Genomic DNA, 72,089 nt, shown 5'->3' with positions numbered 1-72,089 from the left:
GGAAGCTGAGCCTTCCAAAGGAAACATCGCAGTATTCACCGTAAGAATTTGTAGGGGTTACAGGAAACCTAAATCTTGGTTGCTGGACGGAGAATTAAACCTCTGCCCTCACGAATATGTCTCCATTCCGTAACAACGTCTCTCCGTTTCAGCGTCAATCAGGGTATTTTTTTTTTTTTTTTGGGACATACGTTTTCCAAGAAACGTTTTTCGTCAATCTTCCCTGTCTATTCTGATCTGCTGTACGGTGGAGTAGAATATCAGCTGTCAATACAAGGTATACGAGACTAAGTTTCAACGGCCGGCCAGAATGTGGTTTTTAGGTGGTTTTCCACAGTAAAGTGGGCATGGGCGACGCTGGTACCGTATCTCCGCCCCAGAAAAACGCAGTACCCAATTAATAAATGAAGACACGCAGAATAGAGGTAACACGGTTCAAAAAATAGTGTCCATGACTTTGCCTCATATGTTTGGGTAAACGATGACGTAATGGCAAGGCAGAACCATGCCAGAAATTAAAATATCGCATCTAGTGTGGACGAGTGGTCGTCATGTGTGAATCTAGATACCTTTATTAACCCCTGGAAGCGCCAAGGAATTTATATTCATATTTTTCTAAGCGTTTCCGTTTACTCCTGTTTTTTCCTTCTCCTTTTCTCTCTCCTTTCGCTGTTAACTACCATCAACTCGTAGATCACATTCAGTGATACGGTAATGAAACCTACCACAGCCCGTGTTGGAAAATGTGTGAATCTCATCTTCTATAATACTACATCGATTTTTTTTAATAGAAGTTTTATGCAGCACAACTTTTATGAATCGCTGACCGCAGTCTTCCAACGTGTGTACCCCCTTATTATAACTGAATTAAATGTTTTTAATCAAATGGTTCAAATGGTTCTGAGCACTATGGGACTCAACTGCTAAGGTCATTAGTCCCCTAGAACTTAGAACTAGTTAAACCTAACTAACCTAATGACATCACAAACATCCATGCCCGAGGCAGGATTCGAACCTGCGACCGTAGCGGTCTCGCGGTTCCAGGCTGCAGCGCCTTTAACCGCACGGCCACTTCGGCCGGCTTTTAGTTACATGATAAGAATAAAAACATACGGTTTATTGCTAATGTGTAACAGAAGAAAATGTTGCTCTTAGGCGCTTTGGTATCCGGTAGAGGGATGCAGATGTAATTCATTATGTACACTGTAATAGCACTAGTGGAATGGTAAAACAATCCAAAATCATGAAGGGTTTTGTTCATTGTCACTCCTGATAACGGATTTATAGACTGAAGATCCAGTTTGACAAAATACAACCTTATCTAGCTACTTGTCAGGAAATTAGCATCATACATTTCACTGAGAGCGTGACTGTAACAGCCGAGCGTCAGCACGAATTGAAGGAAGGAACGAACGAACGAAAATTAGGGTTTAACGTATCGTCGAGCAGGGATCGGGTCGGGTATTTAATGAAATTGAACGGGAGCCGGTTGCTGATTATAATATGTATGTGCGCGTTCATTAAGAAATGCAATAATTTTATTCTCGGCCACTTCCGGTTGTAAAATTGCTAAATTCGTTTCGGGGCATGGTGGAGTATTTCCGCTTCAGCCCCTGTAGTATCATGAAGTTGCGATATGTGGCACCGCTATAAGTAGCCTTCAAAATGGCGCCTGTAAAGAAGAAGAATGTCTACGGAGACCTGGCAGTGAACAGTGGCAGTGGCAGCGAGTCGTTTGGCGAGGCACCTGTCGTCATCGCAACAAGGTCGCACGCTCTCATTCGAGGTGGTCACCGAACCACAGCAAACATCTCGCTGCTCAACTGGACGTATGTTGGTAGTGCTGACACACCCGTGCACCAGATGGGGTACTCAAAGGTATGTGCCCCATGGGTTTCTCGCCGCCTAACAGAAGAGCATAAAGAGCAACGGAGGACCATTTGTGCAAAACTGTTCGCACCTTCCGTGGCTGATCGTGAAAATTTTTTGTCGAACTTCGTCACAGGCGATGAAACAGGGGTTCATCGCATCGAACAGGAAACAAAACGACAATCCATGGAATGACTCCACACAACCTCTCCTCCAAAAAAAGTTCAAAACCGCACTCACAGCCGGTTAAGTCATGGCGACAGCTTTCTGGTATTCTGAAGAGCATATTGTGTTTGATGTCTTCCCGCATCGTGCAACGATCAAATCTGAAGTGCATTTTGCTAGCCTCAGAAAACTGAATAAACGACTGTTCGTTCTCGTCTACCTTACAGCAAAGATCTCGCACTTTCCCATTGCCATCTGTTTGTCACAATGAAGGATGCACTCCGGAGAAAGCAGTTCATGGATAATGGTGAGGTTAATGATGCAGCAAGACGTTGGCTCCGAAATCGACCTGTAGAGTGGTACTATGCAAGCATACGGGCCCTCCCAGTAAGGTGATGTAAGGCTGTACTGGGTGGTAGCCAAAAGAGTGAGAAATTGTATGGTGTTTTGGAAACCCGAGTAAAACCAACCTGCTTTCAAAAAAAAAAAAAAATCTGCATTACTTACTGAATGGCCCTCGTACGTAAACAAAAAGAAAACTAAGTTAATGGTATGTGCAAGACGGGACGTGGACTAAATTTTGAACTTGGTCATAACTTTTTTCGACATGTAGACTACTTTTTTCCTATTTCGAAAGTATAACATACAAATAAAGAAGCTGAAAGATCGACATAGTAGTATAGTAGTATTTTGCAGTCCGAACTGTAGTTTCCTAAAAATAAAGAATTTGTATCATCAAAAAAATTGATCTTAAGGCCCTAAAAAGTATTCATGAAACTCTATGATCATAAGCATTTGAAATATGGTGTCGCGGGAGAACGGTGAGTAAAGAGTTAAGGCGTCCTGCAACGATTCGTCGTGAACAAATGCTTTAAATAGCTAGAAGACACATATTACGCATGAATCGTTTATGAAAACCGTAGTAGGGGATTAGGATTGCGAGATCGTCCAAAGATCATAGTGTCACAGCAGAGTCGGCAACACGTATTGACACCACAGACATTAGTGATGCCGCAATTCGCAGTGATGAATGGAAGGCACTCCTCAAGACGCATCCTCTTCGTCTCAGCACCGCAGTGCCATTGCTCGAAGGTCGATGTAGAGCTGAGCATAGAAGCACTCTGGCCCAGTTCATGACGTCTGGTGAAGTAGTCAGCATCGTCTTGTTAGGACACTGGCGACATTCAAGAATGAAATGGACCTATTCTTTTGTAAATGTTAAACTTGGAGAGAAGCGTTTGTAATTGTATGTATTAAGTGATGTTTTACTGTCAAAGACAACCGCAAATATGTGACATACTACGTCCGCCTCCATAACTGAATAGTCAGTTTGGCAAAATGCCATGCGAGGGGCCCGGGTTCGATTCCCAGATTCTCCCCCTCGGGGACTCGATGTTGTGTTTGTCGTCATCATTATCTCATCCCCTTCGACACCCAGGTCGCCGAAGTGATGTCAAACAAAAACACTTGCAGGCTCCCTGCGGGTGATGCTCCTCGCCTAGGCACAGCATTATTATCATCAATATTCGACACATTCCTATGGAAATGGATTGTATAAAGTTAAGTAAATCTTTTTATGATTCTTGTAATAAAGTGAACTAATGCTTCATATGTTGTGGTTCCTATCACCTACCTCCCAGAGCAAGTACCAACACTTACGACTGGATGATTGTAGATTCGTCAGGTCATAACTGGAATAACTGAAGAAGAAAAGAATCTCAGGGATAATCCGTATTACAAGGCAACTCACAGATGATGTAGGATGCACCAGTGTGATGTAATGAAGAAGCCAATTGACAAGCGACAACAGTGTAGAAGAGCGTCACTTGCAGACTAGGCATTAGACGTCTGACAAACAGGTAGTCCGTATCGTCTTACGACTTGGCCGACCGATGAAACTCGTCCACTGCAGCCAAGCAGCACCTGACACTCGGCTGGCAGTCTGTCGGTCGATAGGCAACTTAACTGCTTTATTGAGAACAAGGGATGGCGATTTGCACTTTCGTCACGAGCAAAAGAACCAAACTAAAGCGAAGGGAATTCAGGGTCAGTTCAGTACTAAGTCGATGAAGCAGATCAGGAAAATTTAATAACTTACATGAAGAACTGAAAAGAGACACTGAAAAATTTTTCAGTTACTATAGGATGAATCTTGAAACGTTTCAGTATATCCTTAGAGCTACTTAGCAGGGAATTGCAAAATGGTCCAATTTCAGGCGAACTATACAACTTAAGGAACGTTTGGCTTTAAAATTGAAGCAAATTCTACACTCATTTAATGATCTCTAAAGGGAAAAACTGTATAGTGTTAAAATTGTGACAACATTCCTGAGTTATATTACATCATAGTTTACAAAAAATAAAAAAATATGTAACAGTGGAGAGCACGTTATAGTATTTACACACAATAAATAAGGACTAGATAAAAAGTTTCGATTAAGAATTTGTATTGTTGTGTGCGAAATTTGACAGATAGACGGCCGCAGTTGGCATAGGGAACGTTTCATTTTCGTCGGTGTAGTGGCGTATTCTCATTCACAAGATCTATTTATTTACATCCACAGGTGATAATTAAGTACAAAATACACATGTATGTCCAACTACGTCCGACCAGTCGCATTTTGCTGTGATCCGTCCGTCAGCGGGTCGCTTGGTCGTATGCAGTGGACGCGTTTCAATGCCGCTAAACGCCATGGAATTAGTCGGTCGCGTGTGGTCGTATCCGACCAACTAGTGGGAGAAAACTGTTCCAACGATCGATCAGCCTTAGGGTTGGTACGCTAGAAGGCTAAAAGAACGCGTGGGCGTGGTCAAAGCCACGTGGCAACTAGTGACACAACCACTGACAGTTAAATAACACCTTAAGGCAGCGCAAGTCTCATGTTATTTCAAACAAAACACAAGTCAAAGGGATAGTAGACGCACCTTGCCCAAGTCGTGTATGAGTCCGGTGAGCTGCAGCCACTCGCAGTCCGGGTAGTCTTCACGGATGCGCTCGGCCGTCTGGTAGGCGTGCACGATGTTGGGCACGTCGACGTCAGGGTCACTCTCGTCCACCAGCTTGTTCAGCGTGTCGAGGGCCTCCAGAATGGGGGCGCGGAACTTGTCGAACTTGCGCCACTTCTCGTGCCGACCTGCACACCAGAACGTGGTAAGGTCAGTCGTCTTCACCAGCCAATGCAGAACTTGAGCACTTCCATTTCTCTTGTCATATCCGAGTGAGGTGCTTGTGACCAAAAGCATTTTCATCCCCACAAAACTAGAACTGGCGTTCAGTATTCATTGATAACGAAACTGAATGCAGTTCCTTGTGTTTTATTCCAAAATTTTAAGGGTGCCTGCATTAAAAATAGTTCACGGTGTTCCAAAAAGAAGCTGTTTCCTTAGATTATCATTTATTATACTTACCACGCAGCCACCACATATTGCTGTTGTGGTCTTTACTCAGAAGACTGGGCGGATACAGCTCTCCACTCTAACTTGCCTTTTTCTCTGCATACCTACTCCAGCCGACATCGATTTTAACGTGCTTATTGTATTCAAGACTTCGTCTCTCTCTACAATTTTGAACACTCCCCTCCCAGTCTCATTCCTCCACCTCACACACATACGTCTTTCCATTACTAAATAGTCGACTCCTTGATTTCATAGAACGTTTCCTGACGACTAATACACTGTTTTAGTCGATCTGCACCAAGAACCTCCTTTCCGCTTTAGTATTCCATTAGTTACTCGGTACAACCTTGCAGCAACTCGTAGTGTTTGCGAGAAGTGAGTAGAAGTTGTTCCCAAATCCTACAAAATGCGAGAAAATATGTTGACGAGCTGTTAGTAACATTTAGAGCTCACTGTCTATTCAAACAGTATATCACAAGCAAACCGGCAAAATAAGTGATAAGTACGCGTACTGCGTGTGACAGCAAACATTCAATATTACTGCGTGTGACAGCAAATATTCAATATGTACTGAAAGCCCAAATTTATACAGGAAAGGAGAATGGAGCGCCAGCAGAAAAAAATCAGGGAATGATGAGTTGCTGAGGAGAGGCAGAGCTTCCACTAAATACGACCAACAAGGAGGGTCATAGAACTGTATCCTAATTCCGAAATTACACTACTGAGGTCAGTTTTATTCCTACGGGAAACAGAAATGTTCCATTAATCAGCACACTCCACCAAGATAACGAAATCAGTGAGAGGCCTGATAAAAACACAAAAGCGGGTTTTTATCACAATTCAACGAAAGGGGCTGAAAACACATTTGATCAGCTATCAGGTCAAAAAGTGAAAAACCAACAGCTGATCGTTCAACTTTTCCACAGCATTTTGTTCGAACTGCAGTCACTGAAGTAAAAAAAAAAAAAAAAAGAGAAGAGAGGGAGAGAGAGAGAGAGAGAGAGAGAGAGAGAGAAGGAAGATGTTCCAACGTTTTAACATACATATATATTAAAATAAGAAAATTTCTTACAATGTTGTGGATGTAATAATAATTTAGGATAATAATAAAATTACAAAATTGTCAAGGCCTTCGTGGCCACTTGTTGACAGACTGCCAATTGGCTTCTGTCTCGGGTTCTTCGGCCGACGTTCATCTAATGATTTTTCTGACGTTTCGCCAGCACGAGTGGCTGGCATTGTCAAAGCTTCACCCTCCATTGCCGGTGGTGAACTGGAGCCGAGCTCGCGGACGCAGACTATATGTACCTGGCGCGCCAACGTCCGAGGGCTTCCCCGCGGTCATTTCCGGTGCGGTTCTCCTCTTGCTACCTGCGACGGTCGTTCGCTGCAGTACGGGAAGCCAGGATCCGTTGACCTTAAGGCTTTCCTCTTTCTTGTTCAAACTGTTCGCGTGTTTTTGTATTTCTACAGCTTCTCTGAACAAGCGCGTGTGATAATGCTTCTCTACAGCCAGAACTTCCGTATCGGCGAATTCTATTACGTGGTCGGTCTCATTCAGTGCATGCTCTGCCACGGCCGATTTCTCCACCTGCCCCAACCTGCAATGTCGCTTATGCTCTTTGATCCTGGTGTTGATGGATCGTCCAGTCATTCCGACATAAACTTTTCCGCATGTGCATGGCATTGACAGTTTGTCAATAAAATTACTAATAACTAGTAGTGTTGTAGTAATAATTATATTATTAAATTCACTGATATACAAAATATAATTAAGTCAAAAACTGTAAGAAAAATGTTTGTTATTAGAAGTTTTATGCACTATTTGAGTGTCGGCTCATACTGTCTCGAACAGTACTGTTCTATAGTAACAGAGAACAGAAGAGCAGTGTTAAACTTCGGGACGAAGTACTATATCAGGAAACTTTCCTATCATCCACAGACGAATCCTATCAGACTCAAAAGTTTCGCAACCGACCAGTTATTTAGTGAACTACGATCGAACGCTAACGAGTCTGCTGCCGGTCTTTTACTGCCTAGGGCAAGGTAAACCCATTGGTGTGGGCAGAGATGTATCTTTACCTGTTCTTACAACTCGCCGATGATTAATGATTACTGTCGTATTTATTATAATTTCGTTTCAACTGCTTTCAGTGACATTTGTTTGCACTTTCCCTCTCTCTCTTTTTTCCATACACATAACGTTTGTAATTTTTTGTAATTATAAACTTCCCCTGCTTATTTTCCTGATTCATGATACATGAATTTATGAAATGTACTTCATCATGGTTCTGTTAATTATCCAGTTAGACACATGAGAGTGTTTTTATGAGTACATATTTTACAAACTTGGTCTTGAATGTTAAATTAGGGTGCAAGGGTTGTGATTTTAGTATGACTTTAAGATATGACGATTATTTGCGTTTGCATTTACCTTTAATTTTTTTTAGAAAATTTTCTTTCCACTTCAATTTGTGTCCTAGGCATTTACGTGTTTTACATAGAGATTATAGCCGGTCAGAGTGGCCGAGCGGTTCTAGGCGCTACAGTCTGGAACCGCATGACTGCTACGGTCGGAGGTTCGAATCCTGCCTCGGGCATGGATGTGTGTGACGTCCTTAGGTTGGTTACGTTTAAGTAGTTCTAAGTTCTAGGGGACTGATGACCTCAGACGTTAAGTCCCGTAGTGCACAGAACCATTTGAACAACAGAAATTATAAGGTGTTACAGATTACGCTCTTATAGTCCCACTTCGAATAGATTTCCCCTCTCATACATCACCCCCCCCCCCCCCACTCCCCTCTTCAATATCCACATGTAACAACGCGAAAGTTTATTGTAATTTCAGTCTTTTATGACTCAAAAAATGGCTCTGAGCACTATGGCGCTTAACATCTGAGGTCATCAGTCCCCTAGAACTTAGATTTACTTAAACCCAACCAACCTAAGGACATCACACACATCCATGCCCGAGGCAGGATTCGAAGCTGCGACCGTAGCGGTCTCGCGGTTCCAGACTGAAGAGCCTAGAACCGCTCGGCCACCCCGGCCGGCAGTATTTTATCATATGACGATACACTTATTCAGATGTTAAACGACTTTATGACATTCAAAGTGACTAACTATATTTGTTTGTTTGTACGAAACTTTTGTGGATTTAGCGCATCTCAAGATGTCAATATTTACCGAAACCCGTAATGTGTATGATTCATATGTACCTAAGTGATCGCTGACACAATAAATTACTACACAAACATTCCAAAGGTCGAATTCTTTCAGTTGGCAGTATGTCGGTTTTTAAATGTAGATGAATGGTTTGAATCTTCAAAAACGATCACAATACTTTTAGGAATTTTTTTCACTTCTAGATCTTTAACCCAGGGAAGCACCGTATCAGAGCATGCGCAGACTCTAGGCGGTCTACGAAGATGACAATAATCATTTTTATGTAGCTTCTGAAAGAGCTTGCAGCAACGCCGACGAATAAACTACGATACTTCGTCAAAATCGTTCAACAGGAAATCGAGCAAACAATAATTAGAATTTAAAGCCATGACTGCCTTACTTTTTTTAACCAAGGGAGTCTAAAATGTGTGCACTCGTTAAAGAGAATATCTTCCCCTTCTTCACTGTTACAATTTTTCAGTTCAAAGATGATTAGTATTCAAGCTGATTACAATCTGTCGCTTTCGATTAGACGCATTATATGTTGACATAAGGGTGGTAGGGAAGTATTTCAGTGAATAGCAGTCTCACCCCAGTGTCCTCTACATAACGCAATATTAGGTTCAAATGGTTCAAATGCCTCTGAGCACTATTGGACTTAACTGCGGAGGTCATCAGTCCCCTAGAACTTAGAACTACTCAAACCTAACTAACCTAAGGACAGTGCACACATCCATGCCCGAGGCAGGATTCGAGCCTGCGACCGTAGCGGTCGCGCGGTTCCAGACTGTCCAATATTAGATACCTGAGGCGAGATACGCCAGATACTCACTTTTGACGAAATCCACGGTCTGGTGCTTGTGCATGGCGTGGTAGAGTCTGCGCACGCGTTCCTTGATGGGGTCACTCTCGTCGATGGTGTAGTCGCGGAACTGCGAGACCGGCTTTCCCGCGTGCAGGGGCTCCGGCCTGAGTACCTCAGAGGGGTCGATCAGAGGCTGCGACTGTGAACAAAAACAAACCAGGGTTAGCGTGGCCTTATCTTCCAACTCACCTGATGGCATTTCCCCTTTTGGGGAGAACGTGATTCTCCTACCCAGTGAATACAAAACACAACTCGCGTACAAAAAATGAAATTCCTCTGAGATAGACGTATCATTAAGTCTGTATGAATACCCTTACAATCTTTACGGCCTTCGTTCAAATATTGGCTACGTAGTATTTGTCATACATGTGGCAGTAGTAATAATTATTTCGTACCTAAACTTAATCCTGCCAGAGGTAAAAAGAGTTCTTAAAAGAACCACTGAACATAAAGGACATTGTCTTGAAAGGAGGATATAAGATGAACATCAACAAAAGCAAAACGAGGATAATGGAATTCAGTCGAATTAAATGCGGGATACTGAGGCAATTAGGTTAGAAAATGAGACACTTAAAGTAATAGATTGATGTCGAAGAAAACAGTCTCGGTTGAAAAGTTGTTTTTACGCGTTTCGCCTTTGTGAGGCATCATCAGATTATGTGAAAATGAAGTAGGATAAATGTCAATTGGCACTCATGGGCATTAAACATAAGCAGGGTCTGGATATAACGTCCGTTCGTTACCAGATACAAGAAGGACCCTATTTGTACTAAAGCAGGCTCAGCATGGTGTACAGAGCAAAAGGCTGGTTCTGAGCACCACTGGACTTAACTTCTAAGGTCATCAGTCCCCTAGAACTACTTAAACCTAACTAACCTAAGGACATCACACACATCCATGCCCGAGGCAGGATTCGAACCTGCGACCGTAGCGGTCGCGCAGTTCCAGACTGTAGCGCCTAGAACCTCTCGGTCACCACGGCCGACACAAAGCACAAGAACAGAACTGTTGTTGTGCTGGGGGGACTTCGTTAGCTGATCGTATTTAATCTGATGATGTCTTACAAGAGCGAAGCATGTAATTGTTACTCGTGTTAGTAACAACAATTTTGCAACCGAAACTTTCTTCATTCAAAATATTCATAACCTGTTCCTGGATCAGACAGGCAAAATGTAGTGGGACCAATGTTAGTACATTAGCTTTGTTATAGGAGCAGTAAAACAACTGAAGATGACCAAAATAGAGACAATATAAAATGTAGGCTGGCAACGGTAAGAAAAGCATTTCTAAAGAAGAGAAATTAGTAAACATCTAATAAGTGATAGGAAGTCTTTTCTGTAGGTATCTGAATGGAGTATAACTGTGTATGGTAGTGAAACATGAACAGTTTAGACGAGTAGAGAATACAAGCTTTTGAAATGTGGTGTTAAGGAAGAATGCAGAAAATTGGAGGTGTAGATCGAGTAATTAACGAGAAACTGGAGAGATACGAAGTTTGTGGTACAATTTGAACAAAAAAGGGATCGGTGGATAGGACACATTCTGTGATATCAATGTACCACCAATTTAGTCTCTGAGGGAACTACGGGGGGTAAAAATCATAAAGGGAGACCAAGAGACGCATACAGTAAGCAGATTCAGAAGGATGTAGATTTCAAATGTTATTCGGAGATGAAGAAGTTTGCACAGGATACCGCAGCATGGAGAGCTGCATCAGACAAGCCTTCGGACTGAAGATCACGACCACAACAACAACAATCTATACTTCGTTTTGATGGATGTTCATCGTTTGTATTCTAATGCTGAGATAGCATCCCTCCCGTTTACTCAGCGTAGATTTTTCACCCAACAGTGTTCATGTACGGATGAGAAAAATAATGAAAAATCCGTTAAATTAAAAAAAAATTCATAATAGCTTATCTTGCTTATAGCCAGAGAAACGCAGTTCGCAGTGGCTTGTCATGTACATTACAATACTATACTTTGTTTTCTGTGTTACTGACCCCAGTATGCAAATTGAAGGAGGATTGCGTAACCTGAGGCTAGAATTTAGGTAGCTTCTTTCGAATAGTATCAAAGTGTGCTACGAAGTTGGGTCTAATACATACCTGTGGTCTGGAAGAAAAATGATGGATTTTGTAGAGGCATTACCAACGAATATCCAGATTACTACAACTAACTGAACAAATACTCAAATGTACTGCAACTCTGCTGCATCCAATTTCAAGTATGTCTAATATTTGCTAACACATTCTAACATTAAATGTAATATTTTAAGTAATGAGAGACTTTAAGAGAAATGCAGTATCTCAGCTTAAACATACAAGGACACTGCATAAAAATCCTTTCGGATTCACTAAAACCATTAAATATAACCACGCCATACGACTGTCAATAATATCCCTTTTCATGTTATATACGAAGAAATGATACGAGGTAATTTGTTACTTTTTTCATAGGGTCTTTTGGACGGCGTATCTTAAAAATATGGGACCAACCAGTTTACATATAATTAACATTCATCCTTCACATGAAGGCAAGCTGTCAATTTGCAGATGAGTAAATACAAGAATTAAACCTTGCTTTTAGTTTTGTCAAGCGTCTATAGCTCCTGCACTTTCTGTATTACTGACGTTTATCATAAAGTTAATCATCTCTTTATTTGATTAAGTGCACTTTAAAGATGTTAAACATCTAATTATTACTTATTTTTACTGTGACAGATTATTACCAACATATTTTCTTGTAAACTATGTGTATTGGTTATCTGGAGTTAAACGTGTCTAAGCCTAAAGAGCTATCTACAAGATTTTCTAGGAAAAAGCAGAATTTTATTGCGTCCTTCAACCCAAAGAAAGCTTTATTTGTGAAATTTAAGTAACCTGATAATATCATTAAAACATTAGAAAATTAAAATTGGGAGAATAGATTAAATTTTCTTTCTCTTCAATAGCTGCGGTGACACGAAAAGCAAAGTTTTCTGCGTTTTGCCATCTAATATACTTTGGAATGTGTGTTTTAGTTTTGAATTTATTGTGGCGAAAATAACATCTATTTAATTACTCGTCATTATTTGGCCCTTTTATGTTTGGAGTTGTAGTCATCGATGTGCAGAATTTAATATAATGGTTCTATCTAAGTTACTTTACATGTTAAACTTCATGTACTTCGCAGACCCCGTAATCATTAGCCCCATTAAATAGGATAAAGGGTTTTTTATCTTTGAAATATTATTTTTATCACAGACATTTTTCTGTTTTAATTTGTTGACAGTATTGACTTCAAGATCTCTGGAAACGTCTTTTTTCAACGGTAACCTCATTAGTTTAATATAAGTATAAAGTATACTAAAGCAAGTTTTAATATGTATCGCCATGTTTTTAATAACTTAAATTATTGCTGCAAAAGATATTTAATGATTATGGAGCCAGTAAATTTGTTTACCGCAGTAAATTTGTTTACCGTTGGCAATATAAACATATTCATAAACTATACACGATTTGTAATTTTTGCGTTCTACTAGTATTTCAATCTGTTGCTGAATAACGTGTATCACACGAAAGTCAAGTTTGCTGTAGTTATTGGAAAGGTGAGTGTCTTTGTAGTCTTCTGTGTTGCAGCATTAAGTAGCTTCACTTATAGTGTTCATTTGCCTTCTTGTGTCATGGTCAGTTCTTGTAGCAGACAGTTAATGTGTTACTTATGAGAGCTTTATGATGTTGCTGTTACTTTACTGTCGAGGAATGCGATTGGTGCTGAATTCCACGATCTTATCTTGCTCCATACACTGATCATGCCTGCCATTACTCAATTGCACTTAAATTAAAGGAATTTTCATTCAAACATCTTTAGCAGCTTTGCCACTGGTGCAAACATCAGCACTTGATTCCTAACTCTGGAGGGAATTAATTGCTTCAGTTTCCACAGTTTCCAGGCCCGTAGCTACCACAAAATGACTTTCCTGATTGCAGCTCAAGCGACCTCAGGCAAAAGGGTTAGGCGGCTCAATCATCATAAAGATGAAATTTCGTATTTCAGAATAGTAATAATATACCATTACACTCTCCTTGATCGAAGTGTGACAGAGAATCCCTAAAAGCCTTGCTGTCTGGTTCCATAAACTACACTAGATTCTTCAGTACAATTTATCACAGAATTTTCTAAAATAAAAAAGCAATTAACACTGTAACTGAGTGCTATAGATCCGGTGGGAAAAAAAATATGTAAACAGTATCTGTCACCATCTGAGTTGACGAATTATGAATTATGAATGTCTGTATATCTGCAGTTGTAACTAACTACTAAAACAGGATGAAATAAATTTGTAGATATTTTAAGTCCCACTCACAGCAAAATCACTAGTTTCGGAGCACCAGTTAAAGCTATATGGGTTCTGAGCAGGAAATTAATCAAACCATTTTCAGACAATCTATCCTGTCACGCATCTAAATTATTTAGGAAACGACGAAAAAAAATAGTTCTCGGTAAGCGAACGGGAATTCGAATGCCATTTTCCATCCAATAAGAGTCCATTTATGAGGAATGAGAAGTGCTGTTTACTCACCAGAAGCTTAGCAGTGGCCATGACGCTGACAAGTAAAGCGGGAGGCGACCGTAAGTGAGCAGCCAACTGTTTCCGAGCAGCGACGCTGGTGTTGGCAGGCGTCGTTGCTTCCCCTGTATTTATTTGCAGAGGTTATCGGCGTCGTTCGCCAAGGTCACGACGCCCGTCGATGGCGAATATCACGCGAGATGCCAACTTGCGTAATACGCTACTCCTCTGTTCGACGTCGCAGTTCTCTGTGGAAAAGTACTGCCTATTTTTGATCATGACGCTGCAGATCGAGTAAAAGTGTTCTGCAGGCAGAGAAAAAGTCGAAATACTAAACTCTTTCTTCTTTAACTGTTTCACTGTGGAACACCGTACAGCTATTCCTCCTTGAAATCGTCACACGAACATCAAAACGGCGCATATCGAAATAAATGACAACGGGAGAGAAAAGCAGCTGACACCCCTCAACGGAGAAGAGGCCACTAGTGGGACACCAGTACGATACTACATTGAGTATGTGAAAGAACATACTCTTGCCTTAGGACGCAGGAGGAGTGCACTCTGTCTATCCACGGTAATGCAGTGGATATCGGCACCCAGTGAATGCCGTATTCCTGGACTTCCAGGAAGTACAGGGCTATTACAAATGATTGAAGCGATTTCATAAATTCGCTGTAGCTCCATTCATTGACATATGGTCACGACACACTACAGATACGTAGAAAAACTCATAAAGTTTTGTTCGGCTGATGCCGCACTTCAGGTTTCTGCCGCCAGAGCGCTCGAGAGCGCAGTGAGACAAAATGGCGACACGAGCCGAGAAAGCGTATGTCGTGCTTGAAATGCACTCACATCAGTCAGTCATAACGACCACGTAAATGTAATCGCAGCTAAGGCGGATGCCACCCTGAGATTCACGGGAAGAATCCTCAGGATTCTTAGTTCACCAACGAAGGAACAGCTTACACAAAACCTCGTGCCAGCAAGATTATAATATTTCCCGTCAATCTGGGATCTGAACCAGACTGAATTACTGAGAAAATAGAGAAAATCGAAAGAAGAGGAGCGCATTTCGTTATAAATTCCCTTAATAAGCGCGGACGCCTCACCAAGATGCTCAGACATCTGCAATGGCAGATGCTACAACAGAGGCCTACTTCATCATGCTATGGTTTACTGTTAAAATCCCGAGAGCGTACGTTCCTGCAACAGTCAACCAGAATATTTTTTCGTCTTTGTATATTACGCGAAAAATGGTTCAAATGGCTCTGAGCACTATGCGACTTAACTTCTGCGGTCATGAGTCGCCTAGAACTTAGAACTAATTAAACCTAACTAACCTAAGGACATCACACACATCCATGCCCGAGGCAGGATTCGAACCTGCGACCGTAGCGGCCGCACGGTTCTAGACTGTAGCGCCTTTAACCGCTTGGCCACCACGGCCGGCCTTACGCGAAAAGATCATGACGGTATTATGAAGCAGACCTCACATGGATGTTTACTAACGACAGTTCTATTTATGCACCTTTCGCGACAGCAACAAAGAAGTTGCGCAGCGACAATGCTACATAAAGTACCTGTCGGTAGTTACCACCAGGAGAGTTGCGAAATAGAGACATAGATGTGGAATGGAACCAGTACTTTCTTCGTTCACAATTGAAGGCAAAACTGGAAAAACTCCACCTCACTAATAAAAATTTGTTTATAGAATGAATTAAGTACACAATAGATAGAATACATCCTCACAACTAAAAAACCGGAAACTACTCAGGGCAAAGTTGTTTGGACACCAGCGTAGCAAAACCGGTGTACTCTATCTTTTGCGCATTGTGAGCCTGCTGCAGAGAGTGTACATTTATCTGCAGTAATATGTCGGGGCTCCACGTCGTTAACATCACCATCAGTCAGTACTGGTCTAGAGCCCAGCGACGCAGGGTTGTCATCGCCAGTCCTTTAGCAATGCGCGATTGCATAAAACTGCGTAAGTGGAGGAGCTCTTCGAACACGAGGACGTTCGGCGAATGGACAGACATGCATGTCCCCCGATGTAAATCCCATCGAGCACGTGTGGAACACGTTAGGGTACCAACGGCGATCCAGCAGTTGTCGGCCGCACTGGTGGTGGAATTGAATGCCTACCTACAAGAACTCCCAACTAATGTTGTGGCTAGCATGGGAGCACATTGCAGAATTTGCATTACCGTCCATGATCAACACATACCATATTATGAACCGTGTTTCCGCCTTTTACAACGTTCAGTGGATCTCTGTAAATCTTGGTGATGGCAACGTAATTATCGTCTTTGAGTAAAAGTGTCATTTCTTTTCATTTCATTGGCTGTTTCTTTCACTTGCCTACTGTGCTATATTGTCGCAGTACTTTCTACGTGCGGTCCAAGTTTCATGCAGATATGTTAATTTAGCGCTACACCTCATCCAAATTACTTTCGCTCTTAAGTATTGCACAATGCCACACTTACAGGTCGACATGAGGTCCTCATTCAGATGTAAGACAAAAGTTTATTCAGCAAAATCAGATTGGGTGCAGTTTGGAAACACATGTATGAAAGTGCGGAGCTGGGAACACTGTCAATCGTACAGAGTATCGGAATGTACAAAATCGTGCTAGCTGTTGCAGCTCACTGAGTATACGCAGTCGGCCTTAGACGTACTCAGCACTTCGAGCCTCACTTCATTAGCAAGTGTTTGTTTACTTGTGCGCGGCGGTGTGTGACGATGGCTCTGCCGTGCTGAAAGGCAATGCACAACACACCTGACGCGGAGCTCACGAAGTCGATCAGTTTTTGGTGTGACGTGATTTATTCAGAACCAGAATATCTGCTAGAAATTCATCTCTCCATTGTCTCCAGCACGCTAACCTCAAGTCCATGGATGAAGTGACTTGTGTTAGTCTCCTATGCAAATCCGCCGATGGCCTCCACTTCTGAGAGGAACGTGACTGTGGTGGCGTTTGATCATGCTGGTCTGGGATTTCGAAGAGTGCGCATTTTCGAACTCCCCTTTGAAGTCCTCGCCACTCAGGTCATAGACACTTCACTGCCCTATGGCACAGTTCTTAGCCATGTGGACGAAAAATAGAAAACTTACGGTATTCATCCCATACTCAGTGGAGTGCATCAAGTTCGTAATAAAATCCGAAAACACATACTTTCATTTGTATCCGTTGGTGGATGACGTTCAGTCATCATTTATGATGGACAACCGAGAACATGCCCCAGTTGTGGACAAGAAGGACACGTTCGCTCAGACTGCCGTCAGAGATGTCTCATGCAGTGCGTCCTGCAGAACAGACATCGACGCCGCAGATGATGTCCTTCCTTCTCACATATGTGGAGGTGATGAGGAATGATATGGGTGTGAACCACGACCAGCACTCACCTCAGGTGAGTGTGGGATCTGCCCACCATCCTGTAGTGCAGCAGTCACATTCAATCCAGCGGCATGTCTATCCCATCACCCCACAACTACATCCGCATAAGGTACAAGGGATGGTACAGTCGACTCTTTCTCCTGATGTGGAAGGAGTTCAACAGGATTATATTGTCCGTGGGCCTAAGTCTATTGTGGAGACGAACCAACGAAATTGAAGTCCTTGGAACGGCGTAAAAAGAGGCGGCTGTCCACAGAAGAATGGCTACATGAGGAAGGTGCACAACCGAAGAACGAGAACGATCACGCCACTGCCAGTTGTATTAAATGCTGCCAGTGCCCTCCCACAACTGCAACAGACCGACCTGGAGCACCAAACGCATAGCGATGAGATAGATGGTACTATGCAGCAGAATGACCCCGCAGGACGCAGGGACTAGCGCCTGTAAACTTATATTACCCATCCCAACAACATTCATTAGGAGACTGGGCTAATAAAATGGACGATGATATGCAAAAGACAGGTGATCAATCGATTCCCCTCGACAAAGCTGCGTCGAACAGGCTCCGAACTCGAGATGACCTTAAACTCGCGTGTTGGTCGCGCTGGTGATAGGACAATGGTTAGTCCACGCTCGTAGCGTAGCCGCGACCATTCCTATCCCGAATAATTAACTTTGATGTCAGGTATACAGCATAGGTACCGTTAACATCAATGGCATTACCACCGTGGTGAAAGTACAAATTTTAAGGGATATATTACAGGTGACTGACATGGATATTGTTTTCTCCAAGATATGAAACCTGACATAAGATTAATATTCTGTGTTTATGACGCTTGTGGTTCACCAACTGGCGACAGTAGCGGTGGCATGGGAAGACTGTTAAGGGAAGGATTTGTGGAGTCGGACAAGCTTTATCCTTTATTATGTGGTATCACGCTCGCTGGAGCGCTTAAGGTCGGTGCAGTCCGGTTTGTGAACGTTTATGCACTCTCAGGCTCAGCGAAGTGTCAAGAAAGCACCGTGTTCTACTCCGAGGAAACGATCCCGCTATTCCAAGAAAATGCGGAGCATTAATAATGGGTGGTGATTTCAACTGTGTCCTGCAGCCCAAGGACCAATACCCGCGCTGGTATGTGACCTCATACTGCAAGACACCTGGACCCTACAACAAGATGACAATCGTCGGTACACATACCTTACCAGCCAATCGGTCAGTCACTTAGATAGGGGGTATGTATTTCGTTGGCTCCACACGGCGACAGTTGTTGCTGAGATATGGCCGACGAATTTTGCTGAACACCAAGCTTATATCTGCGCTGTTAGACATAGTGGGGGTCAACGGAAACTAAACGTTTCACATCTCTGCGATGAGGCCTGTCACCGTACGAATGAGAATACTTGGCTGCAATGCCAGCAGCGCCATCGAGCTTACAGTTCCATATTGCTGAGGTGGATTGGTTTAATCAAACATGCCATACAGAGATAGAGATAAGTCCGGTTGGCAATGGAAGACTTCAGAATTTTATTGCACGGCATTAAGGGAACTGGCTGTGCAACCACCGTCACCAGACGCAATGGGCTATCCAGCTCAATGCAGTACAATTGGAAGACGTCATAGTCCATGCGAAAATACAAGACGGTCTTCATAGCGAGCGAGCATCAGTGCACTAAATAGTAGAAGAAAGAAGTCAGCGCAAACGCACAATCATCACAGCAGTCGAAAAGGTGGAGGGACGGCAAGCTGTGACACAAACACAAATTGCCCAAGCGTTCACCCAATATTATCGCAACTTCTGTGCCGATGGGCAAAGGAGCGACGTGGGACTGGAATACAAGCTGCACGACTTCCAAGCAACAGAGGCTTCTGGCAGACATAACGTGGGACAAATTGGGTGTTGCCTTGAAGAGCAGTCCGTTCAAAAAATCGTCTGGATCTGGTGGACTCCGTATTGAGTTTTACCCTCCTTCTCCGGTTTCATGCGCACAACACGGATCCAAATGTATAAAGACCCCACCTTCCGAGTCCCCAACAAATTCACAGAAGTCATCATGATCCCCGTGCTTAAAGCTGCTGGTGAGCGGCGTCCACGGTAGTATCGACCCCTGACTTTGTTAAACGCTGACTCCAAGCTTTTTACATGCATCCTCCATACCCGTCTGCACTCAAGGACGCAATACAAGCCGATCAAACCTGCCTTGGTAGAAAGAGCAGTTTTCACATAGCGTTGGGATCGTTTAGGGACGTGATCGGACTGATGTCGGCCTACAACCTCCGGGACGCTCTTATTGTTGTGGATTTCAGCCATGCATGCGACCGTCTTGATCATAGTACGCATATAGTCACGGAACGCATATGTCTTCCACGCGTGTTTGCAGATGTAGTTCTGCACTTGATTTATGGAGGACATTCAGGGGTAATGGTAAATGGTTATCGAACACAACCAATTTCTATCGAGCATTCCGTCTGGCAACGCTGGATCTTGTCCGTTGTTTTATTAGGAGTAGCTCTCGAGCTAGCTGGTCTGTGCTGACGCTTGGAAGGGGACTGTTAACAGACCACGAAGTTCCGATGTTGCGCATGTGCCGACGATGTCATATTCCTTGCCAGACCAGGGAATGACATGCAAACGGCGTTTGATAGCTACAACAGTACAGTACCGTGGCCGGCATTATCAGCAATCTCTGGAAGACGAATTCTGAGAATATCGGCAGGGGGCTGGCCTCGGGAATGACAGCGCCCATCACTTAAGTACCTCCGCTCAGATAATTAGGGTTTCTCTTTCATGGCCATATTCAACGCACAGCGATGGTCACATATTGTCGGCTGTTACAACAGATATGTGCACTGGTGCGACTGCACATGCTGTGCACCATGGATATGCTCTAGCGAGCACAATACGTTAATGCCTACTTACCTCCAAAATTAAACCATTTCGCTCATGTACTACCGCTGCCCATTACGACTGCTACAAGGCTACATGTTCCATTTGGGCATTTTGTGAGAGCTTGTCTTGTTTTTAAAATTGCCCTCAGATGAAAGTGGCATAGGTTTGATCAATCTGTGGAACAGAGCGCGGACACCGTTTTTTGGAACGACGCACCGACCATGGCATTCAGAGCAAGTCAACCTGGCAGGCACCTTGCTCGACGAAGTGGTGTCACAATCACTGCACCCTCCAGTTCTTGTCGGTCATATTTCGCCGCCTTTCAGTCGGAATAGGAAGTTCCCCACTGACTACAGTTATCTGCCAAACGAACTGCCTTCTACACGACTGCCCACTGCGAAGGACTAGTACTGCAATTACAAAGACATCACCACACCAACGTGGTTGAACGACGCTACCCCACTGAACTATGGAGGAGAGTACGGCGTGCGACCCGTCTCTCCTTTCTCCTTACGGAAGTGCGGGTTTCGTGTTACGTGATAGTGAAAGACAAATTCCCTAATAGCCAACTGTTGCACTCCAATCATCTAGTCGACGCACCTTTGTGTCTTGCATAGTCATTGATTGTGACATATGTCTGTTGACAGGTGGTACAGTGGCTGCTTGTTCGCTGCTCTTACGGTGGCCCTCTGCGTCGATTAATGCCTTCTGTTTCCCAGCGGGCAGGAGAAACGCAGTCAATTGGATTAAAGGAATGGCGTTGTGCAGGTGACAAAGAAACGTTAAATTCTTGCTCCTTCCTGCTGGACAAACACGGACTTAAAATGCGGGGCGAAATATCGGTCCTGTTCTGCCCCCTATCTTAGTTCATTGATGGTCCGGCTAGTGGGGTTGTTCCATATGCGAGAAGAGATAGATGACGATGGTTCATGATTCAAGAAATATTTCAGCCTGTGTACATGGTGGACAGCATTCTTTTCTCTACTTCTCGTCGTTTATAAGCAGGATATAATTTTGTCACATGACAGTAGCCAATCACATGACAGTGGAATCCATTAAATGCATGCAGGTGTCTACTAACTGCGCAGTGTTCTATCATACCCGGACCTGTCAAATTCATACACAACCTCTGAATATGTCGATATACTTCCGGTGCTGGGTGTATCCGATGACCGAGCTGCTGCTGCTCGTGCAGTCATCGTGCGTTAGTTTCACTTTTTATAGTAGTTCGTGTTTCTTCAACAACAATAAATTTTGATGTTAAGTTCTTACTTTATGCAGGCACGGTGTAGTTAAACAAACACCACCACCACATTTAATAATAGACGAATTGCATCTAAGCACCTGTATTGTCACGCATGGCTGATTTGTCGCTTGGGATTCATCTTGCTAGGGTTACGAGCGATCAGCAATTGATTTCTGCGACCTGCCGCGCCATCTACGAGCTGATCGGCTTTTTGGATCCATCACTACTATGTGGAACCACTAACAGTGTATTTTATGAGACAGCTGAAAGCTTTGTTAAGAGCTCTTTCATGCATGGTTTACATGTTAGACGGCTGCGATTTTGTATGTGTGGACAATTCAAATAGTTTATAACGAAAGAATGACTGTTACCTGTAAATAGTGTTAGGTTGCGGAGAATATACGCTGGTTTATTTCTTTATTATTTCATTGTACTTTACAAGTAATAAACTTACAAAGGTTTGCATTGAAAGTAACACAATAAGCCAGATGAGTACATGTATATAGAATTATTGTTAATCGATATATATTTTGAAGAATTTGCCTTGGCAGTTATCTACAGGAAAAACGAAATGGTTCAGATAATTAGAGGAGCCACGTATCTTTGAGTGTGTCCAATAATTACGTTTCTCGTCTAATACTATCACTAAAGACTATTCCGAGACCTGATGCTGCAGATAATTCATCATGTAGACCTACGACCGTCTGATGTGTTCGGATAATTTTTAAACATAATTTACGCAAGCCCTGGAGATCAGTCTCCGTCATCTTTGTGTTCCGAGCGGTGATCGTTTCGTCTTCAAAGATAACACTTTGCATCGGTTTCACGTCTGCGTGAAGGAAGACGAAAAAATATCTTCTTACTACCACGCTTCACTACGGGGTGTCAACGGTAGGCACCTATGTTAATTAAATTGCGGTTCACGTATCGTCTAACGAGATAAAAACGTTTGAATTTAATATTTAAAGTGTTGTAAATAATAGTGAAAGTCAGTATCAGGTAGAATAGTTTCACAACGTGACATTGCTGTATAATGAAGTAAATATCGACATTCTTATAGTTGGTAACGCAAAATTTTTTGACAGATTATTTTAAATATTCTTTTCCTTCTCACGTTCCTCATTGATGAGTGTCCTGATTCCTGCTCTGCATCAAGGCTATCAGATTTGACGGATATTAATTGAAATTATGCTTCTTGACTCGTTGGTTCAGTTTTTTTCTCGGCAGGAAACATCCATCAGGATCTGCTTTCTGCTGGTGGTAAAACTTAAGGATCACAGAATTTTACTTTTTTCTTTATCGATAAGCTTTTAAATGTTAAATAAAACAATTTTATGCAGTCATCTGGTTTATTTCTTCGCAACAGTACGTCGTCCAGCGCAAGGACACACAGCTACATCCATTTACCACAACAACTAGAATGTAATAGAACTATGTATTTGTCTGTAAGAATCTGCGCCGGCCTCTGGGGCTGAGCGGTTCTAGGCGCTTCATTCCGGAACCGCGCTGCTGTTGCGGTCGCAGGTTCGAATCCTGCCTCGGGCATGGATGTGTGTGTTGTCCTTGGATTAGTTACATTTAAGTAGTTCTAAGTCTGATAACCTCAGATGTTATGTCCCATAGTGCTTAGAGCCATTTGAACCATTTGAATTTTCAATTGTTCTAAAAGAAGATTAGCGAGTAACAGTTGAAAATTGTTAATATTGCAGCAGAATGCTGTTCCATTTATCTCTTTGTTTATGGTATAATTAAAAGGTTCCACTATTTAGGGACATTATATTGTCCACAGTAACTATTGAGACAAGAATTTTCTTTCTGCTAAGCCGGCACTTCTTAGCTGCTTGGCAATGTCTGTAAAGGTGAAGAGGGTTGACATGACAGGTGATTGAATTTCTGGTCCCAGAAATTCTTCCTCTCCATTTCCGCTGCTAGGTGCTAGAAAGAACCAGATGAGAAAACCAGCATGAAGAGAGCATCACTCCCACAATTCTCATGCGTGACATAAAGGTACATCATCGACAGACGGCGGGAGAGGGGGACAACGATGGCTCGACCCATGGTGTTGGCAGTGATGGCGATGTTAGCTGATTAAGCACGCCACACAATCTCTTCTATCATGAAGTCATCGTCAGCAACAACACAATCAGATCATGAAACACAATCCAGAAGCGTATGAATATTTCACCATTAAAATTACATACTTTCTTGTAATAAAAGGCTTAATGATTCATCGGATTATGTAAACCTCTGTCCTACGTAATAGATTTTACATCTGCCTAATAATAACATGAGTACATAACTTTATATCACAAAATATGCTTGCAGTTCATTACTTGTACACAGTACAATTACACTGGTGTGCAAAACTTAAGGTCGAAAGTAAATTCCTCATGACATGTCACCACTAAGCAAGCTGAAGTGAACTTTTCTTGTACGTCAGCCTTTGGCTGAGGTTAATTAATGCTTAACGAATTTTGTCCCCAGGTGATGCTTATGTTTTGCTGTGACCAAACAGAAGCTCCTGCAGGGGGTAACCACTCGACATTTGCTACAAAAGACACACACTTTCTTTAAAAGTATGTAGACACTCTCTCTATAAGCTCTCTAGTTCTGAGCAATATGTTTACATACACCAGTTGAGCTATCCAAATACATGTGCAGCAAGATTTGCTTCTGGAAAAAATTATGAAATGAGCATCTTCTGGATATCATTCTACTTCATGTTTTTGGTGAACTGTGTCCCATTATCTATATGACAGTACAGCATTAGGTTTTCCCACAGAAATAAAGTAATCACACATGCGCCTTATAAGTGACGTGCTGACAGCTTTATACACTGCATATAACTTCTTGTATTTTGTGGAAAATATCAAAAATTGCAAGTATGTACTTCATACTCCCCTCTTATTCTAGATAAAGGCCAAAATATGCCGACAACTACAATCTCCAGTGGTTGTGTCGGTATAATCAACCTCTATATATTTAGCGAGTGCTTTATTTTTCTGGCAAATGACACATGTCTTAAAAAGGTTTATTTTTGCCTCCACATGTGGTTGATAGAACAATACACAGCTAACTTTTTCATACATTTAACCACAACAAAGTGACCACAACTGTAATAAGAACAGTACACCAATTTCTGCCCCAGTTTATGCAGATTGCATACTATACAGTAATCAGTGTTGACATGTTGCCAGTGACTGATAACACAGTGTTGACTCAGTGTGTCGTCTTTCCTCTCTTGAGCTTTCTCAAAAATTTCTTGCCTGTGCAGATCTTGTTCTTGCAAATCAGCCCTGTGGCAACGCATATCCAACAGTATCTACAATGACTTTCGTTCTTGACCAGTAAAACATTGATATCAGGATTAGCTTCATAATTTACAGACACTTGGTTCCAATATTCATGTAACTGCAATAAAGCACTGCATTTATGTTTATTCTCCCTCGACGTACGCTATTTCCAAGTTGAAGGGTAGCATTCATTACATATCTGCGTTCCGAGTTCATATTGGGATGGTAGAACATTCTGGCATTATTTAATTCCCTCTTGCTACTGCCGAAAGCTTGTTGGTATTCATTACTCCAGTCACACAGAGTATGCTTCTTGGTTAACGTTCTAAGTGCGTCTTTGTTTAATGTTTGCGTTATCTCCCATTCACTAAATATCTCATGCAACATTTCTTCCTTAGGTTTATCCTTCTATTCGACATACTTCTCAAACCTACCTACGACCTCCATAGCACTGCTGCTCGTTTCCTCCGAATTGTCTTTAATTTTAGTAACTTATTCTGAAGTATCTTAAATTTTGCTATCTGTTTTCCATAATTTAATTTTTTTGCTGTTTCAGTAAACATTAACTTGTAATTTTGAAAACATCATTAATCCCTGCTCTTAAACAGTTTATTTAGCAACCTACCTTGAAACTCCTTTCTTACACCACAACGAGACACAAAATTCTTACTCTAAACATACAAATAATTTAACACGCACCATTTGTGAAGTTAAAATTTTCGTGCTGTTTTCTGTAGTGCCGCATATCTTCTACCGTTCACCCTCAACAATGCTTAATGCTTGTCGCGTACCTGTACACTCAAACCTTCTACTCATTTACACTGAAGAGCCGAAGAAGCTTGTACACCTGCCTAATATTGTTTAGGGCCCCCGCGAGCACGCAGAAGTGCAGCAACACGGAGTGGCATGGACTCGACTAATGTGTGAAGTACTGGAGGGAACTGACACCATGAATCCTTCAGGGCTGTCCATAAACCCGTAAGAGTACGAGGGGGTGGAGATCTCTTCTGAACACCACGTTGCAAGGCATCCCAGATATGGTCAGTGATGATCATGTTTGTGAAGTTTGGTGGCCAGCGGAAGAGTTTAAACACAGAAGAGTGTTTCTGGAGCCACTCTGTAGCAATTCAGGTCGTGTGGGGAGTCGCATTGTATTGCTGGAATTGTCCAAGTTTGTCGGAGTGCACAATGGACATGGATGGATGCAGGTGATCAGGACCGTGTCGGTCCCAAAAGGTAACCTCGTGGTACTCCAACGAGTGTAGGGTGGAAATCACCAGTGAATACACTAAAAACACGGCCTTTAAGATACGAAGTAATTGATCTGTCAATATAAAGTCGGAGCTTTGGTTTTGTTAACTTTTATAATAAGCCATTATGCCATGAACTGCTATAGTCTTGATCAGCGAACAGATATATTAATGACCTGCCATGCTGCTCGTATCTGCTGCACGCGCTGTTTGCATTTTCGACATTGGCTCCTGTTGTTTCAATTTCAGTGGCTCTGAGCACTATGGGACTTAACATCTATGGTCATCAGTCCCCTAGAACTTAGAGCTACTTAAACCTAACTAACCTAAGGACATCACACAACACCCAGCCATCCAATTTCAGTGACCGTGTACTATAATAATACTTACGCAAAAAGTGTACTAAAGATGATGTACATGAGGGGCCGGTGTGTGGGTGGGGGTGGGAGGCTATATATGCCTCATAACCTCTTAAGAAGTATCAGGAGTGTTTCTGTAAAGTGCGGTCAGAGTGAACTAACACAATAATGAGACCAATGGACTCGCGTTATGGAGGTACATGGTTCAAACCCTCGTCAAGCCATGCAGAATTAGGTGTTCAATGGTTTAGCTAAGTTACTTGAGGCTAATTTGGGGAAAGTTCCTTTGAAAAGGACACGGCGTATTTCCTTACACTGTAATTGTCGATTACCAGATTGTTCTACTTCTCTAATGACATCGTTGTCGGTGACATGTTACGTCCAGATATTCCTTCCTGATATAGTGCGCATAACTACAACGAGGGCTTTGCCCTGTATTGTAGTGATTAATTTTGGAAATTCAATCCTGGTGTACACCTTACTTTTCTACCTTGGGGAACTCCTAGCTGAGTATCTCCCTGAGTATCACTATAAAAAATGTCACATTTATTTACTCCATATTTCAGCGCTGTAAGGTCTTGCCAGGAGGAAGCTAATGTGACGCCTGTGAACGTCTGGAGAAACTAAGTTTCCGAAAAATTTAAGTGCACTAACCAAGAAAAATGTGAACTCTTAGCAGAATGAAAATTGAATGACAATAGGAGCGTTTCTTGTTGAACATTTTAGTATACAATTAATTACACTAGTTGTTGAATTGACCTAATTGTAATTCTTTTTGTAAAGATCAATAAATTACATTTTTTACTTGTCAGTCCTTACTTGCAATCTGTGCACTAATTACTCGGATGCTTGAAACTTTAAGTACACTTTAACAACATGTCTATCTAAAAAGCAGAGAAAAATCATCTAATTTCAGTCATAAGATTTATTCTAGAAATATCTAATCTGACAGTCAAAATTATGGCTATTTTTTAAATTTGATCAGCATGTATTTTTCTTTCTGTTTATAGTACGTTAAAGTCTGTAGCCGAGTTCCCTCCAAATAGTGTCTTAAATTCAAATCTGTATTTGGTCTGTGTCTCATCTCTGTTGTTTCTAACACATTCCAACTGCATAATCGTCTTGTTTTACATTTTATTCATCTTCTTTTCTACTTTTACCTTTTTTCCATTGTTATTCCGACTTCTTTAGTTGCCTCAGTGACTCACTTTGCAGAACAGTCACTCACATGCAGTCAGTTGTCGCCCGTGATAGTCTCCTATTGAACCCAGAAAATATTCCTAACAACTCTAGGACTTTATGCCTGCTAACTGACCCATATTGAAACAAATTACATCCTCTAACACACCTAATCTCGTAGTTTTGCGTCAAGCAGAGACTGTTTTTGGCGGGCGTTCCCTTATAAAATGGTTGAAACATTCATTCACAATTTGTCTCTTCACATGGAGATATCATGACAATAGTTTCTTGTAACTTAGGTCCCTTATATAGGCTTAACTGCTTCTGACATTGCAAATAGCAGGGAGTGATGGTGAACGCAAACTTCACCAGTTTCAAGTGTTTTCCTGTATCCACACCATGAGTTTACATCACAACTACGATTGTCATCTGTAGAACGTTCATGAATGAAGATAGCCCAAACGCTTTATTCATAGCTTCTACATCACCTTAATTCCTTCTTCTGGATGAACCATAACAGAAGTGTGGGAAACTGCAGAAAAGTTTACAAGCAAAACAACGATGAAAAACCAAAGATATACAAGGGAAAATGTACGAGCATCGGCAAGTATTTCCCTAACAAGGCTCGCAACTCGAGAAACAGATGTATAGTATATTTGTCTCCAACGGGAGTCTAATGTCGACACTTGACGTGCGAAAGCAGCGGAAACATGGGTGCGGCCACACACTGAGGGATCCTTAAGTTGTTTTTCAAACAACTTCTCAAGTCGAATTCAATTCCCTTAATTAGCAATTTCTTCAAAACACTTTTAATTTCGATTGATATGAAAACCAAAATTTGATTTTTTTTAAGCGGATTCATAAGCGGATTTATAAATGGCAAGCATTAACCACATATGATGCTCCGGCTTACTTGTGTAGGGGTTTACATTATGTTTGGGATACACACAGTTCCTACGACACGATTCTGGACAGGAAACGTAATGTGTACTATACTAGGCGTCATCCAAGAACAAAAATTATTTCAGTGACGAGACGGAAATCTGTATTATACTCTGTTAATTAGGTAAACAGTTAATATCGTCCCATAAGGAGGTACATGAAGATGATAAGCGTAGTTCAGGGCGAGCAGATACTGCGTTTTTGAAAGTATGAAATAAAAGTTTTTTTTTTTGGAATGTTTAAAAAAAGTGCTACCTATAATTCCAGTTGGAAAAGCTTCACCATAGTTGCTACGAGTGTCGTAAGATACATATTTTTTTGCGATAGCGTTTATCCATGACGTAGATGACCCCACGGTCGCCCGGGGATGGCCAACGGTCGCTTCGTAAGCTGATTAGCCTTCAGTTAGCTGCTTGACTTCGTGACAGAGTGTCCAGCACTAAAGCAGAAGTTAAAACTGATACTATAGCTTTGGTGGTGAAGTTGGATACTTAAAGGTTTGTTTCCGGAAACGCTACTGTATATCTACTTTTTAAGAAACTGTAATTTATTTTACTATTGCTGGAAACGCTCTTTTCGTTCGTTCACAAAGTACGACATTGAAAACAATTCAGTACAAAATTAAATGAGCGCTGAATGATACATGAACTGAACCCACATTCCATTGTATGACCGATGATTTAATATTCTCGATGTTGCACATGTAGATCAGCGAAAATTATTAAAAGGCATGGAAATGACTTCAGTCGCATGAACTGCAGTGTATCTCGCTATCACCACCACTCTACACTTGTTACCAGAGACACCGACTTCCCGTTGGAACACTTCGCGCTTCTTCTGTTTCCAGTATTTACGCGAGATGAATTACATGATTTCTGAAATAGAGGGTGTGATTTAAGCTCTGCCCGGAAGATAGCTAGCCCAAAACAGCGAATATTGAGTACAATTGCGGTTCTCAGTGAAGACAGTCATAAAACGTGTGAGGGCAGTACTATAACACAAATTTCGTTCTGCGACATATGAGAGGTAGCGGAAACGAGCCACGTATACCGAGAATGGGTGTCACGTGCGCAGGAATGATGATTATTCTTTTTGGATAGTCATATGTAATTTTTTGTGTACCTTCTAATGGGTAATAATTCACTTGCAGTAGTCAAAGCGGTAGTAAAACATACCATTCTACACTGTGAACAGAAAATGATAAGCCGGCCGCGGTGGCCGAGCGGTTCTAGGTGCTTCAGTCCGGAACCGCGCGACTGCTACGGTCGCAGGTTCGAATCCTGCCTCGGGTATGGATGTGTGTGATGTCCTTAGGTTGGTTAGGTTTAAGTAGTTCTAAGTTCTAGGGGACTAATGACCTCAGATGTTAAGTCCCATAGTGCTCAGAGCCATTTGAACCATTTGAAAATGATAAATAGGATTCGTGTATTAGCACGTCAGACTGAATACGTTAAGAAAAGCACAGAAGCGTAACGGGATAACCACGTGGCAGTCCTTCTTTGATACGTCCGTTTAAAGCAGTTCCTTTTTACGTAAAATGAGACGCAACGAAGGCACAGCATTCCATGTCGCGCAGAAGATTCGTGTAGTGTTGTTGCAACTACTGCTGTTCGCTAACATTATTGCCTTCAGCGGGATACTTTCAGGTTAAGAGAAGTAGTTAAGTTGATTTCTCGTGGCCCTTATCTCTTCGAATACTGTTCAGCAAGAGCATATCTTCGTATTTCTACCTTAAGTGTTCACACTAGAGCAACACTTGTACTCTCTTCAGTAACTGTTTTTGAAGGTGAAGGGAAGAAACCGACAAAAGTTCTCTGAGTATAACATACAGTGGAAGTTATGCTACGAAACAGTTCTGATCTCAAAGTATAGTTAGATATGATACTGCCGTTGTCGGGTACATGTAAAGGAACAAATTATGTATGTTACAGAGAAGTCGTTGCAATTTCGCTGTACTAATACGTTCGTTTGTTTTTACTGTTGAATCGAAATTCACTCTAGCACTTCCGCGGAAGCGTTATCTGATCAGTATCCTACGTTCCATCTTCGTTTTTTTGGTATGCTAAGTTTGAACAGCAACTGAATGTTTAATTAAGCTCATAGAGATTGTATTAACTGAAAGACGTATTTTTCTCGCACTGTTGAGAGATAAATAGTCCACTGTAGTGCGGTGGCACTTCTTCGAAAACATTCTGAAGAAAATTTGTGAGATAGCGTGGGAGACAAAGCAATGAGAGAAATGATGTATATTCTTTGGTGCAGAATCATGAAATACGTTGCACTGGTTTATACACGAAGATGATGTGCAATTCAGAGTCGCTGAAACAGTCTCAAGAAAACAATAAATGTTTTCATATATGAAATAGTGTACCAACAGCTGGTACTAGAATTTACAATAGGTATCATGGTGTATGTGCGCAGTTGCAAGCTGCGGTGATGACGTCATAGCCGATCCAACAACTCAGTGAAGACAAGATCGTTTACATTAGTATTTCTTATGAGTGACTAACGATTAAGAACTGAGTTGCTTTACAGTTATTAGTGTAGTGGGGGCCTAACCATTGTAGACGATGAAAACATTTGAAATTAAGTTTCATTTATTTTCTAAGACAATGAGACGAAACACAAGTGGATAAATTCTTATATACATGCCGATTCGTTTTCAGTTGTTAACGCCTGTGTGTACTGAGTACATTTTTTCTAGTTGGTGTTATGAAAGGGATCCGAAAAGTGAACTGCTGAAAGTTCCTTCAAGAGGCTAGTCTGAACATTACGCTTTTCCAACTTTACTTGTAAACAAGTAGAAGCGATTTTACACAGAACTATGTCACCAACTAACGAAGAAACTGTTAGTAGAGAAAACATTAATTATGAAAACAATGCTGTAAATGCGACAATATGGCTTAGTGTCAGTAACAACAAGTTAAGGAAGAAAAATAAAGGAACTTAAGAAAAAGAATACAGGTTTACCGGTTCGTATCTCTCGGTGTAATGCTGAGTTAATTAAAACATTGTTGAAAAGAGTTTGGCAATTATTTCCCTGACTGTCAACAGTAAGCGGTCATGAAAGGACGGTGTCCTAAACGGTCATCTGAAGATTTTGCAAGGGCTGCACCTTCACGATGTATGGCTTTTGTTTTCAAATAAGGGGTATTTTTTAATACTAATACATATGTTAACAAAATTATAAACAGCCAACCGTTGCAATGGATAAAGAATTCTTTACCTAGGTTTCAACAAATTTAAATTTGTCTTCTTCAGAAGGTGGCCTAAGGACAATGAACATCATAGCTTACATTAGAAAGGTAGGAAACTTAAGTCAAGAATAGATATTAACATAAATTAAAGAGCTCTTGCATTACAGAAATACCAGGGTTCCCAATTCTGTCTTAAGAGCAATTATTGTCAATTTTAAAGTTTTGACATATCTACCGTTTGTGGGCTTCACTAATATAGTAATGTCATTTTTATATTTTGTCTGTATATGCCACTGTGCGTAACTCTCTCGGCGTAAGCGCCACCTGCCTTTTTGATGTATAACTACATTAATTGTGCCAATGCTCCCATACTGTTATAACGGGAGTGTTAAACGCCTTCCTTCTTTTTATTGTTACTTTATCTAAGGACGTTATTAATACTGATAATTTACACGCTGCTTTTGTACGCCAATTGGCACATGGTTCGCGCCATGAGCGCCACCTGCCCTGGTCGCAGAGTAACTACGCTGGCCGATTACACTCAGTCGGTTGTGAGCTCTGCAAGATCCATGTACTAATTTATATTTACGTGACAAACCCTGTTTCTAGGGCTATATTTTAATTTTGACAAATGGATCTATGCCGACATTTCTAAAAACGGCGATGGTACATTAGTCCTTACTAATGTAAAATTGTAAGTACCAGTCGTCGTTCTCATATTTCTGTAATGCAAGAGCTCTTTAATTTATGTTAAAATCTATTCTTGACTTAAGTTTCATACCTTTCTAATGTAAGCTATGATGTTCATTGTCCTTAGGCCACCTTCTGAAGAAGACAAATTTAAATTTGTTGAAACCTAGATAAAGAATTCTTTATCCATTGCAACTGGTCGGCTGTTTATAGTTTTATTACGTGGAACCGTTGCTGTTGTGCAGCTATGGTTAAAATACATATGTTAATTATAGTACTAATAAACTATAACATGAAAATCCCGACTGTATTCACAATCCTGTATTTGTTGAATATGCTAATATGATTGCATGTGACGCGATGAAGCGAGAGGGTCAGCAGTGATCTGAGCGTTCACTACATATCTGCTCATGATACGTACAGCGTATTCCAGCAGCCGTGGTAGCAACAGCACGAACACCACAAATAGAGTAAGAAAACTGATCCATCACTGTTACTACACAAGCAGTTTTCCTATAGGACGCGCTTACTCTTAACAGTCTTATTCTTTGCATATTAAGCCTGGCAGCATCAAATATGTGTAGAGCTTTTTATAGCTCGTAATAGATATCGTATTCCATTCGTATAGGCAAACCATGATTGCAAGTAAAATAAAACCCATACTAAAATTCGCTCTCGTGTCTTTCATATATATCACTATTACCACTGAGCCGCTGGAACTCTCCTCATGGATCACTGCATACACTTCTTTCTTTCCAAACTTAACATGCACCACAGGGGACCTCCCCTGATACTACGCGCCCAACACCCAGTTGGAAATAAAAATTGCGGAGGATTTGACCTCGCCACAGTGTCGGAGCTTTTACTGAGAATGAAGTTCTAAAGAAAACCAGCTATTCGTACACGTGGCTTTGTATTTTGCAAAAAATACAGTAATGCTTCAGAAATACAGCTATTCTAGTTCCAAATCAAATGCGATTTTAAATAATTGTTAAACCAGTTTAAGTATACATAGAGACATCATTTTCAGCATTTCTGAAGGAATACAGCGACTACTTTGGTACCCGTTATGACATCTTTGACTGCAGATACTCTCATCATTGGATGTTACATTTTTCCGAGCATTGTTCACTTTCTCCATGTGCATGTACTTTACTTTATGAAGTCAGACTCTGAAATACGATGATTATATACATTAGCAAAAAGCTAACAAGGTTCACGGTGCAGGGTCCGAGTTGTACGTTGCTTGTCTAACAGCTTTTAGGGTAAAAAACATTATTTTCTATATCGATACATAGTATAAAAATGGATATATGTATGTATGTAAATACGTGTGTTGCACATCTCCTCATAAACCACTGGACTGATTCAACCAAACATGGTACAGAAGATGGGCAGAGAGATGGGAGAGGAAAAGGACAGAGAGAGGAGGAGGCTTACGTTGAATCAGGTGCTGAAAGGCTTCTTGGGGAATGGCGGCCCATTCTTTACGGAGTGCTGCACTAAGGAGAGGTATTGATGTCGGTCGGTAAGTCCTGGCACGAAATCAGCATTCCATAGCATCCCAAAGGTGTTCGGTAGGATTCAGGTCAGGACTCTGTGTAGGCCAGCCCATTACAGGGATGTTATTGTCGTGCAACCACTCCGCTACAGGCCGTGCATTATGAACAGGTGGTCGATCGTGTGACAGATGCAATCACCATCCCCCAATTGCTCTTCAACAGTGAAAAGCAAGAAGGTGCTTAAAACATCAATGTAGACCTATGCTGTGATAGTGCCACGCAAAAGAAGGGGTGCAAGCCCCCTCCATCAAAAACACGACCACACCATAACACCACCGCCTCCGAATTTTACTGTTGGCACTATACACGCTGGCAGATGACGTTCACCGGGCATTCGCCATACCCCCACCCTGCCATCGGATCGCCACACTGTGTACCGTGATTTGTCAATCCACACAACGTTTTTCCAGTGTTCAATCGTCCAATGTTTACGCTCCTTACACCAAGCGAGGCGTCGTTTGGCATTTACCGGCGTGCTGTGTGACTTATGAGCAGCAACTCGACCATGAAATCCAAGTTTTCTCACGTCCCGCCTAACTGTCATAGTACTTGCAGTGGATCCTGATGCAGTTTTGAATTCCTGTGTGTTGCTCTGGATAGATATCTGCCTATTACACATTACGACCCTCTTCAAGTGTCGGCGATCTCTGACAGTCAACAGACGAGGTCGGCCTGTACGCTTTTATGCTGTACGTGTCCCTTCACGTTTCCACTTCACTATCACATCGGAAACAGTGGACCTAGAGATGTTTAGGAGTGTGGAAATCTCGCGTACAGACGTATGACTCACGTGACACCCGACCACATGACCACGTTCGAAGTTCGTGTGTTCCGTGGAGCACCCCTCTGACGATGTCTAATGACTACTGAGGTCGCTGATATGGAGTACCTGGCAGCAGGTAGCAGCACAATGCATCTAATATAAAACTTATGTTTTTGGGGGGGTCTAGAGATACACTCCTGGATTTTTTTTTTTTTTTTTTTTTGTGGTTTTCGGGCGCACAACTTCAATGGTCATCAGCGCCCTGACTACTCTAAGAATGCACCGCGAGGCACAAGTTGACAACAACAACTAAAAGGGAAAACACAATAAAAGACAGACTGACAGGCATAGGATTAAAAAACATCATCAAATGTCCTTAGCGAGGTTTGTCAAATTGATAAAACAAAGAACACGAGCAGCTGCTCGTGGATCATCCGCTAAAATGGCATCTAAAGTAGTAGGCAGGTTAAGATCGAGGCGCAGTGTTTTAAGATCGGGACAGGACATTAAAATGTGACGAACCGTCAGCAAGTGCCCACATGGGCAGAACGGCGCCGGCGCAGCCGTCAGCAGATAGCGATGGCTGAACCGGCAGTGTCCAATTCTTAACCTTGCTAAAACGACCTCCTCCCGCCGAGAAGGGCGTGAGGAGGACGTCCAAGCCACGGGAAGAGGTTTTAAGGCCCGAAGCTTGTTGTCGGTAAGTGCAGCCCAATCGGCATGCCACAGCGACACAACGCGCCGACAAATGACCCTGCTAAAATCGGACGAAGGGACACAACAAGAAGCTGTCCGAGGCTGGAGGACCGCAGCCTTGGCCGCGGCATCTGCAGCTTCGTTCCCAGGGATACCGACATGGCCAGGAACCCACATAAAGCTAACCGGCGTACCGACGTCCGCCAGCTGCTGAAGAGAGCGTTGGATCCGGTGTACGAAAGGGTGAACCGGGTACGGATCACTGAGGCTCTGGATGGCGCTCAGGGAATCTGAGCAGATGACATAAGCAGAATGTCGGTGGCGGCAGATGTACAGAACAGCCTGGTAGAGGGCAAAGAGCTCAGCTGTGAAGACCGAACAATGGCCATGGAGCCGGTATTGGAAACTTTGTGCCCCGACAATAAAGGAACACCCGACCCCGTCATTGGTCTTAGAGCCATCTGTATAAATGAAAGTCATGTTGTTGAACTTCGAACGAAGTTCCAAAAAACGGGAGTGGTAGACCGAACCGGGGGTGACCTCTTTTGGGAGCGAGCTGAGGTCGAGGTGAACGCGGACCTGAGCCTGGAGCCAAGGTGGCGTGCGGCTCTCGCCCACTCGAAAGGTTGCAGGGAGTGAAAAATGAAGGTGTTGAAGGAGGCGACGAAAGCGAACTCCAGGGGGTAGCAAGGCAGAGACATACAACCCGTATTGAAGGTCAAGAGAGTCGTCAAAAAAGGAACGATAAGAAGGATGGTCGGGCATTGACAGGAGCCGACAGGCATACCGACAAAGCAGTATATCGCGCCGGTAGGTGAGTGGCAATTCGCCAGCGTCAGCATGAAGACTCTCTACGGGACTGGTATAAAATGCTCCGATCGCAAGTCGTAAACCCCGATGTTGTATGGAGTTGAGGCGGCGTAAGATGGATGGCCGTGCAGAGGAGTATACGAAGCTCCCATAATCCAGCTTGGAGCGGACGATCGACCGATATAGACGAAGTAGGACGGTTCGATCCGCTCCCCACGACATACCACTGAGAACACGGAGGACATTTAAAGAACGGGTACAACGGGCGGCCAAATATGACACATGTGGAGACCAGCTAAGTTTCCTGTCAAAGGTAAGGCCTAAAAATTTGATTGTCTCCACGAGTGGGAGAGCAACGGGACCGAGTCGTAAGGACGGTGGGAGAAACTCTTTGTAGCGCCAGAAGTTAATACAGACCGTCTTCTCGGCAGAAAAACGGAAGCCATTGGCGACACTCCAGGAGTAAAGACGGTCAAGAGAACGCTGAAGACAGCGCTCCAAGACACGTGGACACTGCGCGCTGCAATAGATGGTAAAATCGTCCACGAAAAGGGAGCCTGATACATCAGCTGGGAGGCAATCCATTATTGGATTGATCGCGATGGCGAAGAGAGCGACGCTCAAAACTGAGCCCTGTGGCACCCCATTCTCCTGGCGAAAGGTGTCGGACAGGACAGAACCCACACGTACCCGAAACTGTCGATCCATTAAAAAGGAACGAATAAAAAGAGGGAGGCGACCGCGAAAGCCCCACGTATGCATGGTGCGGAGAATGCCCGCCCTCCAACAGGTGTCGTAAGCCTTCTCCAAATCAAAGAACACAGCCGCGGTCGGGCGCTTCCGCAAGAAGTTATTCATGATGAAGGTCGACAAGGTAACCAGATGGTCGACAGCAGAGCGGCGCCTTCGAAATCCACATTGTACATTGGTAAGTAGGCGTCGAGACTCGAGCAGCCAAACCAATAGAGAGTTAACCATTCGCTCCATCACTTTACAGACACAGCTGGTAAGCGAGATAGGTCGATAACTGGAAGGCAAGTGCTTGTCCTTCCCCGGCTTAGGAATCGGGACAACAATAGACTCGCGCCAGCATGCGGGAACATGTCCCTCAATCCAGATGCGATTGTATGTACGAAGAAGAAAACCTTTACCCGCAGGAGAAAGGTTCTTCAGCATCTGAATATGAATAGAATCAGGCCCTGGAGCGGAGGACCGTGATCGGCCAAGTGCGGTTTCGAGTTCCCGCATGGTGAATGGGGCATTATAACTTTCACAATTCGAGGAGCGGAAGTCACGTGGCCTAGCCTCCTCGGCCTGTTTGCGGGGGGGGGAAGGCAGGGTGGTAATGAGCGGAGCTCGAAACCTTGGCGAAAAAGCGGCCGAAGGCATTGGAGACAGCCTCAGGGGCCACAAGGACTTCATTCGCGACCTTCAAGCCAGAAATTGGGGAGTGGACCTTAGTGCCAGATAGCCGGCGCAGGCTACCCCAGACAACAGAAGAAGGAGTAGAACTGTTGAAGGTGCTGGTGAAAGCAGCCCAGCTGGCTTTCTTGCTTTCTTTAATAATACGACGACACTGAGCACGTAATCGTTTATAATTAATACAATTCGCCACTGTAGGGTGGCGTTGAAAGGTGCGTAAAGCACGTCGACGAGCACGTAGAGCGTCCCTGCATGCTGCGGTCCACCAGGGGACCGGTACGCGACGTGGAGAAGAGGTAGGGTGAGGGATGGAATATTCAGCAGCAGCGAGAATGACTTCCGTGAGGTGTGCGACCTGACGATCGCAGCTTGTGAAGGTTTGATCCTGAAAGGTCGCCCTGGAAGAGAAGAGCCCCCAGTCTGCCTTGGAGATGGTCCAACGAGAGGAGCACGGAGAGGGAGTATGCTGCAGGAGATGGATAATACACGGGAAGTGGTCGCTCGAATATGTATCAGCAAGGGCATACCACTCAAACCGGCGTGCAAGTTGGGGAGTACATATAGAGAGGTCTAAATGGGAATAGGTATGAGATGTGTCCGAAAGAAAAGTAGGGGCGCCAGTATTGAGGCAGACAAGATTGAGCTGGTTGAAAAGGTCTGCTAACAAGGAGCCCCTCGGGCAGGATGCTGGAGAGCCCCAAAGAGGATGGTGGGCATTGAAGTCTCCAGTTAACAAAAATGGTGCAGGTAGCTGAGCAACAAGTTGCGTCATGTCTGCCCTGGTAACGGCAGATGACGATGGAGCGTAAACGGTACAAAAGGAAAACGTAAAAGTGGGGAGAGTAATGCGGATGGCAACTGCCTGCAGGCCGGTGTGCAACGTGATGGGATCGTAGTAAATATCATCCCGGACCAGCAACATAACCCCTCCATGAGCTGGGATACCTACCACAGGGGGTAGGTCAAAACGCACAGAGGTGTAGTGTGCCAAGGCAATTTGATCGCATGGGCGTAGCTTCGTTTCCTGGAGGGCTACGACGAGCGGACGATGCGAGCGGAGCAGCAACTTCCTCTCGGTTGGAGCGAACGCTGCGAATATTCCAGTTAATAAGTGCCATCGTAAGAAAAGGAAGATGAGAGAAGGGGTCACCTCGAAGGCCGCTGAGGGCCTGGCTTCGAGCGAGCACTGCCGCCGCTATCAGTAGGCGGACAGTCATCGTCCATTGGTTCTATAGGTTCATCGGCCATCTTGGGAAGATGGCCGGGAGGGGGAGCTTCCTCCGCCGGTGAACGGCCAGATGTTCGGCTACCAGCGGTGCGGCCAGGCGAAAGGGATGACGGCCTGGGGCGGCAACCGCTGGGTGGCGCAGGAGAAGAAATGCGCCGTGGCGGAGAAGGAGAACTGTGCTTCCTATTAGCCTTCTTGGATGGTCGTTTGGTGGAAGTACCGGACGAAGGCTGGGAGGTCGAGGTACGTAGGAAGTCTGCACGGGACGGTTCCTTCTTGAAGGCCCGTGCATCTGACTTCTGGGTCTTCGTCTTAGCAGAAGCTGATGAAGGGGCTGGTGTCTGTGGGGTGATGGGACGAAGAGGAGACGTCGACCGCGCGATCTTAGCACTGGCCGAACGGACGACCGTGGTGCTGAAGGTCAGATCGCATGTCTGGGTTGCTACCTCCCGGGTAGTCCGAGGAGAGGCGAGGACAGTGCTGTATTTCCCCGCTGGGAGCAGCGTGGGCTTCCTACTAGCCAATAGCTTGCGAGCAGCCGAGGTGGACACTTTCTCTTTGACTCGAATTTCCTGGATACAGCGTTCTTCCTTATAGACAGGACAGTCGCGGGAGGATGCGGCATGGTCACCCTGACAGTTCACACAACGAGGAGACGGAGGTGGACAGTCACCCTCATGGGCATCCCTGCCACAAGTGACACATTTAGCCGCATTGGAACAAGACTGTCGAGTGTGATTGAAACGCTGACACTGGTAGCAGCGCGTAGGTGTCGGGACATAGGGGCGAACAGAAATAACCTCGTAGCCCGCCTTGATGCGCGATGGCAGCTTAACACATCGAAGGTTAAGAAAAGTGTCCGGGTCGGTACAAGGTCATTGTTGACCTTTTTCATGACCCGATGGACAGCCGTCACGCCCTGCTCAGCGAGGAAAGATTGAAGCTCCTCGTCAGTCAATCCGTCGAGAGAGCTACTATAGACTACACCACGAGACGAATTCAAAGTGCGGTGGGCCTCCACCCGGACAGGGAACGTGTACAAGTGTGTGGCCCGAAGCAGTTTTTGTGCCTGAAAGGCACTCTCAGTTTCTAGTAATAAGGTACCGTTACGCAACCTGTTACAAGATTTGACAGATCCGGCTATGGCATCTACGCCCTTCTGGATAACGAAAGGGTTGACAGAGGAAAAATCCTTCCCGTCCTCAGATCGAGAAACTACGAGGAACTGTGGGGCAGGCGGTAGTATTTTTGTCACTGTTGGCTGGTCACGTTTCCGTTTGTGGGTCGAAGTCGAAAGCGATGGAGTAGAATCCATTGCGGAGGAATCCCCCATGATTGCCAGCGTCTCCGATGGCGCGCTCCTTCCTTGTGGGGACCCTCTCAGAGGGCACTCCCGCCTTAGGTGAATGTTTACACCTCAGGTCACACCTCCCGAGAAACAGACGGAGGGACCAATCGGCATGGTCAGAAGGTATCAGCTCAGGCAATCACCCCTCCCCGGGCCTGGCCTTTACCAGGGGGTACGCGCGTGCCTTACATGTCTACCCAGGGCGGGGACTTACGCGTTACCCCGTCACCGGCTACGCGTGCGAACGCGTGGGTCGGCCTTCAGACACGCACAGGGAGGAAGGAAGAAGAGGAAAAAGAAGAGAGAGGGAGAAAGAGGACAGACTGTCTCAAACGCCGAGGCGGAGACCAGAGAAGGCAAGGAGAAGAAGGCAATGAGAAAGCAAGGAGAAGGAGGCAAGGAGAAGGCAAGGAGAAGAAGGCAATGAGAAGGCAAGGAGAAAAAGGCAATGAGAAGGCAAGGAGGAGTCAAGGGAAAGAGGAAGGAAGACAGTGAAGTGGAGAAGAGCAAAGAAAGGAACCAACAAAAGGAAGGAAGAAACGAGAAGTGAAAAACCAAAAAGACCACGATTATAGGTCGTGAAACCGTCCGTCTCCGGACGCAGGCGCTAACTACCCCCGTGAGGGGGATGGACTCCTTTTAGTCGCCTCTTACGACAGGCAGGAATACCTCGGGCCTATTCTAATCCCCGGACCCACAGGGGGGACTCCTGGAAATGGAAAAAAGAACACATTGACACCGGTGTGTCAGACCCACCATACTTGCTCCGGACACTGCGAGAGGGCTGTACAAGCAATGATCACACGCACGGCACAGCGGACACACCAGGAACCGCGGTGTTGGCCATCGAATCGCGCTAGCTGCGCAGCATTTGTGCACCGCCGCCGTCAGTGTCAGCCAGTTTGCCGTGGCATACGGAGCTCCATCGCAGTCTTTAACACTGGTAGCATGCCGCGACAGCGTGGACGTGAACCGTATGTGCAGTTGACGGACTTTGAGCGAGGGCGTATAGTGGGCATGCGGGAGGCCGGGTGGACGTACCGCCGAATTGCTCAACACGTGGGGCGTGAGGTCTCCACAGTACATCGATGTTGTCGCCAGTGGTCGGCGGAAGGTGCACGTGCTCGTCGACCTGGGACCGGACCGCAGCGACGCACGGATGCACGCCAAGACCGTAGGATCCTACGCAGTGCCGTAGGGGACCGCACCGCCACTTCCCAGCAAATTAGGGACACTGTTGCTCCTGGGGTATCGGCGAGGACCATTCGCAACCGTCTCCATGAAGCTGGGCTACAGTCCCGCACACCGTTAGGCCGTCTTCCGCTCACGTCCCAACATCGTGCAGCCCGCCTCCAGTGGTGTCGCGACAGGCGTGAATGGAGGGACGAATGGAGACGTGTCGTCTTCAGCGATGAGAGTCGCTTCTGCCTTGGTGCCAATGATGGTCGTATGCGTGTTTGGCGCCGTGCAGGTGAGCGCCACAATCAGGACTGCATACGACCGAGGCACACAGGGCCAACACCCGGCATCATGGTGTGGGGAGCGATCTCCTACACTGGCCGTACACCACTGGTGATCGTCGAGGGGACACTGAATAGTGCACGGTACATCCAAACCGTCATCGAACCCATCGTTCTACCATTCCTAGACCGGCAAGGCAACTTGCTGTTCCAACAGGACAATGCACGTCCGCATGTATCCCGTGCCACCCAACGTGCTCTAGAAGGTGTAAGTCAACTACCCTGGCGAGCAAGATCTCAGGATCTGTCCCCCATTGAGCACGTTTGGGTCTGGATGAAGCGTCGTCTCACGCGGTCTGCACGTCCAGCACGAACGCTGGTCCAACTGAGGCGCCAGGTGGAAATGGCATGGCAAGCCATTCCACAGGACTACATCCAGCATCTCTACGATCGTCTCCGTGGGAGAATAGCAGCCTGCATTGCTGCGAAAGGTGGATATACACTGTACTAGTGCCGACATTGTGCATGCTCTGTTGCCTGTGTCTATGTGCCTGTGGTTCTGTCAGTGTGATCATGTGATGTATCTGACCCCAGGAATGTGTCAATAAAGTTTCCCCTTCCTGGGACAATGAATTCACGGTGTTCTTATTTCAATTTCCAGGAGTGTACTTTTGAGCACTTAGTGTATGTCCCATTCATAACCGGTAATGGTTACCATAGCGATTTTAGTACTATCGTTGTGCTCTTTTTGTAGGACTTGGATGTTAGTGACAGTCGACTCGTTTGATTTTCAGAATGAGTTCGAGGTTGAGTTGGCAGAGGCGTTGCTGTCTTGACATTAGTGTCAAAGTTTCACAACTTTCGTTCTTCATTATATTAAAAATGGTCACTGGTCCTCTGACTTTATCTCTTCAATGCTCATTAGTATTGCCCCTAAATACACTCGTGTGCAAACATAGAGACGAAAGTAACTTCCGCATGATGTGTCACTGCCGTATAACAAGTAGCTTGATGGAACTTAGTCCATACATACAAAGAATTGCTACCGAATAATGTTGAAGGTAACTGAAATAAAGTTTTAAACATGGCTGTCCCTCAGCGACCGTATATAAGTTTCAACATCGGAATCACACAGCCAGCCGGTTGGAAATAACTGTTTGGTACATTGGCCTAGGTTTCGACACCTCTAAGGATGTCTTCATCCGAATGAAATTTTAAGAAGCTGTAAAGGTACCTCGTAAGGGGGCAGTGGTCGAAGTTTAGAGCAGATATGCTCAAGTCAAAAATTAAAATTAAACACGTTCCTTCCTTTGACACGTTTATCTTGCTAGGACCAATATCAGACTGATGCTGATGCAGGCATTCGTACAGGTGTCGAAACCTAGCTCAATGTACCAAACAGTTATTTCCAATCGGTTGGCTGCGTGATTCCTAAGCTATAACTGAAATACCCAGTCAGGCGAACAGAAATGACGCTATTATTCAAAGACAATGCTTGATATACTCTCGTATGGCGAAACATGAGAACACATAATGCATCCCAGCAACAGTGTCGATATGGTCGTTTTGGTGTCCATGTGTTGTGGTGTGGGGGGCGTTATGTTTCATTTCTGAACACGGTACACTCATTGGTAAATGTTATCGTAGAACTGTTGGGGTCGGGTTGGGTTGTTTGCAGGAGGAGTCCAGACAGCTAGATCATAGGTCTCATCGGATTAGGAAAACAAGTCGGCCGTGCCCTTTCAAATGAACCATTCCGGCATTTGCCTGGAGCGATTTATGGAAATCGCAGAAAACCTAAATCAAGATGGCCGGACGCGGTATTGAAACGTCGTCCTCCCGAATGCGAGTCCAGTGTGCTAGCCACTGCGCCCCCTCGCTCGGTTGTAGAACTGAACTCCTTCTCACGTGTATCTTCGCAGGGATGCATTCGTCCCAGACTTCATTTTCATGGATGACAATGCGCTATCGCCTTAAATCGCACAGGTGGTAGTGCTCTTGGAACAAGAGAATGTTCTCCGAATGGACAGACCTGCCCGTTTCCCCGGACTTAAATCCCATCGACCACGTTTGGGATGCGCTGGTGAGACGTATTGCACCCGTCCACATACACCCACGGCCATCCAGAAATTGTCGGCTGCGCGGGTAGAGGAATGGAACACCCTGCCACAAGTCCTCGCCAAATGTGGGGCAGGGTTTGCATTGCCATTTATTAAGATCACACGCCATATTAAGGACCACGTCCCGCCTTTTGTAATATCAAAAGGACCATCGAAAATCGTGGTGATTTCAGCATAATTATTGCATTTCAATACAATTGTCATTTCTGTTAGTCTCACTGCGTATTTCCTTCAGTTACTTTCTGTAGTATACTGAAGCAGTGCTTTCGACGTATGGCTCAAGTTTCATGGAGCTACGTTACTCCCCAGTGAGACATCATGCAAAAGTTACTTTTGTCCATAAGTTTGGAGCACCACTGTATTTGAACGACTTGCTGAGCTCCGTATTTTAACTATCAGTCTTGGATACTGTCAGCTTCCTAATTCCAGTTGCGGGTGTTATTTTGAATTTATTCATATACACACATCAAAAAAAGTTTTGCATCACCCAGTCTCCAAGAACTCCTGAAGACAGACGTTGACTGCGGATATTGCATCACAGATACAGTCCCTTTGACTATTCAGATATGTCACTAAACCCGCCCAAAGAACTTAATAACCATGCATGAGCAGGGACTATTAGACGGAGGGGGTCCGACAGCCGATCAGTTCGTAATTCCACCAGGAAGGAGGTACATGGCTCGTGTTGTCTGTGGTTCAACCAATCCTAGACGGTCAATACCGCTGTTCGAGGCCGGCCGGGATGGCCGAGCAGTTCTAAGCGCTACAGTCTGGAACCGCGCGACCGCTACGGTTGCAGGTTCGAATGCTGCCTCGGGCATGGATGTATGTGATGTCCTTAGGTTAGTTAGGTTTAAGTAGTTCTAAGTTCTAGGGGACTGATGACCTCAGAAGTTAATTCCCATAATGCTCAGAGCCATTTGAACCATTTGAACCGCCGTTCGATCGTGTTCGTATTGTTACTTTGTGCCAGGAAGGCCTGTCAACAAGAGACGTGTTCAGGCATCTCGGAGTGAACCAAAACGATTTTGTTCGGACATGGAGGAGGTGCAGAGAGACAGGAACTGCCGATGACATGCCTCGCTCAGGCCGCTCGAGGGCTACTACTGCAATAGATGACCGCTACCTACCGATTAAGGCTCGGAGGAAACCTGACAGCAAAGCCACCATGTCGAATAATGCTTTTCGTGCAGCCACAGGACGTCGTGTTATGACTCTAACTGTGCCCAATAGGCTGCATGATGCGCAACTTCACTCCCGACGTCCATGCAGAGATATATCTTTGAAACCACGACACCATGCAGCGCGGTATAGATGGGCCCAACAACATGCCGAATGGACCGCTCAGGATTGGCATCACGTTCTCTTCACCAACGAGTGTCACATATGCCTTCAACCAGACAACTGGAGACTGTTTGGAGGCAACACGGTCAGGCTGAACATTTTAGGCACACTATCCAGCAAGTGTAGCAAGGAGGAGGTTCCCTGCTGTTTTAGGGTGGCATTATGTGGGGCCGACGTACGCCGCTGGTGGTCATGGAACGCGCCGCAACGGCTGTACGATACGTGAAATGCCATCCTCCGACTGATAGTGCAACCATATTGAAAGCACATTAGCGAGGCATTCGTCTTCATGGACGAAAATTCACGCTCCCATCGTCCACATCTTGTGAATGACTTCCTTCAGGATAACGACATCTCTCGACTAGAGTGGCCAGCGTGTTCTCCAGACATGAACCTATCGAACATGACTGGGATAGATTGAAAAGGGCTGATCATGGACGACGTGTCCCACCAACTACTCTGAGGAACCTACGCCGAATCGCTGTTGAGGAGTGGAACAATCTGGACCAACAGTGCCTTGATGATCTTGTGGATGGTATGCCACGACGAATACAGGAATGCATCAGTGCACGAGGCCATGCTACAGGGTACCTGTGTGTACGGCAATCTGGTCAACCCCCTCTGAAGCTCTCGCTGTATGGTGGTGCACCATGCAATGTGTGGTTTTCATGAACAATAAAAAGGGCGGAAATGATGATTATGTCCATCTCTATTCCAATTTTCTGTACAAGTTCCGGAACTCTTGGAATCGAGGTGTTTAAAGAACAGTCGTTCATTACACCAAGTGAAAAGTGCGTCCATATTTTTCTGTATTTCCTTATCACTGTCCAACTTCCCAGTAGATAACAGAGATAAATGAATCTGAATAAAAGAAAATAGAACCAAATATAACTCTTTTTCTGTAATTTGTACTGAATCCGCCTCCGAGGCAATACAGTAAGTTTGTGTCTGCACAGCCGGCCGGTGTGGCCGTGCGGTTCTAAGCGCTTCAGTTTGGAACTGCGTGACCGCGACGTTCGCAGGTTCGAATCCTGCCTCGGGCATAGATGTGTGTGATGTCCTTAGGTTAGTTAGGTTTAAGTAGTTCTAAGTTATAGGGGACTGATGACCTCAGTAGTTAAGTCCCATAGTGCTCAGAGCCATTTGAACCATTTTTTGTGTCTGCACATCAACAGGTTTCACAGTGGCGACGGCTATTCCGGTCGAGTCTGTGGGGCTCCGAAGCGGCATCGGAAGCGCCTACCGCGGCAGTGCAACAACCCAGAGGTTGTGTCTACAGGGTTATCACGAGGCCGACGTTCGGCCGATCTCAGTGGACGTGACGGCAACGAGCCAAGCGGCTACGGGGCGCTTCCGGCTGTACATACGGTAAAAGGGCGCCTCGCAGGTTTTGGGAATCTTAGCGGAGACCGCCCTTTCCAGACCTTGTCACAGGTGCTCTCCGAGTCTCCATGTCTGCCGCCAAAGTCATGGTGAATATCCAGCGTCGACGTCACATCTGCTCTACGCAAACTGGTATAGTCCGCATTCAGCATGCCTTTCCTCTACTGTCTAATATAATGTAGTTGCTATGTCGAATAGCGGATATACCTCCTCCGTTTTTCTGAATGCGGTCTGTTTACTGGTATTTCTTGGATTGAATCAGTACACAAGTATTCATCTCCCAGCATTATTTTGGTTTATCTGTCGTTCTGTTTCACTGTGATGTGGGGCAGGAATTCTTCGTTCAGTCTGCCGCAAGTTGTGTTAGTTCATTTAGCGTTACCCGGGGTGCACCACGTGGAGGCGAACTAACAGCCCACAGAAATATAGAAACTGCCGAAGATATCCTTACGAGTGACCTAGGGATTCTCAGCGAGTACTTTAGAAAATGGAGGCTACAACCTAGTGCTACAAAGACGGAAGTATCTGCCTTCCATTTGAACAACAAAATGGCCAACAGAGAACTACAAGTCTATCTAGACGGGAAATTACTAAATCACAACAAACACCCAAAGTACCTTGGGGCTACCCTAGATAGGACACTAACATTCAAAGAACACCTGACGGCCGGCCGAAGTGGCCGTGCGGTTAAAGGCGCTGCAGTCTGGAACCGCAAGACCGCTACGGTCGCAGGTTCAAATCCTGCCTCGGGCATGGATGTTTGTGATGTCCTTAGGTTAGTTAGGTTTAAGTAGTTCTAAGTTCTAGGGGACTAATGACCTCAGCAGTTGAGTCCCATAGTGCTCAGAGCCATTTGAACCATTTGAACACCTGACGAAAACTGCAGCGAAACTTAAAACACGCAACAACATATTGCAGAAGCTCTGTGGCACCGCTTGGGGCTCCACAGCATCTACCTTAAGAACATCCGCACTTGGCTTGGTGTATCCAGTGGCAGAATACTGTGCCCCAGTGTGGCTCAACAGCAAACACACACACATGGTAGATAGCCAACTTAATGCAACAATGCGTATTATATCAGGCACAATCAGGCCAACTCCTACAGTGTGGCTGCACGTTCTCAGTAACATAGCCCCTCCTAACCTGCGCCGTGAACACGCTCTGGTTAGAGACTTTCAAAAAATCATGGCCAACCCTCAATTACAAATCCATGAAGATACACACGACATCCAAGGAAACTGACTCCGGTCTAGGCATCCTCCACTAAGGACCGCACAGGCTCTGCACCAAACCAACTTTAAAATAAATGACCGATGGGAAGAGGAATGGGAGAGCAGAACAGCAGTAAACTGCCACAGTATACCATGCATCTTTAGTAAACCAAAAGGATTTGATTGCCCTCGCAAAGTTTGGTCAACTCTTAACCGCATCAGAACCAACTGTGGGAGATGCGCCGACTCCTTACACAGATGGGGTAAACTTCCTTCGGCCGCTTGCGACTGTGGCGCTGAGAGACAGACGGTCAATCACATCGTGCAGGAATGCCCACTAAGGGCATACGAGGGTGACCCACAGGATTTCCTAATGGCGACCCAAGAGGCAATCGACTATTTATTATCTAAGCTGGACGTCTGCTTGTGATTGCTCTTCTGTGAGTGTAAATTTACAATTGGCGGTGTCCTTATATACAAACTGTTATTTATTGCTCTGTTTATGTATATATGATTTTTTTTAAAATCGTGTTGTTTCTGAAATTTTTACTGTGATGTTATGAGCCATACGCTAAATAAATAAAATAAATTTTGGTTTATCATTTACGGTTATTTCATAACACACGTAAAGTCATTTTTCAATTTTCAGTTTTCAAGAACTGTAGAGGTAGGTAATGGAGTATAGTACAAACGTCCCTCTCATCACTGAAATAGTTATGTACTTAGATGGTGCCTCGTATAGTAAACATTATGTTTACTATTCAGAGCCGTTCTAGTCAAGGTGTCGTAGGAACTGTGTGCCTCGCAAACATAATGTATGCAGACAGAATGTTTGCCTTTACGAAAGTAAGGGAGAGCATGATATGTGATTGGTGCTTTTCATTTAGAAAAAGGGCAGTAAGTAGCTTTGACCAGTGTTGTAACATGTTCGGACAGAAAACTGGTAATTTTGAGTGAAAAGCGTCAAGTATCTTCGCGTCACACAGATTTAGAAAGGCAGTTAACATCATTCGAGCCGATATTTCTGGTTCATTGTGATTTTCGTTAGCGTGGGCAGCCATTTAAATAAATATGCCGTTCCAGTCTTGTTAACAGTTCTTTTCGTTATGTAGGAACTGGAACGTTACTAGAACTAATCGAAGTAGCTATTAATGATGATGAAGGGGCAATATTAGACTGAAACGACTTCAGTTTGTAATGATTTCATAGGTTCAAAAGGTACGAAAGTAACATAACACAAAATAATGGTTATGAGTTAGTTTCCTGCTACTCCTATGTTCTGAACATGTGTTCAAGATAACGGAAGATACTGCCATTGAACGAAAGGGTAGTCATTGCAGTAGATGATTAAAGAGATAAAAGAACAAAAAGGGAAAAGACTGAATTTTATAATAAGGCACAAGTAGCGCATAGCCAACACATTGAAAGGAAACTTGTACAAATTCCAGTAAACTCATAGAAACGATGGATGAGCTTTTACATTTAGAGCAGTTGAAGAAGACGACTGAATCGACAGCAAAAGCAGTAAAACGATGAGCCAAAACCATATCGAATGGTTTTGGTAAACTACACAGAGTTTCAAATATGTCCGAAATAGCAATGTGAGAATCAGTGGTTTTGGAAGTAAGTCAGCTGAAAATTGTTCAAAAACTGGGGATTTCTCAGCGATCAGTAATAAGCCGCCTATTGGAAATTATTTTGTCTACGATCCAGATCTACAGCGATGGGTACATACATTCGGACTAATTGGATCATTTATGGAACAAGTACTAATCACAAATTTGGTGAAATGCTAATAAAAAATTTTGATCTTTTTTTTTCCTTTCAGCATTTCATGATTACTCTCCTTTATGAAGAATCCTCGTACACTATGCTTCTCCTAACAAAAAGGAGAGAAAGGGAACAAGATATGTTTTTGTGTCAAATTTCTAACTGTAGTTGTTTGTCATACACGTATCACCAAAATTCTTCCATTGTAAGTTATTAATGTAATATTTCATGTTTTACAGCCAGGTTCTTTGATAGACCCGACGGAGATACTGAGGCCAGAGCCTATACATGCAGGAAAACCGATTGCTCTTTTCAGGGACTTCACCATCGATGTAAATGATCCTATTAAGGAGAGGGTTCGCTTGCACTATGACAGCATGCATAGTTATCAGACGGTGGAATTCGTCTTGGGTAAGTTCTGCCTATTCTTCACAGAACCTTCATTAGTTCGTGTCATTGCCCAGTTAAATCTATATTTCCTTTCAGAACAACATGAGAGGTGGCTGAAGTTCGACAAGCTTCAAGCAACTATCATGGAAGCTCTGGAGACACTGAGCACGATGTTCGACCAGAGTGACCCGGACGTCGACTTCCCCAATATGCTGCACGCTTTTCAGACAGCAGAACGCATCCGCCAGGACCATCCAGACTGTGAATGGTTTCAACTCACTGGTCTACTGCACGATATGGGCAAGGTGGGGTATTCGAGGCAAGCAGTCCTTACTACCTGATTCTGCATTGATTTTCTCTTGAGACAAGTTCACTTCAGCTATCTATAATTTTTAAGACTCCCTGATTTGATGTAGATCTAAATCCATTACACTTTGTGCAGTGCCTGTATACATTGATGGAAAACGATTTTGCAAGCTTTTCATCCTTCCTTTACCTTCTTCAGCCTATTAAGGCCAGATTAAATGTTTGGAATTATGTTAAAACAAACTGTATTAAAATCATTGAGTCGATCTCTGAGAAACGAAGTCCTCATACTAAAAGAGAGGAAACATCATAGGTAAAAAATTGTTGGTAAATACTTCAGTTAAAATTTATAGCTGAATGAACATTTTATACGATGTTACCGATGGAAGTTAACCTGACGATGATTTTTTCCAAACTTCTAACGGATGTATCCCAAGCAGTTTGACGTGTATGCACGACGTGACACTAGCACATTTTAGTTGCACGATCCACGTTCCTTGCCTGATTTCTATCGTGACAGTCTGATAAACAGGGGAAGACGAGTTTCATAGCATGGACGTTCACCCGATATGAGATCTTGGGAATAGTTAAAAGGAATTACTTTACGTAATGGACATTCCAATTGCAAAGGTGGTTTGATATCACACCACAGCAACTAGTGATATCGGTAACAGCATTCGTGTGTTGTAACAGCTCATTAATATGTACTTCCGTGTGCGGGTAGAAGCAAAAAGAGATTTTCTCTGAGTTTGATGACATTAAGAAATATGACTATAATCCGACAATTCCAAGCACGTAATATATTATCGCACAATACTGAAAAAAATTTCCATAAATATATGTAAATAACACGTTTTCTCTATTTTTGAGTGAGGATTTCTACCGCTAAAGTTCATTCAGATATTTTTGATGCGCTCTGTATCGGAACTACTGTGTGTTTTAAATAAAAACTCTCAGTTCACTGCTTTTGACTGCATTAGAATTTTATCATCCATTCGGGAAAAGATTTTATTTGTTGGTGAGACCAGACGATGTAATGTGTATTAACAGAAACTGAAAGATGCAATGAAATATAGTTTTCTTGGCCTCAAATACGAATATGAATATTTCATCAAATGAAATACGGCACGCTCTAGGCAGGGCAGCTATTAAGCAAAAGAGAAAACTGCATGGAAGTCTAGAAAGTATTAGACCTTGGGAAAAAAGTAAACACTTCAAGCTCTAAAGAAAGCAACGTGATATGCCAAAGCAGAAGCGATCTTTTTGTGTTACATTCCGTCGCATATTAAAAATAAAGCATTACAAAATTTGAGAAATCATCACGTTAATCATGAAGATACATGGATACTAAAAGGTGTAATATGACGAGGCGACAAAATTCATGGGATACCTTCTAATATCGTGTCTGACTTCCTTTTGCCCGGCGTAGTTCAGCAACTCGGCATGGCATTTACTCAACAAGTCGTTTGAAGTCCCCTGCAGAAATAGGAGTAAATATCCATGCTCTCTCTATAGCCGTACATAACAGCGAAAGTGTTGCTGGTGCAGGATTTTAAGCACGAACTGACTTCTCGATTATGTCCCATAAATGTTCCTTGGAATTCACGTCGGGCAATCTGGACGGCAAAACAATTCAGTAGAACTGTCCACAATGTTCTTCGCCGAATAATTGTGGCCCTGTGACATGGCGCACTGTCATCCATCAAAATTCCATCGTTGTTTGGGGACATGAAATCTATGAATTGATGTAAATGATCTCCAAAGTAACCGAACATAATCATTTCCAGTTAGCGATCAGTTCAGTTGGACCGGAAGACCCAGTCCATTTCATGTAAACACAGACCACATTATTATGGAGTCACCACCAGCTTGCACAGTGCCTCGTTGATAACTTGGGTCCATGGCTTCGTCGGGTCTGTACAATATTCTAAACGTACCGTCAGCTCTAAGCAAATGAAATCAGGACTCATCTGACCAGGCAACGATTTTAGAGTCTTTTCGGTAAAACCGATGTGGCCATGAGTCAGGCGACGCGCTGCATAAAACACAAACAAAGTTAATTAAAGAGTCTGAGTTTGAGTTTAGTAACATATTGAGTTATCTTTGTAATCAGTGATTTATCTGTGGAACACATCCTGAGTGGCTGAAATTTACTGACGTTAAAGCTTTCATAAAGGAGGTAAGGAAATGGCATCAAATTTCCATCCAGTTCCACATTTACTAGCGTTATCGGAAACTTTTGATAGGTAATATACAAATGGTTTTTTAACCATCTGACAACAAATAATATATTGTCAAAGCCACAATTCATGTTTCAAAAGTTTTGAGAATGTACTAAATTCAGTAGACAGCAAATTACAGATAACTGCTGTAATTGTGGCATGACAAAGGCATTTGTATGAATCATAATATCCTTTCAAGTAAATTAGAATATTATGGGGTAATAATAAAATCTGCCAAATCCAACTTCTCTGACAAGAAACAAAGAGTATCATTAGGAAAGGGACATGTATTAAATTACGAGGCATCATCCAATTTCCAGTTAATTATATGTAGTGTCTTAGAAGGCTCCATCTTAGGGTCCTTCCTTATTTGGGTATATTAATGACCCTTCATCTGAAACATTGCCAGATGCCAAGCTTTTTCCATATGACACAAACATTACAATAAATAGCAAATCAAGTATAATCTTCGAAATACCGGTTATTGGATATTAGTAAGTGGTTTCTATAAAATTATTTATAAGAAAACTTTGAAGAAAGTGCACTACATGCAGCTTGGAACTTGTAAGTCCTTTCTTACCATCATATGCCTAAAATATAATGACAAACAGGAGAATCTGACAGTGTTAAATTCTTGGAGTTTGAGCTTCGTAATAAATTCTGGGAGTAGAGTGCTACAGAACAGCTGAAGTGCCTAAATGAATCTGCATTTTAACAATGAATGAAGTCAATTTTTTTCTCCATTGATAGATTTCTTTGCAGAATCAACTGATATGTTATGTAACTTATAATATCAAGCAATGCGAACATTAGTACAATCAGACTTGAGTATAAATTCAGTGCAGTAATGAGACCACTGGAAATAAGTGGTGTACAATAATTTTTCTGTTTGATGAAGCATGCCTAAAAGTGATCATACGCACCCCAGAGTGTTGAACATTTATCTTTTTATGACAAGATTTCTTTGAGTTATTTCACATCCATGAGCACCATTTCACCTTGTACCTGTGGCAGGTACATTAGCAGACTTGTTTTTATTTGTAATGTTTGTTGCGTATTCTTGTCTTTCTATATCCTGGAGATCTCCTCACCATGGATCTATTGGAACGAAAAATACATCTAATCTTCATAATCCGCTTTCAGCTGCGATCCACAAGTAGCAAACTAATAGCTGACTCTCATAATAACAATCATAAGATACTTCAAAAATGGCTTTTTATCAGATATTTCAAGTTCTTCCAGAATATTTAAATGGGATACTTTAGGGACATAATGAAAGACACCCTGTGTCCGCATTTTTTTAAATGAGCTATGTAGAATAACATTTTCATATCTATCACGATTGTCCCAAGAGATTCCAATTGGATACCCTCACTTAGCTTCAATTTTTTTACTAATAAAAAAAAAATACTGAAATCAGTTGCTTAATGTCGGTTATCAAAGTGTTAGAGTATTGTCATCTTTCTTTGGGGGTCTTTTCCTTTGCTAGAGTTCTTTTCTTGAACACATGATCTTGTTTAATAGTAGCTTCATTTATCATATCCTTCATACTGACTGTTTTGTGCACACTAGTGACTGCCAGATATTAGTTTGCCATTCGTGACCACATTTGCTGTTGAGAGTCATCTATCCTGATTCTAGTTCACATCTAGCTAATCTGCACAAGTACCTAAACTGTTTTTCTACTATTTGTCACTTTGAGATGGATTAGCTCACAATAATTTTTGCATTTTGAATTACTATAGCTATCATATAATAAATACTAATATTGTTACATTGTCAAATTTAACCTTGAGTTACAACAATCACAGCACAGATGTGTAACTGATGAGCTACTGTGTAAGCATTTAAGTGTGTACGGTTTTGTTTAGAAATTAATTGCGCTCGTAATTTTGTGTCCTATTACTTTACTGTCCATTTCTTCTTTCTTTTTAAACAGATCTGATATGACTTGGTAATAAGTCGAAACTGGTGATGATACCGTTTGTGTGACCTGAGGCTGAAATGTTATAAATTACAAGACGGGCACAGTGTTTTTCTTAGGCAGTATGCCGAGAGTGTGCAATTTTGCACGTCATTAAGTCTGTGTGATTGCATATTGCTCCATAGAGACCATCATCTGTCATGAATCAGAGAGATGTTTTTGACCATAACTACCACATTTGAGTATACAGAGGCGTGGATCAGTATGAGTATTGTGTCAGTGTTGGCAGAATATCAAGGGAAGTCCAAACTTAAAGGTTCCTCGCTGAAATGGAGAGTACTATTCTCACACCGAGGAACATTGCTTTCTGTCTCTACAGTACAAATAGCTTTGATCTCATAACGGACATTAATCTATATTTTCTTCCTTTGAAAGCTCAGATTTAACAAATACCGCCGGGCGCTATACAGGGTGCTCAAAAAGAGATGAGGAATACTTTGAGAGGTGGTAGTACTCATCGAAACAAGAAAAATGAGTCCAGTAAACAGGTGTCTGGGAATGAGGACTTTCTGAGATAAGTGGGTCCGGAAATGCATATTTTCTGCGATAAACACGTGTCTACAGGACGCGCTCAACGTGGCGTACACACATGACAGTGCACCCCTCTGCCCTCCGGTCTAAGGAATGACGCTTCCTTTGAAGTACATCCGGTTGTTGTTCTACCTGATGTCACGCATTGAAGACGCTACCTTCTAGTGCCTGCACATCGTTCATGGCATGGCGTAGACCAATTCCTCTGAGTGCGCTCATAACCAAAACTGTGGGGGATTGAGGTCTGGGAAACGAGCAGACTAAAGTGTGCCCCATCCCCACCCAACCAATCCAGCGGTCCTGAAGTGTCTGCGTCAGGGAGTGGCGCACATTGTGACGAAAGTGAGCTGGGCGTCATCATGCATCAATCACATTTTTATTCGTTGCTGTAATGGCACAGCCTCCAACAAGGTAGGCAATACATTAATGGGAAAGTTCAGATAATGCGCCCCAGTTAGCCATTGCGTTACCACGTATGCCCCTATTAATCTGTCGCCAAGTACATCGGTACATGCATTGAGAGTCGGTGTTGATGTGCTCTTTCCTGAACTGCTTGGCGTGCATCTGTCCATACATGCTGGTTATGGAAATTCACAGCATCTCTTATAAACCATTCCTCATCGCTAAACAAAATCTTGGATGTGAAGAGTGGATATGCGGCACACTTTTGCAACAGCCATCGACAGAACCGCTGTCTAGAGTGATGATCCTATGGCCTTACAGCCTGAAAGCGCTGTAGATGATATGGATACAGCAAATGTTCATGAATTAACACCCCCCCCCCCCCCCCCCGCCGATATGATAGTGGTACAAGCATTTTGCTGCTGCTAAGAGTCGCTCACTGATCCAAGGGTTTCTTCCACCGAACCTAGCACATGCTCCTCTATGTCAGGTTTATGGACTGTGCCGGGCCTTCCACTGTCGGTCTTCCGAGGTGCAAGGGTACCTGTGTCCCCCAGACACTGGAAAAGTCTGCCGAACAGGTTATGAGAGGACACTCTGCGCTGTAGATATTATTTCAGCTTGGAGGGCAAGGGCTCCCACGCTACGTCCATTTGCTAAACCTTAGCAGAATATCATATCCGTGGAGGTGCTGGTTCCTAAGGGACCAAACTGCTGAGGCCATCGGTTCCTAGGCTTACACACTGCTTAATTTAAGTTGAACTAACTTACGCTAAGGACAACACACACACCCATGCCCGAGGGAGGACTCGAACCTGCGACGGGGCAGCCGCGCGAACCGTGGCATGTTCCCTTAGACAACGCGGCTACTCCGTGCATCATATCCGTCATTTCATTTCACTTACCGTGTAGTAGGCTTCCATTGCTAACAAGTAGTGTAAGAGAAAAAATGTAAATCTACTACACAGTGTTTACATACAAACAGCGCAAAAACAGGAAACACATGAGTGAATCCGCGTCTGGAAGAAGGTGAGACACGACGATACGTACTCAGCGTTACAGTACTGTGCAATAAGGCGCAGAACACGACGAAAACTAACGTAGCCTACAACACGACTCCAACCACACGACCGATTGCAGACCATCTAATGGTAGGTAGAATACTGTAAGACATTCTAATATCCTGCCGACACATTTGACGGAGAGCCAATGCAAGGACTCATACTATCAGCAACCAAGCGTCGCACAGCCTACAGGTGTTTATCTCGGAAAGTATGCGTTTCCGGACCCGTGTTTATTTGATTTGTTGTTCTTGTTTCGATGACTACTACCACCTCTCAAAGTATTTGACACTTTTTTGAGAATCCTGTATATCTCAATCGATGAGCAATGATCAGATATTTCAGCAGCTGCCTCTAGGAGCAGCGTTCTGCTTTGGACTTACCCTGGTAGTCGGCTGATGTGATGGTCTTGTGCTGCAGATACTCGCGCTGTACGGCGAACCGCAGTGGGCCGTGACGGGAGACACCTTCCCGGTGGGCTGCGCCTGGGCCGAGTCCATCGTCTACAGGGACTCCACTTTCCTGGAAAATCCCGACACTTACAACCCCAAGTACAAGTAAGCGAGCGTTGGCTACCTACTCTACTCGAGATCAACGACGGCGATAGAGAGGAACACTGGAAAAGTTGTCGGAATGGAAAAGCTGCTGGCTTACTGAAGTTGAGCTGTCGTTATTTTGAGTCCACACCCTAAGCACATTTGTTGTCGTGTCAGGGTTGTTCTGTTGGAATATTCGACCGTTTTACGTATATCTACGTAACGTACATTACGAACTGCAAGTTTTATAGGGTTCTTGTATCTTCGTGAAGTCCTGACTGTAACACAGCATACAGCTTATGTATAATTCACCTTCTGATGGTACGCACTGCAACCACCATCAGCACAGAGTGTGAACTGAAACTGAGAAACGAAAAGAGTTCGCCCACCTTTGAGCACCAAAAATGTAATAAAATAAATTACTGATTCATATTAACTAACACTTTTTAGCCTTTTTTTCGCAAACTTTATTATCACTGTACGACCTAGGTTTCTGATTATAAGCCCATTTCCTATGACATAACTCATCCCAACGACGAGAACCAAGCAAAGGAAAGCATGTAAACTTTCTAAAGCATCGATTCTTGACTTGAGAGCTCTCTTCCAATGTTTAGTAATAATTAATGTATGTGCTGTCCTAAAGACTTCTAAATCCATTTGCAGGTTTGTCAAAGTTGTTAACAGAGATAACTTTTACAGTTTAAGTCAAGAACTGATAGTATAGAAAGTTGATAAGTTTATCTTTCCACGGTTGTCATCTTCAGGATCAGCTACGTACTAGAAAAGTGGCTTATAACATGAAACCTAGGCCTTAAAGTAATAATAAAGTCTGTGAAACAAGCCTAAAAACAATGTTTCGTTTAGTTTATGCATTGTACATTGTTTCGACAAGACACCACATCTTAATCAACTAAAATTACTGATTTACCAAAATGTTAACACATTAAAATTTGTGAGAGGGCATATATAAATCTCAAGGCTGATTTGACTCAATAGAGACTCGACTCAGTAATCGAACAAGTACGGTGGCAATGAACTGTCTCCTGTCACCAGTCGACGGAGTCAGTTTTGCACAAAGGCCAGAGCAGCAGGTGCAAGATCGGGGCAGTGCCATCATCATCCATCGTTCGTGTGGCGATATATTGACGGTCGGCTGCTTTCATCTTCCGTGTTCCGCAGCTTGGCGACTACACCATGGACTATTTAACTCATTCCTCCTCCTGCGCTGGATGACTTAATCCCCCAGGTACAGCGCTCTCGGCAGCTGTTACAGTGTTCCTGTGCTTGTGCTTCTGGCGACTATTGTCTGCAACGATTATCTTGCAGAGGCAGCACTACTTAATATTTGGAGGCTGACGACAGGCGAGGAAGTGCAGTTGCGTGGTTATATTCAAACATCGAGCCGCAACGGATGTCCATTCGATATGGAGTAGAAAATAAGTATGCCCCAAAGTGACGACCAACATAGGAATGTGTGTAAGAACTCACTGTCTCTCCCCTCCTTCCCGAGACATCCATCTCTGCTTTGCTAACTCCCTGCCTGATCTCTCACTGGTTACTCATTGTTTGATCTGTCATTTCACTGATGTAAATGTTTCATCTGATTCCTCTGACTGCCTGTTGACCGTCCAATTACTGTCTGATTAATCATCATGTGCTCCTGTCCACTGACTGACTGCACACCGTCTCCTAACAGAAGAAATCTTTGCTGCTCCTCCTTGTTACTAATCTCCATCTCTCTGTCCTTCCTGGGTGCTGAATGTTCCAGCTATAGTCTTTGACATTGATTCGTTTAATTGGCACTCCGACCCAATGAACGATCGACACTGTAACCACACCTCCCACCTTCATATAGGATGAAAAATTCTGATTTTCCACCTTGCAGCATCTGGCGTCTAATTTGGGAACTACTATATTTTATCATGTGGTATGTATTTCGGTACTTCACACCACATCCTGTGGCTTCCTAGCATACTGCTTCAAGTATCTGCGTTTATTCAACAGCTTTCAAGAAAGAGGCCACCCATCAACAAATCCACCTGTTTGTAATGTGCTTTGCCCAAGTTGCTCGTGACTTGAAAGCATCCCTCTTGCTTTCTGTCAGACATCAAATGGGGCAACACTTTCACAGTGAGGCAAACACTCTAGTTAACCCATCGCCGTCTGGATCCTGGGAAAATCTCATGTACCAATTGTGGACCAAGTGCTCCTCTTGTCCTCAGCACCCAGTACCGAATTATTACAGGTACCACAGGTCATAGTGGAAGGTGCTCGTGCACAGATAGAAATATTAAGCAAACTTTGTGGAAATGTTCGTCACATAACGGTTATCAATCGTATAACTTTCGTTATATTCGAAACTTATGTCTGTCATCGACAACAGCACGTGTAAGCCCATCGGGAACCAATACACCCCTGTTGTGCCATGGAAGTAGCCTGCCTCCATATATCATCTTGAAGAATATGTTGTCACGCCTCAAACATAAATATTGCTGATATGAAAGTGTACGTCCTCCTGTGACATCACAGACGTGCTCTATAGCTGAGAAATCAAGGGACTGGGCGGGTTAGTCAAGAGTTTGTACATTCCTTAAGGTATTTGCCATGTGAACTGCAGTGCGATTTCTTGCATTATCCTGATGGAATATGCTATTTTGTTCGTTGGTCATACTACATACTGACTGCAATAATTAGCAACTCAGTCCCATCGTCATATCCAACAAAACCTGACTCCATGATCCCAAAAGTTGTCTCAAGAATTGATGCTTCAGTGCACCAGCTGTCTACCGACACACTACCGTCGATCTGACTGCTACAAACAGAAGCAAGATCCTTCGCCGAGCACCATAAAACGACACTCAATGTCCCACTTGACGCTGGTTTTACATCATACAAATCTCTCTTGCCTGCGGTATGAAGTCAGTGGTAAACGACGCATTGCAACTGAGGATCAGAACCCAATTTCTGTTGTTTCCTGGTGCACTTTTGGCTGGAACGTACGCCTAGATTTCACTACAGTCATCTAGCCATAAGAACCAGTAAAACAATTATACGATCTTCTCGTGATGTAGTTCTTTCACAAGGACTCACGCCTATTTTTCTAGCCACACTGTTGACTCAAATCCATAGCGCCACTAGTCGTTCTGCAGTCATTCTACTACAAAGTCACCTTTCTGTATGAATGTCGGTAGGTTCCTATTTCACTCACGGCAACGATACAGCCTTTCGTAAGGTTCAGAGGATAGTCATAAGCTGTACGACTACGTCCTCTGGGCGTCCTGTGTTCTGATCTCCAAGGAAAATTACCTGTAACGTGAGATACACCGAATAACATTCATGTACACACACCGTTCTTTGCCTGTAGGCATTGCTTATTTCTGTACTGAAAATAAGTTCGCGTAAGGATGAAATTTTAATGAACATGTAAGTATGGCAATATCACGTAGGTAATGTTCGATCCAGGTGTTCATGATGTATCACTACTCATCTCCAGAACCGAGTGGAAGCAGTAGGTGTAATATCGAATAGCATTTCATAATTTCGGAAATACAGCTTCATACATTCAGATGACGTTCTACATCTACACCTACATAGATACTCCGCAAGCCACCATACGGTGCGTGGCAGAACTGCGTGCAGGTGGTAGGGGTAGTATCGAATAGAATTTTATAAGTTCGGAAATACACCTTCATACATTCAGATGACGTTCTACATCTAAACCTACATAGATACTCCACAAGCCACTATACGGTGCGTGGCAGAGGGCACCATATACCACGTTCAATGTCATTTGACCATTTGCGCTATACATATACACAGTCCAGTTGCATTAATGCGGTCACCGCCAATGTTCGACGTCAACACTCAATAATCACTCACAGATGACAGGTGGCAGCACTAACAGAGCATGGTATATGACGCGCGTTGGAGGGGGGGGGGGAGGGGGGAGGGGGCCGGTAAGCAGTACAGCCGTTGTAATGAGGAAGTGGAGCGCATATATCTGACATCCAAAAGGGCATGATAACTGGCTTTCGGGCGGGGGGTAGAAGCATTTCCGGAACGGCTAAGTAAGTAAACCGATCGCGTGCCGCTGCAGTTAGCCGTGCCCGGCTAAATGGGGCTATCAAAAACCAATGCCGAGTCAACTGTGGTGAACCAACAGACCGTAGATGAGTGGGATGAACGACGGCTGCGGAGATGTGCACGCCGAATAGACGTGCAATAGTTCAACAACTGACTGCCCTGGTGGGCCAAGGGGCTACCAACAGTGTCTCTTCAACGACCATTCAGTGGATGTTCCTGCGTATGGGCCTCCGCGGCAGGTGCCTGGTTCGTGTACACATGCTGACTGCTGTTCATCGGAGATAGAGGCTGGAATTTGCACGCCAGTACCACTACTTGACATCCACTGAGTGTGACAGTTGCCCTTTTCAGCTGAATCACATTTTATGCACCATTGGACACACTGCCGTTGGCGTGTACGGCGTGAAATGTCTGGAAGGAAAGTGTCTAGACCGGAGGAGGGATCGTTATGATCTATGGAATGGCATTCCCAGGGTGATGTCGGCATTCAAGAAGACACAAAGGATCAACACAAGTACACATCTATCCTTGGGGACAATGTCCACCCCAGCACAATTTTTTTCCTCGGCACGATGCCAACTACCATCAGGATAACGCAACGTGTCACACAACTCGCAAAGTGCGTGCGTCATACGAAGAGCGCAAGATGTGCACATACTCCCGGTGGCCACGAGGCTCTCCAGATTCAAACCCAATCGAGGATGTGTGGGGCCACTTCGAACGGGCTGTATTGACCATCTATCTTCAGCTGAGCCGGCCGAAGTGGCCGTGCGGTTAAAGGCGCTGCAGTCTGGAACCGCAAGACCGCTACGGTCGCAGGTTCGAATCCTACCTCGGGCATGGCTGTTTGTGATGTCCTTAGGTTAGTTAGGTTTAACTAGTTCTAAGTTCTAGGGGACTAATGACCTCAGCAGTTGAGTCCCATAGTGCTCAGAGCCATTTGAACCATTTGAACCATGAAGCGCAACCGATCACCTAAAATGTTCGCATAATCTTTGCCTATAACACAGCCTTTGAGAGCAATGATGGGCTCAGCAAAATACCATTATATGGCTGCCCACACCATCACACTTCCACCTCCATGCTTAACCGTTGCGATCATGTGGTCGGCATTGTAGGCTTCTTTTGGCGTTCTCCAGGCGTGAATCCGAACCGATGTTGGAAATACCGATAACATTGACTCGTAGAACCATATGACAAAAGCCATTTTTTTCTTCAGCTGAGAAACGTAGCGCAGTTAGCCACGGCACTGGAGTCGGCGTGGCTTCACATCTCTGTCGGTACCTTCCATAATCTCACTGGCTCTCTTTCCGCACGACTCGCAGAGGTCCGTGCTGCCAAAGGTGGTTATTTGGGCTTTTCACAGGTGGTCATATTAATGTGAATGGACAGAGTGTTAGCACACATTCAGGTGTAGATACGGTTAATATATATTGCACAAAAATTGATTCACTGCTACCGTTATAGTTTATAAATTAACCGATCTTGGAGTAACATTATTATCCGTATGTTCTCCTGTGTCATGTATCATGCAATTGCACTATACTTGTGTAAACTGAAGTGATACGTTTACATTTAAAATACGAGGTCGTGCCGCTAATAATATAAAATAATTCAAAGATATATGATACGTGAATCCACATGATCGCCGTACCGATTTTACTCACAAGGTAAAAATAAATAGAAAATAAAAATCACATACATAAGAAAAATCTTGTTTCATGATATGATTTTACATACATTCTCCATGTTGTGGAGTAGTCTACCTTCCTAATTAACTTTCTCACTCTTACTGCTCACTGTTCGGGGCAAGCGAATGCTATTTCAGCTTGTCGAACGTGTCAGATTTGTAGCCACGTAACGTGAATGAGTCTGATAAGAGCCTGAAGAGTTTAGTGTTGCGTTTGTTTTATTCGTCGTATTTGTAATGACAATGAGAGGGTGAAACGCGCGGTCGGCATACAGGATACTGCCGGCCGGGGTGGCCGAGCGGTTCTAGGCGGTACAGTCTGGAACCGCGAGACCGCTACGGTCGCAGGTTCCAATCCTGCCTCGGGAATGGACGTGTGTGGTGTCCTCAGGTTAGTTAGGTTTAAGTAGTTCTAAGTTCTAGGGGACTGATGACCTCAGAAGTTAAATCCCATAGTGCTCAGAGCCATTTGAACCATACAGGCTACTATTCTTGTATAGCAGTAAGGAACCCATTGAGTCTAACGCCTTCATCCGACGGACTGCAAAGTCTCTCCAAATACTTACGTTAAAAATATTACCCTGTTCATACTACAGTAGAACAAATACTGGTAATGAAGAAATACTGCGATCATATTTAGTTTTTCCACGTACTTTTTATTAGAGCTCAAGTTAGAAACTTACGTCTGACACGAGTTACAGGACGTTCAAATGAGGAATTATATCAACATACACCAGTAGTATACAACAACGTTGACGTGGTTCGTCAAGTAGCCTACCAAGGGCATTGTGTACTAATGCTTCTTCAAGGACTCGGCCTACGAGAGACCATGTAAACAATCGAATATTCTTTACCTCATTCTTCACTTTCTTATAACTACTGTTTCACTGGGTTTACTTTTTTTCTTTTCTCAACACTATTTAAATTTTTAATTAAATCTAGTTTTGCTTTGTACGACGTCGTCTGCCTTACTCGTTTGTCCCAGTATCTCTTTCTATTTAAATCCACTGAAGTGCTCTCCCACTTCCTCACTCTTTAGCTGAGCCTACTGGTGTCCATTCTCATTACACTTTCAAAGAGGAAGTATTTATTTCATCACTATCCATAACAATCCTTTTCTGTTCACGATTTTTCTTAAACGTCTCCTGTTCTTTTTACCTTTTCTATGCCTCGTGGTATGTTGAGTCCATTTATTCTGCATCATAAAGATCTACTTGTTTGACAACTTACCAGTCTTCAAACCTCAATCTATTTTTTGTTACTGACATTGTGGCCAAGGTTTATATATGGAGCACCAACTTAATTTTTCAAAACACATCTGATTTCCAACACTCTTTGTTACGTCTCTCAGAATATTTTCTTGTTCAAATCTTCTCACTAAATTTGCAAGAAATATAGCAAATTTGTAAGCAGTCAAGAAAATTATACGTGTACCATAGTCTGTTCTTATGATATTGTCGTATTTCTCGAATGTTCTCTTCCCAGTCTCTTAGTAGTTTCTCAAGACAGCAGATTTGGAAACATGGGATCAAAGCGCCTCCGTATCTGAAAAACCCCTACTTAACAATGTATTCCCTTGGTTTGTCTGATTTTTCTGTCTGTGGGTGTTTGTTTAATCAGAATCATGCCCTGAACTGATATCATACTCATTTACGATGTTATATGTACGCATTCATTCTGTCACATATATTATACTCTGAAATTAGATGTTGAATTTCTCTCATGTTATTCTGTTTTTTTACAGTGGTGATAAAATATTCTGTTCATCGTCATAGCACATCAGCTTTCATTTGTCCACAAATACAGAGTGGACCATAAATAAGTGAAGACATTAAAAACTGTTCTCAATGTCGATATTCGCACGTTCGTGATAAAGTCAAATTTTGTATGAGAATGTTGAACGTGTTGTTGTTGTGGTTTTCAGTCCTGAGACTGGTTTGATGCAGCTCTCCACGCTACTCTATCCTGTGCAAGCTTCTTCATCTCCCAGTACCTACTGCAGCCTACATCCTTATGAATCTGCTTAGTGTGTTCATCTCTTGGTCTCCCTCTATGATTTTTACCCTCCACGCTGCCCTCCAATACTAAATTGGTGATCCCTCGATGTCTCAGAACATGTCCTACCAACCGATCCCTTCTTCTAGTCAAGTTGTGCCACAAGCTCCTCTTCTCCCCAATTCTATTCAATACCTCTTCATTAGTTATGTGATCAACCCATCTAATCTTCAGCATTCTTCTGAAGCACCACATTTCGAAAGCTTCTATTCTCTTCTTGTCTAAGCTATTTATCGCCCACGTTTCACTTCCATACATGGCTACACTCCATACAAATACTTTCAGAAATGACTTCCTGACATTTAAATCTATACTCGATGTTAACAAATTTTTCTTCTTCAGAAACGCTTTCCTTGCCATTGCCAGTCTACATTTTATATCCTCTCTACTTCGACCACCATCAGTTATTTTGCTCCCCAAATAGCAAAACTCCTTTACTACTTTAAGTGTCTCATTTCCTAATCTAATTCCCTCAGCATCACCCGATTTAATTCGACTACATTCCATTATCCTCGTTTTGCTTTTGTCTATGTTCATCTTATACCCTCCTTTCAAGACACTGTCCATTCCGTTCAACTGCTCTTCCAAGTCCTTTGCTGTCTCTGACAGAATTACAATGTCATCGGCGAACCTCAAAGTTTTTATTTCTTCTCCATGGATCTTAATACCTACTCCGAACTTTTTTTTGGTTTCCTTTATTGCTTGCTGAATATACAGATTGAATAACATCGGGGATAGGCTACAACCCTGTCTCACTCCCTTCCCAACCGCTGCTTCCCTTTCATACCCCTCGACTCTTATAACTGTCATCTGCTTTCTGTACAAATTGTAAATAGCCTTTCGCTCTCTGTATTTTACCCCTGCCACCTTCAGAATTTGAAAGAGAGTATTCCAGTCAACATTGTCAAAAGCTTTCTCTAAGTCTACAAATGCTAGAAACGTAGATTTGCCTTTCCTTAATCTTTCTTCTAAGCTAAGTCGTAAGGTCAGTATTGCCTCACGTGTTCCAACATTTCTACGGAATCGAAACTGATCTTCCCCGAGGTCGGCTTCTACCACTTTTTCCATTCGTCTGTAAAGAATTCACGTTAGTATTTTGCAGCTGTGACTTATTAAACTGATAGTATGTTGAACGTAGAATGCCAATTTTTCTTACTGTCGCATCGTATACAAACAACTGAAGCAATTTCTCATTTCTCAGTTCACAGTTTATGGCTAGGTGCAACTTGTGCGCATTTCGGGTATGCTGAACTCCCAGTTTGTGACGTCCTCTCTCTCTTACCAAAATATTTTCTTATTATATTAGTAAGTCGGTTGTGCATTTATTTAGGTCTCCTGACTGCGTCAAGGGAGTCTGATGTTGCGGTTGTCAGCGTTTGGTCTCCAGACTGGCCGAACAGTAACCCAAAAAAAAATGGCTCTGAGCACTATGGGACTTAACATCTGTGGTCATCAGTCCCCTAGAACTTAGAACTACTTAAACCTAACTAACCTAAGGACATCACACACATCCATGCCCGAGGCAGGATTCGAACCTGCGACCGTAGCAGTCGCGCGGTTCCGGACTGAGCGCCTAGAACCGCTAGACCACCGCGGCCGGCAGTAACCCAAACGCCGAACTTTAAGGAGGAAGGTAGTGTCTCCTTCTATTAACGACTGCCACACCATTTGTCAAAGATTTTTTCATGTGTTTATATCCACCCCTATTCTTATGTGCAGCGGCGATGCAGGCAACAGAAGAATTTGACACATTATTCTGAAAAATTCTGTCTATTCCTAGAATGATCAATGCGTCGCCATTTCTGGCAAGCTGACAGTAATAGCTTGGTTTCCTTTTTTTTCACTTTGCATTTCTTCGTGCATTAAATTACTCATTTGTCAGTGAGATATTATGCTGTAAATATTTTAAAAATTCTGCGCTCAGATCTATTTTATTCTGGCAATTTTTCAAGTGACTCTCTGTGTGATCTATATCAACCCATAGTAATACCGGAAGTACAGGTACAAGACGCTTCACCCCATCTTTCGTTAACACATATCTCTGTGTTTATATCAGTCGAATTTGCCTTCACCAACAGCACCAAGTACGGGATATATTCACCGCACTGTGGCCTGGACAACGTGCTGATGGCGTGGGGTCACGACGAATACATGTATCGCGTTCTCAAGCACAACGACTCAAAGCTGCCGGAAGTGGCCCACAAAATCATCCGCTTCCATTCCTTCTACCCTTGGCACTCCGCTGGCGACTACATGCACCTCTGCAACGAGGACGACATGGAAGTCTTGACTTGGGTCCTCGAATTCAAGTAAGTCTAAGAAGGACAAAGATCCAGTTTGCACAATTAACAACTTTCTTCTGCAAAATCTTACTTACGAATTGTAACGCTGTCAACCTCTGTAACTGTGTACCAAATTCAAGTGACAGAGTATAGAGCTAGTTTCTGAGTATTGCTACTCTTTATTAATACGAGGGTTGGAACTTAAATAGTGGCAACTATTTATTCACAATCGATACAAAACAGTTACATGTTTTCACCTGTTACTGGCCATCAGAGTACTCACCAGCGTTATGTAGAACCCGTTGCCAGCGATGTGGAAGGCGTAGTATACCGCTAGCAGAGCCTGTTCTGTTGATGGTGCGAATGGAGCGGTCTGCTGCCTGTCGAATCTCTGGAACAGTTCTGAAGCGAATGCCATCTTCGGAATCAAATCAAAGGCACAAGCACTTCAGTCTGGGGAGTATGGTGGATGCTAAAGTACTTCCCAGTCCCATCGACCGAACAGAGCAGCCACAGCTTGCGCTGCATGCGCCCGCCATTGTCGTGCAAAATGATGGGTGGGTTGCGTAGAAAGTGTAGCCGCTTCTTTCGCAAAGCCTTTTTTTTTTTTTTTTTGAAGCACCACCTGCGACCAGCTTTGCGAAAGAAACGGCGACACTTTCTACGCAACCCACCCATCATTTTGGAGGACAATGCGCGGGCGCATACAGCGCAAGCTGTGGCTGCTCTGTTCGGTCGATGGGACTGGGAAGTACTGTAGCATCATCGACCATACTCCCCGGACTTAAGTTCTTGTGACTGATTTGATTTCGAAGATGAAGGAACCACTTTGTGGCATTCGCTCCATTCGCACCATCAACAGAACAGGCTCTGCTAACGGTATACTGCGCCTTCCACATCGCTGGCAATGGGTTCTACACAACGCTGGTGACTACTTTGAAGGACAGAAACAAGTGCAAACATCTAACTCCTTTGTATCGGTTGTGAATAAATAGTTGCACTATTTAAGTTCCAACCCTCGTATTACTTTGACTCGACCTTCATTTCTTTCATGATGGGTCCTAGGAGATGCTGAGCTATTCAAGGCTTTGTGCTTCCTGAAAGTTTTGTTAGGTGTAAAGTAATTCCTTTACTGTAATGTTCTGTTGCAGCAAGTACGACCTCTACACTAAGTGTGACAGAGTCCCAGATCTGGACGAGGTGATGCCCTACTACCAGAGCCTCATTGACAAGTACATCCCGGGCGTCCTCAACTGGTAGACCGTGCTCAAGAGTGCCAAACAACTTGTGTTCCCTGAGATATCATTTCCAGCGCCCATGACGGTCGTTTTACATCATTCAAACATCAGGGGCACGTGTTTCTTTCTTTGCCTGACTGTGATACTGTACTTTGATTCTATCTCCACGTTGACGTTATTAATGTTGTGAACTTAGTGAGTAGATGATAAGGTAATTCTTCCAGTAAGCTAATTGTGCTTCTGAAGTTATTATTAATATTTTTACCGTTACAAACAAGCATGGCCTTTACTGAAGTACCTCGAAGTTAAATACGCTTCACGAGGAAATATAATATCAGTGATCTCATGATTGTGATGGGATCTGTCTATATCAATTTATTTTAAATCGTAATGTATCAGATAGAGAAATTAAATTGATCTAATTTTCAAACCTATTACATTACTTTAGACAAACGGTAGGTACAAGAATTAAAAATTATATTATATCTTACAGTTCATAAGCCGGCGCAGTCGACAGCATATTTGGTAGCTATGGGACGGCCATTGACTTGTCAACAACTTCAATGTAAGACGAGGACTCACAGTCCAATATACTTTTAATTCTGTTTTACTCTATGGACTTCCCCACTATTGGTGATGATATTTGGTCTTTTTAGTCCGTTTAATTCATGACATAGATTTTACAACCTGATGATGAGAGCATTGTCTCTTGAAACGCGTTGTTAAAAAATATGTATAAGAATCGCGGTTGAATGCTAGCAGTGATAATCAGTATAACGACAACTGCTACCTCGACTCCATAATGGATTATATAAAATTGGCTCTTCATATCAGCTAACCGTTGTACTGCAGCTAAACAACAGTTTCAGTCCATCTTTGTCTCTCTTTTAAGAAGAATACTGATGTAACATATTATCATAGCTAATTGGCAGTCGACAAGGGAAATTGACAGAATTAAATTACCCCTATTTCTTACGCTATTCGTAGAAAGTACCTACAGGATTTATTCGAGCCTTCTCTAGCGACGTGGCGTAGTGGTTATGACACTAAATTCACATTCGTGACCCATATGTTAAAATTCCCTCACATCCGGATTTATATTTTCCATTCCTTACCTAAACCACATTAAGCGAATTCTCTGATGGTTCCTTTGAAATGGACAGAGACGTTATCCTTAGGTAACATTCGGTCCAAGCTTGCGACTCTCATGAGCTTTTCGTCGATAAAACATTGAATCCAAATTTTCCTCTAGATCGCAGACTGCCAGTTATCTTGCTCAAACGTGGGATGGACGAGAGAACTTCATCGTAGACAAAATTTTCAGTAATATTTAACCACGTTTGTAACTGTAGGCGCCTTCGAATCGATTAACACTCACTTGGATTCAGAGACGAGAGCCAACGTCTCGACCTAAATTCTGCGTTTGCAAACACAACCGATGAACATAGACTTAGAGTATGCCTTTACAACATTGTTCTAATATAATGATGTGTCCAGGAGCTTTTTTACATAAGAACAATAAAGTATTTGTCTAAGAGCAAATCCAAACGATTCGACTTACGAAAAAAAAATACATGTGGCATGGCAAGAGAATCTCTACAACAGAAACATTCATTTCATAGTTACTTGCAAATCCTTATACTATACAGAAAAGTTGTGACGTAGAAAGTGAAACCTACAATGAGAATAGCAGATCGAGACTTCTGGAAAACTGTTACTAATATTTACTTCATGATGTTTACTTCTTGATGTTACGTAACATAAGGAGTAAAAAATCTATAAAAACTTACTTAAAATAGTTCTGTATGAAACAACATATTCATCCTCTTCACGTATTTTGTGACTCGTGGACGTTGCCTACAATTGGGGGAGAAAGTCGTTTTCGTCTAAAGGCTATTGACGTATGTAGACCTTATGTTATTACATCAGTATCATATGAAAAACTGACCACGTACTGGAAATCTTTCTCTTTGGTGATTCTTGAAAACGATGTTTTGTGAGAAACTTATGGTATTCATTTTATCACCAGGAGCTTGAATAATCAATAGTCGCGTGGTGAAATGAAAATATGAACGAGAAACATACTGATGGAATAACACAACAGTTACCCAAACAGACACAAAGGATCTAACCATAACGTTTTGTTTTTATAACACGTAGGCCTAATAGAAAATTGAAATTTAGTACTTCCGTTACATAAATACTTCGACTTTCAGATGACATTTCGCTTTAAGGATGTTACTTCGCTTCACATAATTAGCAACGAAGGAATAGACACTTACGACTGAGCATACCGAGTCGTATAAAAAAAAAATTACTTATATTTGAAACTCTAAGGATAATGTAAAAACTACGGACAGAGATGATATGTCAGTGCACTATAAAATTGTTCACAGAGAAGTAAAATGACCTATGTTGTGATATAATCGCGACTTAGCCTATTTTCTTGTAGCAGCACATGACGCATATGCTCTAATGGATACTAGCGTAAGCTCTGCATGAAGTTTCAGGGGAAGTATATGGTGAGTAATCTTAGTCCCCAATGCAAAAAATTCTGAAACATTTTAAACAAGAAAAGAAACTAAGAACCTTTCCCTAAACTGGCAATTTAGACAATTACAAATATAAATTTGAAAAAAATAATTCTCTAACACCAGCGAAAAAAAGAACCCGCTTTTATGTACGGATAATATGTTTTTATTCATAAAAACATGGTATACGCGTATAGTTTTTGCATGGATAAATGTATTTTAAAGTATATCTTGTAACAAGAGTGAACTTGCCCCTATTCATCAGAGCGAATCACGCAAACGTTCTGTTCCCAGAATTAGCTATTCTCTTATCCATGCGACTTTGACATAACTAATCCGCAAAAAAAGTAAAATAAAAGTGGTACTTGTCGTTTAAACAACTATAACAAGAAACATGACTGAGAAAGGGTCGCACACTAACACCACCTTAACCAAGTCCAGCAATGCGAAGAATGGTAAAAAAAAGTATATTTACCTTCACTTAAAAATATCATTTTTGTTCGTGTTTCTAGCTATTGCTGCTTTAACCAACAATTGCGACTTTAAGTCGTTCCCTTCTTTATCCATATTTTCCATTTGCAAACTAAGTCTACTGCTGTGCATTCGATGACATAATACAAACATAGAAAGCGCTAACCTACAAGTTCAGTAACTCGTAAAAGTGTAACCAACACTGACAATATGTTTCAATCCGAGTAAATGGCAAGTTAACTAATCCACATACACACACAACTAATAAAAATAAGTATACAAATAAAATCTGGTTTTTTGACTGTCAGCTAAACAACAAGAATCTGCATTGGCTGTGTTTTAAGCAGTAATCATTTTGCATTAGTATCTTGTGCATCTATGAGAGGAATATTTATACGGTTATCAGCAAATTGGCGGACACTATCTTCCAAATAGCGAAAATATTCACCTCCGTGTAGGATGACTTCACTTTTTAGTTCTTGGAAAGTAAGCCAATATATGATTTACCGTTATGGTAACGAATGACTTGCTATGTTTTGTATACTATTGATTCCCTCTAACAGAGTGATAGGATTTCCTGTTTCAGCAGTTGCGTTACAACCAAGGAACACAAACCACAATACTTGATCATAAATACGGGAGGGGCAACGAGGTAATAGAATCTAATCAAATTAATTTATGGGCTGATGCGTTCCTTACAAAAACGCAGCATCGTGGGACACATGTAGTAGAATTCGTC

The 72,089-nt window shown here is 43.2% G+C and overlaps 2 protein-coding genes across 4 annotated transcripts in view; one reads left to right on the top strand and one right to left on the bottom strand.

Moving 5' to 3' along the window:
- LOC126195390 (inositol oxygenase-like) overlaps window positions 1-14,164 on the bottom strand; it is a 22,081-nt gene extending 7,917 nt beyond the window's left edge. Inside the window, exons 1-3 of the mRNA XM_049933981.1 lie at window positions 14,025-14,164; window positions 9,428-9,599; window positions 4,960-5,168 (exon numbers count right to left, since the gene is read on the bottom strand). Of these exons, the coding sequence (XP_049789938.1) occupies window positions 4,960-5,168; window positions 9,428-9,599; window positions 14,025-14,045 (402 nt within the window). The 5' untranslated portion in view covers window positions 14,046-14,164. The remainder of the gene's footprint in view (window positions 1-4,959; window positions 5,169-9,427; window positions 9,600-14,024) is intronic.
- Window positions 14,165-28,962: 14,798 nt separating this feature from the next.
- On the top strand, window positions 28,963-68,782 carry LOC126195392 (inositol oxygenase-like). 3 transcript variants are annotated; one of them, XM_049933983.1, is made up of 7 exons: window positions 28,963-29,061; window positions 46,380-46,676; window positions 49,808-49,979; window positions 50,055-50,263; window positions 56,885-57,021; window positions 66,907-67,137; window positions 68,262-68,782. In XM_049933983.1, exons 2-7 carry the CDS (start codon window positions 46,656-46,658, stop codon window positions 68,368-68,370), a joined length of 879 nt encoding a protein of 292 aa, XP_049789940.1. In that variant the 5' UTR covers window positions 28,963-29,061; window positions 46,380-46,655; the 3' UTR covers window positions 68,371-68,782. The 3 variants fall into 3 exon arrangements, with proteins under 3 accessions (XP_049789940.1, XP_049789942.1, XP_049789941.1); XM_049933985.1 differs by having other exon boundaries at window positions 46,380-46,719; window positions 49,885-49,979; XM_049933984.1 differs by having other exon boundaries at window positions 46,380-46,719.
- The last annotated feature ends 3,307 nt before the right edge of the window (window positions 68,783-72,089 follow it).

The sequence above is a fragment of the Schistocerca nitens genome, chromosome 7 (assembly GCF_023898315.1).
Source record: "Schistocerca nitens isolate TAMUIC-IGC-003100 chromosome 7, iqSchNite1.1, whole genome shotgun sequence".
NCBI lineage: Eukaryota > Metazoa > Arthropoda > Insecta > Orthoptera > Acrididae > Schistocerca > Schistocerca nitens.
This window is presented reverse-complemented; position numbering and strand designations above follow the sequence as displayed.

Excerpts from the sequence above, each read along its gene's own strand:
- LOC126195392 (XM_049933983.1), top strand. The coding sequence starts at position 46,656 with ATGTCTGCCGCCAAAGTCATG. Across the intron at positions 46,677-49,807 it reads TGTCTGCCGCCAAAGTCATG|CCAGGTTCTTTGATAGACCC; the intron begins GTGAATATCCAG and ends CATGTTTTACAG. Across the intron at positions 49,980-50,054 it reads GACGGTGGAATTCGTCTTGG|AACAACATGAGAGGTGGCTG; the intron begins GTAAGTTCTGCC and ends ATTTCCTTTCAG.